Source organism: Dromiciops gliroides, chromosome 2, assembly GCF_019393635.1.
Source record: "Dromiciops gliroides isolate mDroGli1 chromosome 2, mDroGli1.pri, whole genome shotgun sequence".
NCBI classification, from domain to species: Eukaryota; Metazoa; Chordata; class Mammalia; order Microbiotheria; family Microbiotheriidae; genus Dromiciops; species Dromiciops gliroides.
In genome coordinates this window covers 425,335,000-425,406,663 of record NC_057862.1, presented here as the reverse complement: position 1 = coordinate 425,406,663, position 71,664 = coordinate 425,335,000, and the positions used below count along the sequence as shown (strand labels likewise).

The following is a 71,664-nucleotide window of genomic DNA, read 5'->3' as shown; positions in this document are numbered from 1 at the left end:
GACCAAAAGAAAAAACAAACAAAAATAAAGGAAAGCGAAAATAGTATTTTTGATCTGCACTCAGATTCCATCAGTTCTTTCTCTGAATGTGGATAGCATTTTTTCACTGTGAGTCTTTTGGCACTATCTTGGATCATTGTATTGCTAAGAAAAGCAAAGTTATTCATAGTTGATCATTGTACAATGAAAAACAGAATGCATTATCTCTCTCCTGTCTCTTGACCCTCCCTTCTTCCTAACTTCTCTATTACCATTGAGGGCATCACTATCTTCTCAGTTATCCAGGCTCACAACTTGAGTATTATACCAGACTCCTTATTCTCATTCACATCCAATCCATTGTATAATCTTGTTTCCACCCTCGCAACATGTCTTACATTTGTCCCCTTCTCTTTACTCACACAGCACCCACTCTAGTTCAAGTCCTCATTACCTCTCACCTAGATGACTATAATAGAGTTCTTCCTGAGTCTCCCCATTCCAATTCATTCTCCACTGAATTGCCAAATCAATTTTCCTAAATCGTAGATCTAATCATGTTACCATCACCATCCTCTCTCTAACCACTCCCCACCCCTCTACTTCTTAATGAGCTCAGTGACTATTTTCACTAGAATCAAATGTAATCTCCTCTATCTGGTAATTTAAAATTCTTTTTAATCTGGCCCCTTCCTTCCATTCCAGTCTTCTTAAAACTTAAGACCCTCATTGCCCTTCACCCCCTATGATCCAACTTTATTGTTCAGCCATTTCAAACTCTTCACTACATCTTTTGGGGTTTTCTTGGCAAAGATATTGAAGTGGTTTGCCATTTCCTTCTCCAGTTCATTTTACAGATGAAGAAACTGAGGCAAACAGGGTTCAGTGACTTGCCCAGGGTCACATGGCTAGTAAGTACCTGAGGATGGATTTGAATTCATGAAGGTGAGTCTTCCTGGTTTCCAGTCCAGTTCTCTATCTACTGCACCACCTATCTGTTCCATGATCCAACTACACTGGTCTATTTGTAGTTTCTGAAACATGATACACCATCTCCTCTCTCTGTACCTTTGTACAGGCTATTCCAGATGCCTGGAATTCTCTGCCCTCTCACCTCCATCTCTTAGTTTCCCTGGCTTCCTTTAAGACACAGTGAAAATTCTACCTTCCACATGAGATCTTTTCCAATTTCCCCAACTTTCAATGCCTTCCCCTTTTTAGATTACCTTCATCTTTTCTGTACTTCTTATATGTACTATATTATCTTCCCCATTAGAATGTAAATTCCTTGATGCCTGAGACTGGTTTTTGGCTTTTCTTTGTATCCCCATAATGTAGAACAGAGCATAGTGTATAATAAGTAAGTATTAAAATTTTTTTGTTGATTGGTTAAATATGTTACTAGTCTTCTCAGAAAAGGTTCTCTGCTAGTAAAATGAACAAAAGTCTCTAATCTATTCTCATGACATCAATCATCCTTTTACCTGGGCCAGGAGGTAAATGGCTACTTACAGACTAACTTTCAAGGAAATGACCCCGAATGGGGAGACAGTTTCTGATCTCTCTCCCTCTTATGATCCACTATCTTGGGAGGTCCCTTTTGTATGACATTGTAGTTTTCTGGTACTATCTCTTCTTCAGTATAAGAGGGGAGATTGGTGCAATGGATAGAGAAAGCCTGCCTTAGAATCAAGAAGATTCTAGTTCTAGTTCAGTCATATACTACATGTGACTATGGGCAAATTGATTACTTAACCTATCAGTGCCCCTAGGCAGGTGCTGATCTACAACTTCAGGCCAGGACTTCCATACACTAATTAAATCACAAGTCTAGATCTTACCACTCTTACAAAAAAAAAAATCTAAGATCTCTTCAATATCTAAGATTTTATGTTCTAACATTCTGTGTTCTAAAGTTCCTTTCAGTTCTCACTTTGATTCTGGTTCTGAATAAAATGCCTTCAAAGGGCAATGACAGGTTTTTTTCTTCAGGCTCATCCTTGGTCTAATATTCCTGGGATTCTCTTACCTCAGCAGCATAAGAGCTATGGTATACTCAATTAAGACATCTGAGAAAACAAGAAATAGATGGAGTCGTGAAGGAGACAGACTAGGTCCCTCATAAAAGGTTTAAGATGGAGTTTATTATCTGCAATGACTATTTTAAAAGAGATCATGGGGTTTTTTTTTGTTTGTTTTTTTTTGTTTTGCAAACAAAACATGGGAAAAGCTACATTGAACTCCATATGCTCTGGAAGATAATGCCTCCCCCTTTGTTTTCCTTGACTTCCTCAAGGAATAGCTCCTATTGGACCAACAACATTGGAAGGGGGGTGGTAGTAAGTAATTTATGAGGCATGTTCATTTTCCTAACAACTCTCAACCAGCTATAAAAAAAAAGGGAGGAGAAGTCTTCACAGGGATTTTTTAAAAAATGAAAGGCTAGGGGCAGCTAGGTGGCACAGTGGATAGAGCACCGGCCCTGGAGTCAGGAGTACCTGAGTTCAAATCCGGCCTCAGACACTTAACACTTACTAGCTGTGTGACCCTGGGCAAGTCACTTAACCCCAATTGCCTCACTAAAATAAAAAAAAATTTTTTAAAATTAAAAAAAATGAAAGGCTGTTGTTGGGTTTTTTTTTTTCATACCATCTCATTGACCTCTTGAAAGAATGACCAGTGCCTGGCTGTCCTTGGACCTCCTAGAGATTTACAATATGCAGTTCTGTAATCTAAACAGTTTATAGACATTTAGAGCTAGAAGGGGAAATTAACTAGTATAACATTCCCATTTTGCAGGTAAGGAAACTGAGACCCAGAGAGGAAAAGGGATTTTTCCCAAGGTCATACATAAACTGTATGTCAGACCTAGCACTAGAACACAGGTCTCTATCAATCAATTGAGAAATCAACAAGCATTTATTAAGCACCTACTATGTCCCAGACACTGTGGATACTTGTATGTTATCACTTGAGGCAGCCTAGTCTGATGCTAGGTAGCTTTGATCCTTAGAGCCAAGAGACCATAGAGATGATCTGATAAAACCCCCTTCATTTTACAAAAGGGGAAACTGAGGAAGTGGGAGTGATTTGCCCTAAAGTTACACAGGTAGTAGACAGCAAAGCAATCTCTGCTTCTCTGATTACAAACATTATCATCATCATGATGGTTATTATTATTCTATAGATGCTTTGATCCAGCCTGCTTAATATTTTGCAGACAAGACTCCCATTTCCCATCTCCTTTATCTTTTCACTATCTGTCTCCCATGACTGGAATGCACTCTCTCCTCACTTTTAGAATCCCTTCAAGACTAAGCCTAAGGGGGCAGCTAGGTAGTGCAGTGGATAAAGCACCAGCCCTGGATTCAGGAGGACCTGAGTTCAAATCCAGGTTCAGACACTTGACACTTACTAGCTGTGTGACCCTGGGTAAGTCACTTAACCCTCATTGCCCCACAAAAGGAAAAAAGACTCAGCTTAAGCAACACATTCAGCCTTTCTCTCAAAACTTTTTTGCATTCATTTTATAAATAGTATGCATGTATTTACCTTCTCCATGGAGAAGGTAAGATCCTTGAGGGCAAGAACCATTTAGATTCTTTGTAAACTCAGCACTATTCGTTGGCATCCAGTTCAAATGCCAAATGTATGCTTACCTAAAAAAGAGTTTTACAGAGAACCCATGCAAGGAAGGTTCTCACATGGTGATCAGAAGAAGCAATACAAGGACACTCTCAAGGTCTCTCAAAAGAACTTTGGTGTTGATGATGTGACATGGGAGACACTGGCACAGGACCACCCAGCATGGAGTACCCACATCGAAGAAAGAGCTGTGCTCTATGAGCAAAGCAGAATTGCAGAAGTTCACCAGAAATATGAGATGTGCAAATTTAGAGACATCTCCACCCCAAATGTTCATCTGGAATGTTTGTGCCTGACCTGATCAGCCATAGTCAAACACACTGTAATTTGACTCTAAATCATTTGGTCCTCCTCAAGTAGAAGGACAACAACCAGTTTAGCAAAGGGTCTAGCATATAGTTAGCATTTAATAAATGCTAGTGGATTGTTAATTGATCGATAGACATAATAGACTATGATAACAATGTCTATCGTTCAAACCCACAGGTCCTTTCCATTATGGAAGTCACCTTAGAAGCCATCTGGTCACATAAAGAAGCCCAAGAGCTTTTCATGTTTTTGTAGCTTTAAGACAGAGACCTTGGTTTAACTGTGAAAACTTCAAGATAATCAGGAAAATAGTACAGAGACCTTAGCATCTCATTTATCAACTGAGATATAATAGAAATAAATCGCTCCAGACTTAGAAGATCCAAATTAAAAACCTAACTCTGGGGCTATGTGACCATAAGCAAATTATTTCCCTCCCCTCTGGGCCTCAGTTTCCTCCACTTTAAATTAAGGGTAATGGACTAGATGATCTCTAAAATCCCTTCCAGCTCTAAAGCCTATGATTCTAGGTCATCAGAGGCACCAACAAGGCATGAGATGAGGTCCTGGCAGATTCCCAAGGCTAACGAGCAGGAGGGTTTTTCACCTGGCACACTGTGTCCTGCACCCATCTGGCAGAGCAGAAGGGCAACTTGTTCCCAGTTTGGAAGAATCTTCAAAGAGAAACACGGGGGCTGCCTCCTGCGTCATGGGTCTCCCATGGTGGAGTTGGATCCTTGCCACCTCCAGCCAAGCTACTCTGAAAAGCATAATTATCTAAATGACTCTACTCAGAATTGCACCCTGCATTTCAAAACAGGAGTGGGTGGGGTTGGGTTGGGTGGGGGGGTGGGGGGGAAGGAAGAAAGTTTTCTTGAACCCAACTGACCAAAGTGAGACTACACCCCTGGCAAAGTCTCATGGCCTTAAATATGGTTGTGTTAGTCCTAATTTCTGGTGGGGGATGGGGAGAGAAAGGAAGTAAAAATTAATTGCCTAAGATAGAAAAACCACTCTCTTCTGAGTCCAATTTGAAAGGCTCCATCTTAGAGGATCAGAGCCATGATATCACGCCATTCCCTAGGTTATGAAACTTGGTGTGAACTTAAGGTCCAGCCCCATAGCCCCCAATAACTTGCTAATAAAAATGACTTTCTGATCACCTAATTTTCATTTCAATCTAAAATAATAGACTCATAAAATTTCGGAGCTGGAAGAGACCTTAGAACATATTAGAGCCAGTAGGGACTGACATTTTTATAGCACCTTACAGTTTGCAAAGTGTGTGTGTGTGTGTGTGTGTGCACATACATATGTGTTACGTGTATATATGTATCTATTTACATATACACACACACATATACATATATTATATAATCTCATCTGAGTCTTTACAATCTTGTTAAGTAGGTCCTACAGGTATTATTATTCCCATTTTACAGATATGGAAACTTAGGCTCAGAGAGATTAACTGACCAAACCATACTTACATAACTGGTAAGAGTCAGGTATGAGATGAAAACCCAGGTTTTTCTGAGGCCAAATCCAAAGTTATCCATCATACTATGGTGACTCCCTCCTATAGTGAGAGGGGGAGGGAATAAAAGAAAGAGAGGGGTTTTATGTCCATAAAGCTGTATTCACCCCAAAATAGCAATAGCTGGGTTTTTCCCTCTGTGTTTTTGTCTTATAACTCTCCTCATCTTTCCTTTGTTCCTCAGTTTCTCTCTTTTGATACTGAAAACTGTGACAGTACTTGTATGGGCAAAAAAGGGCATTATCAAGATCAGTCATGACCCCCCCCACCTTGTTACAGAGAAAAGTACACTTGGAGGTGGGAGGATGGCAAGAGAGAGGTGAGGCTGGAGGGAGTAGGGTTCTGCTAGAATATCTACTCTTAGTTTGGCAGACAAAGGTGATCAGATTGACTGATTAATCCTGCAATTCCCTCCAATGTTTGGTTGACTATATGTAGAAAAGCAAAACAGTATCATGAAATGAGTGTTGGACTTGGAATCAGAAAATCTAGGTTCTAGGGTTTCAGCATGCTGCCTTCCTGGCCTTGTGACTTTAGACAAGTCCCTACACTTTTGGGCATCAGTGTCTTCCTGGCAACATAATAAATACTTGCAGCACCTACCTCATCAAATTGTTGTCAGAAAAGTTTGAATGTGCTATATAAATATGAGCTATTGTGGTCTACTCTAGGGATTCTTGTCTTTAGCAATTCACTCTTATGAGCATCACTGATAAATGGCTTGTCTCAGGTTTACTCGAATAGACTTCCAGAGACTTTTTTCCCCCTCAGGGCAGTGCTCAGATAAACCAAACCTAACCTAAAAAGCTCCTGGGCTTCAACTGACTTGAAATTAACTGTATGTGTGGCTTTTTCTCACAGGGGAAATTATTTAATTAAGACAAACCTCCCTCCCCACTTTAATCTGTCTGGTTAAAGTAATCCTCTTCCTCTCATCTCAGATACTTCCATTTGTCTTTGTCTCTGGCTCCCTTACTTCCAAAGTCTGTCTGTCTGTCCATCTGTCTGTCTCTATCTTTCAGGGAGGTCTCCCTTTATCTCTGTCCTCTGGTCTCTCTCTATATTTTAGGGGAAAATAAAATATGATTTTTCTCTTAATCAAGAGTCAGAAGGTCTAGATTCTAGTCTTCATTCTATTTACAGGCACCTTTGTGACCTTGGCCAAGTCATTTTTGCCTCTCTGAACCTATTTCTTCCTCTATGAAATGAGTTGGTTGGACTAGACATGCACTTAGCTTTAACACTTTCTGTTCTGACATTCTATATTCCATAGTCCTGTGTTCTAAGGTCCTTTCCCCTTTTCCCTCCTCTTTTCCTCCTCAATCTTCTTTCTTTCCCCTATCTTTCCACTTCCCATTGCTTTTTCCTCCCTCTGCCCCGCCCTTCTCTTCCCTCTCTCTCCCTCTTCCCTTCCTCTCTTTCCCCCACCCCCATTTCTCACTTTTTCATCTTCATGTGATGACAACTCTTGAGTCACACTCTCCAGCTTTGCCTCCCACTGCCCGAGGAAGTCGGCAGCGTGCTTCACACCTGTGGCACTCTCCCCTTCCCAGCAAGCCAAGCTGTATTATTTTTAAATCTTGGAACAGCCTGCAATTTCCTCCTTCTTCTGTCCCCTTTGCTTCCTTCACATCCCCCCACTCTGCTTAGAAGACGAGAGAGCCAGCGGGTCGTGTAGGGCAGTGTTGCTGTCTCCTGCCTGCAGGACCCTGGCGGATGAGGTTATATTTAATGAGCGTGTCTTCAGTGACAGATTCATTATTCCTGTTCCGTCGCTTCAAGTCAAAACTGATTAGTTACACTTACTGCAGCATAGATGTAATGATTTTATTGTTTATCTTCAATTTATTTTGATTAACATCTCCGTTCTTTTCATTGCAAGTGCAATTAGGTGCAATATAACAGAGACTACTTTAATTTTGTTGAAATTAAGATGAATAAGTGACGGATTATAGTGCTTTGTTTAACAAATAAATCATAGTTAAGAGGGTTGTATTAGTAATAAATGAAAAAAGGCAGTCTAATTAAAATGCATGAAGTCAATGTCTTGATGTGTATCCAAAATCCAAATCATAATTCCAAAATCAACCAGATTTGATCTATAAATAACAACAAGTAACATCTCAATAGTACTTTACATTCATTATCTTATTTGATCTCTGCTATGGGCAGGGGCAAGTTGGGTGTTAAGAGACCGGAGCCAGGAAGGAATCAGCTCACACTGAATTCCACCCAGGATTTTCTTCATCTTCTATCTTATTCTCCACCGCAACTGGCCAACCCTCTTTCCCCTCCTAAAGCCTTTGGGAAGAGAGTGGCCCTTTCTGTTTGTCTTTATAGCTGCCACCAGCCCTTCTTTAGCCTGGTCTGAGTGTTCCCTTCTTTCACTTTAGCTCATTTGCAGACAGAAGTTGGCATTTTCAAGAGGGCATTAGTCTAATTTAAGGGAAAGACACTCATAACAACTTACATTTATAGAACACTCTATCAGTTGTTCCTCACTACAACCCTGTGAGGCAGCCAGTGCACTGTTATGATCCTCATTTTACAAATTAAAACAGACTTGAACTGAGAGTCCAGGAACCTGGGTTCTAATCCCTGTTCTGTGTTATCTGGAACTGTGTAATTTCAAGATACATGACCCATAGCAAGTTATTTCATTGTTGTGTGACTCAGTTTTCCCATCTGTTAAATGAGGTGATTGGACTTGATAATAATAGCTTACCTTCTCTAGCTTAACAACATACAAAGAAACAAACCTCTCATCCCTAGGAGGTAGGTAGTACAGGTATTATTATCCCCGTTTTTGCAAATGATCAAACAGGCTCTAAGGTAAAGAGACTTGTATACATCTGACCAGCTGTAAGGTAAGTGACAAACATAATTTATACACACACACAAACATTTCTCAGAAGAGGAAACTGAAGCTTTGAGAGGTAAAAATTGACTTGCCCACTGTCATATGACTGGGGCAAGACAGAGTCATTGCTTAAGACCAATTCTCCTAGCTCTCAGAGCTGAGCACTTTGCACCCCACCAGAGCTGTGTCATCTAAAAAAGCAAGGTAAATTCTTGTAAAGGGGCATGAGGGGAGATTTTTAAAAACAAAGCTTGATCTGCCCTTATTTCATGCTGTCTGAGCAAAGAAGAATAAAAAGCATGGTATTAATGTGCGTGTTATAACCTTTAGGAATTAGTATTTTCTTGTCAGTAAATGTTACAGGTAGAAAACAAGCAGATTAAGAGGTCAGATGAAATGATGCCTTATTAATTCAGTTCTCCTGCTTCCCAACACTGGAAACACAAAAGTGAGTAGATGCTCTGTCTCCCAAGTCCACACCCACAATTTTTCTTAAATTTTCCTAAGGTAAAACTATCCAATAACAGGAACGAAGAGTTCCTAGAATTATAAAATGCTAGAGATAGAATATACTTTAAAGCATAAAATGTCAGAACTTAGAACATAGAATTTTAAAACTTGAAGGAATCTTAGAAAATAGAATGTTAGGGCTGAAAGGGACCCAAGAACATAAAATGTTAGAACCTAATATTGGAGTTAAAAGAGACCATAGAAAATTGACTACCAGAACTTTGAGGTCCCTTAGAATATGGAATATTAGAGCTGGAAGGGAATTTACAAGTCATCAGGTATAATCCCTTCATTTTAAAGATAAAGGCTATGAGGCTCAGAAGTGACTTGCCCAAGGGCAAATTGTAAGTGACAGAACAAGAACAAGAACCTAGATCTCCTATCTTCTTTGCCTCTGGTCATTTTACTACCCTGGAGAAAGCAGCTTAACTGACCCCTTACCAGTCCACTACTGGAGAAGGCTGAACTCCAGAAGCCTAGAACACCTTGTGGGCAGTACGCCAGACTCCCAAACCCTGGGGCCAACAAAAAGATGGGTTGCTGGAACTTTTTTTTTTTTAACTCTGGGGTTAGAGGGACTTCCCCATCTCTTGATTTAAAAACAAAGTTGAAACACACACACACACACACACACACACACACACACACACACACACACACACCAGACTCTGAAACTTTCCCTTGTGATGTTTAAAAGACTCCTAGCTTGACAGGATAGCTTTGAAGATAATCACCATGCAAAGCTACAGGTTAGTCAGAGACCCACATCCTTGCCTTAGATCTGCTTTGCTGGGCTCTGAAGAGTTTAAAAAGGATTGTTTTAAAGTTGAATAATTACTTTTAAAGCTCTTTATTTTGCTATCTTTTCCATCCTCCTCTCTTTTTATGCTTGGTAGTCTTCATTCTGCGCATGTTCTTCCCTCTTTTCTTCTCTTTTTCTTCCTTACTCTTTCCCTCCTTCTTCCGCCCCTCACCTTTCCCCACCTCCAGGTTTGCACTCACTGGATACTTTTCAGCTCTCCCTTCATCATTCTGTCCTTGCTACGGTACTGTTGGGAAGCGCCCTGGTTAGTCTGGGCGGGCCAATATACAGAGGATACCAATAGGGGGCTTTTAAAGGCTTTCTTCCTCAAGTGCTCTTAAAAGAAAAATTCAGGACCACATGGCTCAGGATTAAAAGCAGAACAGAAGTGGGTGGGATTTCTCCTCCCTGGTCCAATGTGCCAGAAGCCAGAGACAGTTCTGCTTGGTTTCAGAAGGGGATTGTGTTTGAAGATTGATGGGAGAAATGGGAGGCCCTTGTTATACTTGAAAAGGGTGAAAAGGAAGAGAGTTAGTGAGTAGCCCCAAAGGACCCATGTATTAGGAGAGCCCAGGTAGACGTGTTATTCAAATTTATTTCACATTGTGGTCCAGCAACAGCCCAGAGAACAGTGCCTTAATATAATAGGCACCTATTAAATAATCTGAATTCTTAGACAAATGTCTTTGAAACAAACATTCAGTTCGCTGAATCGAACAAAACCCAGAAAATGGCCTTTGGCCAATATCAGGAGAAGAGCAGAAAATACCTGAATCCTGAACTTCTCGGTCAGACCCGTCCCATCTCAGACAACCCCAGGACACATGTTAATGCACAGACCCATGAAGTCATATGCCATTATTCTAAGTGACTAAAAGTGGTTTATTTAATCCCCATTTCTAGAGTGTTTTTTAGTTTACAAAGCCCTTTCCTCAAATAGTTCTTAGAAAAGAGTGCAAGGATTTGTGTTCCCCTCCCCGCTCCTCCTTTTGTCCTGACCAAAAGGAACTCCTGTATTCCCTTCTGCATAGGGAACTTCAACGGTGGGAATTCCCTCCACTGAAGCAGAGAAAAGCTACTTGTATATAGGTTATATCACAAAGCTTATATGTGTCAGAGAAAGAACTTGAACTCAGGTCTTTTTACCCCAACGCAGGCCCTTTCCCTTATGAATCATGCTGAATGTGGATTATTATTCTCATTGGACAGGTGAGGAAAATGAGGCTCAGCAATCCTATGAATCAGACAGTACAAATACTATTGTCCCCACTGAGGAAACTGAGACTAAGGTAGGTGAAAGAATTTGGGTCCTCCTGGCTGCTAAGTAGCTAAGTCTTCTGCTTCCAAATCCGGTGTTCTTGCTGCTTCACCAAATGTAGTTCCCAATACTTGAACCTGTGGAAACAGGTGTTTGTTTTACAGTCTGTTTTCCAACATAAGCTTCCAGTCAGGAGCTTTTTTTTCAATTTAAAGGTTTTCAGTGAGAGGCAAGAAAGGGAGAGGTGAATGAAAAAAAAGAGCAGAAGAAAATGATAACCAGAAGAATGAGGGGAAGAAAGGGGGGGGGCAAGTGTGCAGCGAATTGTAAAGATCAAGATGGAAAGAAGGGAAGTGGGGGGGTGGGCTACAGAAGAGACACATGTAGGCAGAAGGAAGGAGAGCAGAGGATGTGAATATACAAATCAAACTGTAAAAAGCAGCCTGACTCTGACTGTACTTCCAGTCATTGGCTGAGTATTATGTAGGGGATCTGGGGGAGGCTATGGTGATGTTAGTGAGTGGAGTCTGGCTGCATCATTAGCCTGAATGGGCCTTGATTGATTTGTCAGCAGAGGCCCATTTGGGGAAGAAAAAAAAATCCACTTCATCTGATAGCCACCTCTCTAATGCTCCCTCCTTTTTCCTCTGGTCCATTCTCTAGTGCTGGCATTGCTGGCCAGCTCTTGGTAAGAGGTCCAGAGAGTCCTGACCGATGGACTGGAAGTCTCTTTGGTGAATTCTGAAGGGGACACAAAAGGCCACCCACACCTTCTTCTCTCATTTCTACTGATATCTCACATTTTTGTTTTTCTGGCTCTTCCTTTGGTACCTAAACCAGGCACTGTGCAGCCTCCCTTCTCATTGCCCCTCACCATTGCTCTCACCCCAGTACCCACATTCAGGACATTCATAGCCAGTGCCTCTCATCCGCACTCATCCTGCTTCTCCTTCCAGCCCTCGCTCTCCCTCCAGCTCTAGCGACCTCTCACCTTCTCGGGTCTCCTCCTTCAGCACCTGAAAGGAGGGTTGACAACATCCTTCCTCACCATTCTCCCGACCTGCTACCCCCATACTTCATCGCTTTCCCCAGGACCCACACTCCACACTCAATGCTGACACAAACACCCAGACAGTCTCACACACATTCACACTGCTTCTCCCTCCTCCCCCACCTCCATCCCTTCTCCCTTTCCCCCCTTTTCTGTATCAGGAGTGCCGGGGTTGCTGCACAGACTAATTACAGAGAACAACTAAAGGTAAGAAGGCATCCATTATCCCAAGGTGTCGGGATGTGATTTGGAGTCAATTTGCCAATTGCTCGAGAGAGAGGGAAGATTTCCACACTCCTTCCCCACCCCTACCCCACCCCCACTCCCACCCCCTGGGCGCTTCCTTTCTGCTCGGCTGCTGGGGCTGGTACCGCTTCTCCTCTCACATATCTGCTGTCGCTTTGCCTTGATCCACACTCTCCTACAAGAACCAGCCTTTCCAACATACCCTCCCTTCTTTCATTAAGGGCATTAGGCGAGTTGGAATTTGTATGAGGAGGACCCCATGGGAATACCGTCTCGGGGGTAGGTATTTACATGACTATCTGTGTCCTAGGGTTAAAGGGGGGGGGGGCGGTTCTCTCTCTCTCTCTCTCTCTCTCTCTCTCTCTCTCTCTCTCTCTCTCTCTCTCTCTCTCTCTCTCTCTCTCTCTCCCCCCTCTCCCTCTCCCTCTCCTCTCCCTCTCCTCTCCCTCTTCTCTCCTCTCCCTCTCCTCTCCTCTCCTCTCCTCTCCTCTCCTCTCCTCTCCTCTCCTCTCCTCTCCTCTCCTCTCCTCTCCTCTCCTCTCCTCTCCTCTCCTCTCCTCTCCTCTCCTCTCCTCTCCTCTCCTCTCCTCTCCTCTCCTCTCCTCTCCTCTCCTCTCCTCTCCTCTCCTTTTCTCCTCTCTCTCTCTCTCTCTCTCTCTCTCTCTCTCTCTCTCTCTCTCTCTCTCTCTCTCTCTCTCTCTCTCTCTCTCTCCTTAATTTAGTTGGGTTGCCAAGTGGCTGCTCTCCAACTCCAGCTAATTCTAGGGCATGAGCTCTGGTGGGGGTGGGGGTCGTGGGGGAGAAGAGCAAGAAGTGCGCTCAATGAGAAAGGGTCATTACTCTATGAGGAAATCGGCCATTAAAAAACCAAAACCAACAACAACAACAAAAAATTGCATTTTCCTGAGGCCAGGTTCTCACCGAGTACCTGGCTCCAGGTTGCTGTCTGCTCGGGAAACTGTAGATTGGTAAGTGCACTTGTTCCCAGACAGGAAGGATAAAAACATATTCTACAAGGTCCCCCCCCCCCCAACAAAGAAATAGGAACTCTATAAAATGCTACCTAACAGAATCGACTTTGCAGAAGGGGGATGGCATTCAGAGGCTCCCCTCCCCCCTGAACTTTAAAATAGTTTAATGAACACGGAGGGAGAAATCATTTTTTTTTCTTGTGTGCGTTGAGCAGTCTACAAAGAGAAAGGCAAAAGGAGTGAGAGGGCTTTAACTTTGATCCCCACAATTAGTTCCCTGGGTATCCAGGGGGGAGTGGGCAGCACAGGGAGCCTTAGTGCCTCAGATACAAAAGCATTTAGATCGCTTTAGACCAGTTAATCCTGAGACTGGCTGGGGTCTCTTTTGTTTTCCAACTCCATTGTGGGTTTAGTTCAGTTTTTTCTGTCTGCATGATTGACTGGCCAATGGATGCTAATTATCCAAATGTCGCCTCTGTCCTTTGACTGACTTTCTCTGTATTATGGGCAACTGTCATGCATTCTGCCATTCTATATCATATTACATGTATTATCATATGAAAATAGCCCCCTCCCCCCTTATAAAAGAGGGGGCCTAAACTGGCAGATGCTGGAAATTTTAGAAGCCCCACTTAATTTGTGTGGAGGACATATCAGGGAAGTCCAGAAATGGGAAGTTTATCAGGTAATTAATTTTGTTGTTGTTTATGGGGTTGTTTGAGGTTTTTCCCCCCTTTCCTTTTCCCTCGCTGAGTTCACCATCCTGTGGGGAGCATCCTCCTGGTCCTAACCTGCAGGCGCTTCCCTGCTTTTGTCACAGGATCTCTTTTTCTGTCTCCCCTTACTAGAGTGTGGCAATTTAAATGGATTTAACGTATGTATGTCTATAATAACTGAATTCAGGAAGTAAGAATGAACATTTTGACTTCCTAGTAGAAAAGTCAGTCATAGAAAATATTTCATGTTGGGGTAGTGTCATTGTAGCCAGTAATAGCTATTCATATTACCACTAATATATTGGTCTTTCCCCCCATGGGAACATTAACTGTCTGGCTCTCAGAAATCCAAAATTGTGTTATGTGGATGTTAAAGGTGAGAGGCAGTAGCCTATAGTTTGGGGGGCACATGTCTCTAAGAGGCTTTTGTTTCTATATAGAACAAAACTAAATTCGAGGGCACTCCTAGACATATGTCTTTAAAAGGTCCATAGCATCTATTCAAGAGCTAGGCAGGGAAAGGGTTGGTTAGAGTTGTTCTCTCTCTCTCTCTCTCTCTCTCTCTCTCTCTCTCTCTCTCTCTCTCTCTCTCTCTCTCTCTCTCTCTCTCTCTCTCTCGTTCACTGATGGCTTCACCCAGATAAACTTAGTGTACCTCAGTGTAATGTGCATGCCATCACTTAGCAGGAATGCAGGATTTATAAGGGGAAGGCTTTTTCAAGTTTATACTCTCGGGTCCGTTGAATCCATGGGCAGACCTACCCTTTCCCCTCCTAAAATGTTAGAAAGGTGTTTTATTATTGCTATTGCTGTAAAATACTGCACAGATGTGTAAGAGTGTAGTTAATTACCTTGTTCTCCATCAAATATACGAGCAATAAATTACCATCAATGAAAGGCACTACACTATGTGTGAGTGGATGTCCACGTCCATCTAACTATCTACCCACCTATCTACACACTATGAAACAGCAAAAAAGATATTTTATCACAGACTTGATCTGCTGTACCAAGATGCTTTGAATTTTTCAGTGATCAAATATACATGATCAAGCTGTTCTTGTTAGAGTATTCGGAGCTTGAGCAATCAATGGGTATTGATCAGACTGTTAAGTATTTCTGAGCGGTTTTTTTATATATATCTATCCCAGATGATTCAAGGAAATGAACAGTTAGGAAACTGTATAAAGCTGGCATTCTACCTTGAGTGCCTATTCAGAATGACTGAATGGATGATCAGAGAACAGACCCCCCCCCCCCCCCACACACACACACCTGGGTTCTTAGGCAAATGTTTGTGAAAATGTGGAAAACAATGCCCCCTCCCCGCCCCAATCAGGGACTTGCTCTAATCAGCAAAGAATCTCCTTCCGAAATGGTATGGGCCCACCCTATACTTCTGAGTCCAGGGCTACTCCTGGTCTTCACACCCTCCTCGGTGTTTTGAGGGCATGTTCATGATCCCTGTTGGACACTCACTACAGCCGGCACTGAGAGTGATAAAGAGATGTGAGGGGATTTAAAGTCTGCCTTCGAAGGCTGTGTAAAGCTCTTAAAACCTTTCAGTTCTTATATTAAGAAACAGTGCTAGCTTGCCATATGACCTTTCCCAATTAACTAAATTTGTTATTGATCAATGGTTATATTTAGAAAGGGATGAGGGAGAAAGGGAGCTTTAGAGATGACCTGTTATTGGATTGAATGATGATACCTCCCATTTCTATGGGGTTTAAACCTTTGTAAACCTTAGTTTACAAAGTATTTTCCCCCTTTACAATCCTGTGTACAAGGATCACTGTTCCCATACACCAGGTGAGGAACCTGAGGCTCAAATAGGGGGAAATGACTTGCCCAGGGACACTCGGTCTGACTGTGTCAGGATTGGGCTCTGAACCCTGGTCTCCTGCTTTTTCCCAAACTTTAAGGATTACAAAGTGCTTTTCCCTCAAAATGCACCCTGTGAAATTAGTAGTAGTGCCATTTTTATTGTCTCCATTTTACAGACGAGGAAGCTGATGACTTGCCCACATTCACCTAGAGCAGATCCAGGACTTGATCGCATTCAAAATAGGAGGCTCTACAAATTTCAAATCTCTCAATCTCTCTCTCTCTCTCTCTCTCTCTCCCTCTCCCCCTAACTTCTTCCTCCCCCCAACTTCTCCCTTAATCTCTCTCTCTCCTTCCTTCTTTCTCTCCTTTCTCAGAATCTTCCCTGAAATTGAAAATTAACTTTATAAGCCCATGGTTTTGAGCATAGGGAGAGATGCCTGCCTGTGGACAAGGCAGTGCCATAAAGACAGCCAGGGGTGTGCTTTTCATTTAATGATTTCATCATGTTGCTTGTGAAGCTGCCTTGGAAGCCCTGGCTAGCTCTTTTGAAGAAGGGTCATGTTGAAGACCATCGGAGAGCTTTAAAGCACCTCCAGGAAACATTGTCACAAATAAGATGTGTGGTGTTTTTTATACATACACACATATACATATATATATATATAATATATAATTCCAGATGCTTTAACAAAGTCTTTTCATCTCTGATTGAAAAATGGGAAATATTTACAAATTTGCCTATTCAGCTAGACTGAACTGAAATGTATATAGTCCTCTCTCTTAAACTGATGCCCTAAATGGTCTCCATAACCATAATCATTTGTAGATTTTTTTTAACATTTCTGTTGATCAAATTGTAGGGACTAAAACTGACATCTCCCCTCCCCCTACAAGAGTTCCTTATACATAAAATTGAAGAAATGGTCCTGATTGGGTGGAACTGCCCTTTCACCTCATTGTGTCTGACCTGCCACTTAATTAATCTGTCCTACATGGAGAGCTGTTGACAATACTAAAGATAAGTAGTGTATTGAACGAGGCAGGGGATACTTTAAAAGACATACCACAGTGAGTTTTGTGGGACTAGGCATTTTTGTATGTGTTGTTTCCTTATTTTGTGTGTGTGTGTGTGTGTTTTTTTTTTAAATCACCACCACTTGGATGAGTAGTTTGCTAACAAAGTAGGAAGCCAACTAACCAGAACCAAAAACAACAATGGGGGGGGGAGTATCTCTGTGGGAGGATCTGTGCTTTGCTCCAAACTTTCTGTTTCTTGTTTGCTGCTTTTGTTGTTCTGTTTTGTTTGACTATTTCAGTACCCCTCCCCCCAAAAACTGTTTCTAGCCTCCTCTCTTTCTTTCTTCTCTGAATATCACCCAGAGATGCGAATTCCTAAGACTGTCCCGGGCTTTCGCATATTTCTGTATATTTCTGTACTTTTTTCTCTCTTGGAGATGATTTCTAGAACCAGTTCTGAGGTGATCAGAAGCAAGGATGCCCTTGACAAAATATTGACTATGCTTATGAGAAAGAACATTTGTGCCATAAACATCTTGGTGACATACAGAAAATAATTAATTAAAGGACTTGCTAATTGCATTTGGAGTTTCCTGGCAGAGGACAGGACAGATACATGTTAAAGGTGGATTTCATATACCTATAATGTTTTGCCCTCAAACATATTGAGAAACCAATGATGAAAATGTTGATGCCTTTTCTTGGGATCAGACCTATGCCATCGGCAAGTGTTCTATTGACCTTCAAGGAGTGATAATAGATAGTGGGGGTTCTTTAGCTGGGGCAGATTGAGGGCAAAGCTTTCTCCGATTTGGTGCAGGTGGTACTGTTTAATAAGCACAAGAAAGATTGAATAATGGAGTGTTTGCAAAGAGTAATAAATGCAAAATAGATAGCTATAATTATAGAAGCTCCTAGGAATGGAGAATAAATATTAGATGACCAGATATCTTGCAAATATCAAATGAATCTGATTACATAGGAATGTTTTCGCTTAGAAGAGTTTAAATGTATTGCTTTTGAAAAGTAAATCTGGATGAGGAGCATATCCCATCCAAATAAAATCCAAATTTTAGCGGTGTCTGCTGACAACTAAACCTTTCATTTTTTTTTATATATTTACTGGAGGAGATTTTTTTAAACCTGTTATTCAGATACAAATTAAGTGGGAAGTCTGGTTATAAATACAATTCTTCATGTAGGGAATCAGCAGAATGCTATTACAATTAGTTCCTGTGTTTTATTGCAAAGTGTCAGGAGCTTGGTGTTGTTGTTGTTGTTGTTTTTAACCCATCCATGTTATTTATGCCTGAGGAAATTAGCCTATAGGAAATTAACCAAACAGTATTTCCCATATACCTGCAAGGGTCATTAATGATTTTCATCCATGCAAAGATAATCGCCCCGGAACATTCCTTGTTTTAATTAGTATAATAATAAAAATGTGAGGGAGTGGAGTTCTTGGAAATCAACAAACGCGAAAACAATTAAGCCTCACCAGAGATGGCAATGACCGGCCCAAAGATCTGTACCTGAAGTCTCCTTTGATTATAAAAACAAAGCAAAAAGACAAAAAAAAAAAAAAGGTAAACAGTTCTGTTGTCCAGCATGGGTGTGCAGGTGAGGAGGGACGGTTGTGAAAGGATGAAGGATGAACAAAAGAATGTGGGTGCCTCAGGATTCCCTTCAACACTCCCCAGCTCCCAGCAGCTCAGCTGTGGACAGATTTGCTACAGATGACACCTCGACTTCCCACCCCAACCCCCTCCCTTGGCCTTTCCCCGCCTCCCCACCCCTAACCCTCTTAAACGCACCCATAAAACAGAAAATGTTCCCAATTTCTTCCAACGAAGGAAGCTTCCTTGCACGAAAGGAGCCTGATATGTGTGTTAGGAATTTGACGCGCTGTAAATCCAATGCAGTTGGCTGAGAAGCCAAAACAGATATTGTTTTGGCCGTATCTTGTACAGGGTCCGGCTCTCTCTTACACACAGCCACGCACGCACTTCTAGTATTTGTTGTAGTTAGATGTGGGGGTTAACACCACTATCCCTCTCCCTCTCGTTAGTGACCCTCCTCCCCTCCCAGGCCCCCAGCAAGGAGGACTGAGCCACATTCTTCCCGAAGACTGTGAATCAGAAAGAGGTACTGGCCGCCGCGTCTTTCTGCCACAAACCCTTCTTTTTATGTAGAAATGTTTACCAAACCCACACTATATCCAATCAGGGCGGCCCTAGACGCCGCTCGGATTGGTGGATCTGGAACTCGTAAAAGGTTTATGGGGGAAGGTTTGCCTGGAAATGGAGTTTGGGGTACCCTGCTGTCAGAAGGATGGCTGATACTGTGGCGGGTGTAGGAAGAGCCTGGGGGGTGGGATGCGGGGATCGGGGAACTTTCCAGCGTAAAATCATCCTCTGCGTATTTAGACATAATAGTTTTCCGTGAGTCAAAATAGCTTGGCTGTTTTTTTTTTTTTTTAAATCTTTCTGTTTCCCCCCAAGCAAGAGGTGTTTCCCTGTGAAGAAATTTATTGTAGTTACTTGAGCTTGGACTATAAAGTCTCCTATAGCAACCAGATTAGCAAAATGGTCATTAAAAGACCCGGGAGTATTCTGGACTAGATTAAAAATAAGTTAGCATAAAACGCTGGTCACAGCTCCAACCGTAGAAAAAAAGAGACATCTTGTTATAATATTCGCTTTCCTCACTTTCAGGGAAACTTATATCTTTGCAGCAAAATTACAGGAGGGGGAGCACAATTAGCTGGGGGGTCGTTTGTTAAAATTGTTCTTCTTGAAGTATTATCTGATATGACAGATGTACAATGCTGATAACATGATTCAGGGCTCAGCTAACAGCCCTGCCCCCTCCCCCCCTCTCTTCACACACATACACACACAATAATAGTAAATCCTTTAGCTGCAGTATACAACCAGTGACCTCTGAATTCATATTTCTTTTACCGATTCACTGTAATAAAAATGAGCATTTTGTCACCACTTTGGGAAACGGTGCCAAACACCTTAAAACACATGTCACATGCCAGCTTCCCTTCATTCCTCTCCTCTGGGAGTTTATACATCTGGAATCATAATCATAGATAAAAACCTTGACAAAATTGCATATGAGCACAAGCCTCTCCCCAGTCCCCACCTTTTTATACCATTGAATACAATATTAATATCTGTTACTAAAAGAAAGGGAAAAGAGGCTTCCAACCTTCTCGTCCCTGACACGCATCATGTTCAAACCTTCCTTTCACACTTCTTGTTTGATTTTAAGTTCAGTAAGCTTAACAGGGCCCTAGAGAGAGGGCCGGGCAGTGAGTTCCCCACTCTGCTCTCCTGACACCCAGAGAAGCAGTTTTAGAATTGCTCTGTTGACTGCAAGAGAAAAAGAGAGGGAGTTAGCTACCAGCAGTTTGGGTTTTTGCAAAAGATATGGCTGCACCCATTCATGTCCCAAGTCATTTGTTCATCCTCATGTCCTAAAGATGTTAGGGTTTAGTGAGATAGCAAAATAATGCTGATAATTGAGAATAGCTTGGACTTACAACCTTTTCCCATTTTTATTCCTCAAAAGTCCCTTGAAGTGGACAGCACAGATAAGGAGAGGTCTCCCATCTGTAAATTGAGAGAAAACAACAATAATGACTCCAGTTTTTAGAGGGCTTTAATATTTCCAAAGTACTTTTCTCACCACTATCTGATCAGGTAGGGAGAGCCAGTATTGTTATTCTGATGTTACTGGTGAGAAGATGGAAGGTCAGAGAAGTTCTTGCTTGTAAAATGGGAAGAATATTATAACAAAGCACATTTCCAGGGCACTCTAAGGTTTCCAAGACATTTCACTTATACAATCCCTCCTGAAGGAGGTAGCTTCAAGGGTTATGCCCTTCATGTTACAGATGAGGAACTTTTCTGAGCCTCAGTTTTAATGTGACCAAAATAGATTTAATTCTATTTTCTTTCCCTACTTCAGAGCTGTTGTGAAGAAAGTGTTTTGTGAACCTTAAAGTGCTTTGGAAATGGGAACTACAATCAATTGACTTGCCCAAAACAACCGAACTTTGTGTGTTAGAGGAGGTTCTGGAGTTGGGAGATCTGGGTTCAAGCTCAAAATTCTTTGCACCACTGATCTGCCTCACAAAAGTCTCAGTGTTTTCTATCCAATGTGACTGTGTCCGTTATACTTCCTGTACACATTAGCAAAGACAATCTGCCAATTTCATAAAATACAGTCTTGAAGTCTTGTTTGGTGCCTGATAATCTCTTAAATTAGGTTTAAGATCCATCTTTGGCTAGGTGAATTTCTTGCAATGTGCAACTACCGTCTGTCTCCAGGGGAGGAAGGGAGGGAGGGAAGTAAGGTAGATAGGGAGAGTCAAAATTTGTGAGACTGAATCCTGGTGCACTCTCCTCCCCAACTCGCTAGGGTCATCGGATATAGAAGTAAATACTGGAATGGATTCCCTGAAACATTATTTTGATAAGTGCTGGCATTCCAGGCTAGCCACCAACTTGGTTTAAAAATTAGCAGCCCTAGAGAGCAGCACAGAAAACCCATTTGATTATAACTGGATTTACACGGAAGACATGCTTCCTACAGTATGTTGTGTGTCTTTGTTTCATTTTCTGCACATGATAAGCAGTCCTTTCCTATACATATTCAGTGATTAAGAGATGACAGAGAAGCCAGACAAAAGCCAACTCAGGATATGTAACAGGATATTTTTTTAAAGCTCGGAATGTCCAAAATGAGCTGCCACTTTTCCTCCCAGCAGCTTTATTGTGAGGTGAAGGAGGTTGGGGGACAGCAACAACAAATTTCCCTAGGCAAGAACTACTTGTGTGAGCTAGAAGAATAATTTGCTCAATTGTGCAGGCTGAGGATAAGGACAGAAAAATACTTTACCCAAGAAACAGACAGCCAAATTGGCCTTCATTACTGCAAACATGTCTAAGAACACATTCCTTCTTGCTTTAAGGCAGTGTGTGAGTTTCCACGTCAGTATTTACCACTGCGCCATGCCTTCCCTAAGTTATTTTCTGAGAGTTCTCTACCTTTCCCTATTCTTCTTGAGTTTAAGCTGACCCACCAAGCAGGGATCACTTGGGATGTTCAGAGTGTAAAATGATATAGGAAAGTGCAGTTGGGGGCAGAAGGAATTGGGGGGGGGGAGAGAGAAAGGGTGAGCACTTTTGTGTAATCACTTCAAGGCGATCCAGGAAGCTACCAAATGGAAATCTTTCTCCTGAGACTTGGGGAAGCTGCAGATCTGGGCTCCTCTTGCTTGTCACGAAGCAAACTGTCTCACATTCGAGCAGAGCAACATCATTGCCTATAAAAATGAAGGAGCGACCAAATAAATAAAACCAGTTAATGTTGTAGTTAACTTGCAAATCAAGTAAATCTGTTGGTACAGTATTTTAGAAATAAACGATAACAGCATCACACCAAACACACATTCTTGAAACGGCTTCATTTGGATTTAATGGTATATCAGCGTCAACTATTGCTTCCTTTGCTGGTACACACTTCCTGATGCCTACTGAGCAGGGTGCCCATATTTACAACCGAGTAAGATGATTAATTGCACCTTGTCAATCACCGTGCATGAAGACGTAACACCATAGCAGACAATGAAGACGCCTGAAGCTACAATTACGATTTAATTCATAGTTTATGCTATGTCCCATATACTGCAGCCTAATAATGGAAAGAAACATAGAAAACATCAGTTATCAATCATTTCCCCCCCCCCTCCCTCTGTAGCCTACTCCCCCCACCATGACCTTGCTCTCCTGGGCAGCTTCATTCCCCCATCTTTTTAATTAGCTTAACTAGATATTTGCTTCTCAAACTCTTCTTCTTTATCTGTCTTTTTCCTTCCTTGTTCTCAGGCCCATTTTACCTTTCTCTACCCAGCTAGGAAGTCCGGGTGGAAGTTGGCAGCTCACTTGAAATCTGGAACCGACAACCTGAAACCCAGCAATTAGCAGAGACAGCTTAGACTTGTGTCCCTTTGTTGAAGGAGGCGTTGAGTTCTTTTGTTCTGGTTTAGTCACGGTAGCTGGGTAGAAGCTGGTACCTCATTATGTGGTTGGTCTGTTTGTCTGGTAGGTAGCAGATGGTAGTGAAGATGACGCTACCTCGGCGAGCCAGAGTAGAGAAACTCCAGACCTGCTATTAGTTCACCTGTCACCTACTACAAAATACAGGTTAAGGAGATTTTATTCTAGTCAACCAACTGCAATTGGAAAAAAAGAAAGAGAATTTTAGTGACCCTTTTGGGATGGTGAATAATTTTCCGTTTCAGGACTCCCGATTTCATGTGGCAATATCATTTGCATTTTCATGGAGGGGGAAAGTCCTCCCACACCCCACTTCTTGCTGTTCATTATACAACAATGCCCAGCTTCTTATTCTGAACAATGTTTAATGCCATTCATGTGTCAGGATGTATACCACCGGCTCTATGTTTACAGTCTATTACTCTTTTTGCTTTGTCTCAGTGGACAGGACTGGATGTCTTCTCATGTTTTTACATCATTTAGGAAGATTATCAAAGTTGTTGGCCTGTGAACTGGAAGGCAATAACATACCTTCTTAATGGATTCTAATAGAAGCAGTTTGGATGGAGACCGCAATCTCGTTCCATAGCTATATTCAAAAATAAGAATCAAACTTGAAGAGATCATTAGCCAAGGTACACAGAAGTAATGAGAACTGGTAGCATTGAATTCCCTGGGCTGTAACTCAACTTCAGTTTGCTCTCTTGGAAAGAGAAAAAGGTAAATAAAAATAAGGATGCATTCAGGTTATGTAACAAGTTATTATTGTTCTCTTAGCCCCAGATGTCCATTTACTAGGTTAGGACACCACAGAATCACTCGATTACACTCAGGTTTAATTATTCTACCTCAACCCTCCTCCCTCTTGGAAATCACAACTTTTAGACTTTAAAAATGTAAAATGAATGGCTGGTCTTCATAATAATTAGCATTTCTATAGTTCTTTCCCTGTTTCCAAAGTGCTTTCCTCACAACAAAGGAGGGGGTTGGGGTGGGAAGTCGAGGTGCCATTCCCATGTAATAGTGTTAGAAAACTGAGTATCAGGTGAAGCAACTTGCCTGTGGTCTCATGGTTGAGAGGTGACAGAGTTGGGACTTGAACTCAGATCTCTTGAGGGCAAGGTCTGTGTTCATGCCACTGTAGCATGTTTCCTAAATCCATAGAACTAAAAACAGGGTAGTTTGATCTAGAAAATATATTCGATAAAAGAGAATAAAATCTGCTTTTCAAATTCTAGAACCTGTTTTGGACTTTTTTGTGACTGCTCCACCCCACCTGACCCAGCCCGCAGACAGTGAGAGACTACTGTCTTTTAATAGAATAGTACTAAATATGTCCATAAACATTTACTCACATGTGTTTCTGCACATGTGTACATTCACTCATGCATTCGTTGCACAAGCAACAATTAGATTGTAAACTCCTTGAAGGCATTGACTATCTTTTGCCTCTTCTTCTTTGTAGTTCCATTGCTTAGCACAGTGCCTACCACATAGTAAGTTTTCAGTCAATGTTTATTTAGTGATTAATTGATTGCCTACTATGTACAGAGCCCTGTGTTAGGCAATGGAAGCATGCAGAGTTAAAATTGGTCACATTATATGTTCATGAGTATGAAGAATCACTCCAACAGCAACTAGGTGTTTTTCTTTCTGATGTGCTGGAAATCTAGCTCAGATAATCATACACTTCATGGTAGAGAATAAGACTACGGAATCTAGATTTGGAATATGCTTTAAACATCATCGAATCTAGCCTCCTTTTCTAGATAAGAAAAGTGAGAGTCAGAAAGATTAAGCAACTTAATTAAGGCAATAGGTTGCATAAAGCAGAGACTAAGTTGTTCGATTCTAAATCCAGTTAGTTCTCTTTTCATTATGCCTTATACTTATCTGGTTGCTACTGGTCACATTAATGAGTTGTAAGGAAAACATAATTTTAAGTGAAACATTCTACTAACACAATGTCATAAACACAAAGACAGGATTCTTTTCAGTAAGGTGTGTGTGTGTGATTATAATGTACATAATGATGCTACCAATTGGGTTAGCTACCCTGATTTTACTTTTATTTCAACTAAACGACGAATTCACATTTATTTGTAATTCCATACACCCCTAATGGACACAATTCATACTTGGGGACCCCTAGAAATGGTTCCTTGAATCTCAAAGTTAGTGGTGGGTGGAGACTTTTCAAGGGTCCAGAGGAGGGGTGAAAGAGGAAGTATGTAAATCTAGCAGACCTGGGAAGAGCACCTCTGTTGAGGAAGAGAATAATATTTACATCTATATTGCATGTTTAAATCAACAAACATTTATTAATCACCTGTTGTACACATTCATACAATAAGTGTTAAATGCCTACTGAGTGCATATCATTGTATAAAACATTGGGAGAAATTAAAATTTCAGATAAGACAAAATCTGTCCTTGCTGATTATAGTCTAGAAGAGAATACATATATAAATAACCATAAAATAGAATAAAAGGTGAGTAGAGCATCAGAGAGGCACAAAACAAAGTATTATGTAAAGTTTAGGGAGAGGAGATGCTAAGGTCCACAGAGCATTTTTAAATCCATTATTTCACTTGATTTGGGTCTTCACAACAACCTTTTGAGGTTGATAAAGGATGATTAGCCCCATTCTAAAGATGTGTAAACTGGGAGATCTGAAGTGAGATTTGCCACAATCGGGTGGCTAGTAGGAGAAAGAGACAGCAGGGATTTTGGTTACAAGTCCTTGAATTTTCCTACTACACCAGATGATTTTTGGCGATCTTCAGGAAGTATCCTCAATAGTTTGTCTAGCTGCAATGGATGAGGAATAATTTACTGAGTGGAAGGTCTCTAAGAGTTTAAGGACTTTGTTCATTATGAATGGGTTTTTAAGAATGGGGTGATTTTAAATGAAAACGGGAGTGAGGAGAGAAAAGAGTTATTTCCTCTTTGATTAGAAAGATTGAAGAGTTTGGCTTCCCCCTTCCCTTCTGGCGCCTTTGCTCCTTATCCTGCTCTTCCTTTCCCTGTTCAGCTCATGTTAGAGATGAATCATGTGATGTTCCCATCAGCCAGCGGCGGGAAACTGGTGGATTTCCTACGGTGACCCAAAGTGAAATGGGTTTAAATTCAAGCTGTGTTGACTGCTAGCTTCAGGGGCTGGGCCTTCCCTTTCCTCACTCACCCCACTCCTACCCCCCCCCAACCCAGACAGTCTCCCTTGGACTGGGATAGGGCCACTCAGCAGTAGCCACAGCAGGGGTGGAGGGAGAAGATTCTTCCAACATCTTTTTTGCAGAAATATACGGGGGGTGGGGAGGAGGAGGATGGGAGAAAAGGAGAGGTGAACTGATGGGGAGAGATTTTTTCCTTCTCTCAAAGTCAAAACAGGAAGGAATCAGTAGCTTAGAATTTACCAATGCCACCTCCTCTTTCTCTCCCTCCCTCCCCGACACCAGCCAACCCCTCTCTCCACCCCCCCCCTCACTCCATCCCTTTCCAATCCATCACATCAACCCCTCCCCTGTATCCCATCTTCCAGGCAGCACGCGCTGCGAGGGCCAGAGGCGGCCCTTAGCCAATGGGGCTACGGCAGGACGTGATGTCAGAGGAGGCTGTAGAAAAGGCGCGCAGGCTTGTGCTCACCCGGACTGCAGAGCTGGGGTGGCTGCTTAGCTCGCACTTTAAGGGGATTGCTCCAAGCAGGTCCAGGCAGCGGCAGAGATCCCGGCTCCTCCTCCTCTTCTTCCTCCTCCTCCTCCTCCTCCTCCTCTTCCTCCTACTTCCCTCCTCCTACCTCTCCTTTCCTCCTCCTCCCCACCTCCTCTTCTTTTCTCTTGATCCGCTTCGTCCTCCTCCTCTTCCTCCTTCTCCTCTTCCTCCTTCTCGTCCTCGTCCTCTTCCTCCTCCTCCCCTTCCTACCCCTGCTCCTCCCCAGTTACTCACGCGTCTCAGATCGCCCATCATAGAGGGCCAGCGACTTCAGATCAGCCAGACGCACAATAAGCAGAGCAGGGCGCATTTGGAGACGCGGGACACTTGGGGTGGTGGTGGTGGGAGGGAGGGAGTCGCTCTTGGAAAGGGGGTTCATCGTTACCTCCATCCCTTGACTTTCTCTCTTGCCTGCCTTTCGGTATTCCCTAGCTCCTCCCCTTCCCTCCCTTCCCCGGGAGAGGCACCGGCGGAGTTTGAGGAGGTAGAGAACCCAGCCTCGCAGACTTTGCGACCTTCTGGCTTCGCGCAGCGCCCATAGCCGAAGGCTCTAGCCCCTGACCCCGAGGCCAAGCGACCATGCCAGCCGATTGAGGGAACCCAGAGGGGGCGTTGGCCATTGCCCTCTTCCCTGGGTCCTCGGGCTCGACATCTAACCACCGCTCCCGAGACTCCCCTTTTCCCTAATCCCCGCAGCTCTGCTCCTTAGTGACCGAGACCTCTAGCTATGTAGGTGCCCAGGCCTGGGGCACGTCCGGGAGGGGTCTCGGGCAGACCATGCGCAAGGAACCGTTCCCTTCAGCCGGCTGCTCCACGCAGCGCTGACAGCCCGGGGGGCTGAGGGGAGCTGGGCTTGGGCGGGGCTGGGCTGGGGCGAAGGAGAGCCCAGCCCGGGAGGCGGTGGGAGGAGGGATGCGCCTGGCCCGCTAACATTCCCGAGCGCAGGGCGAACCGACGACCCCCGGAGGAATTCGGGTCCAGGGTGAGCCCCCAGCACTCGTGGGCCAGCCAGCCGCCTCCCACCTTCCCTCCACCCCCAGCCTCCCGCGGCGCCTCCAGCTCCCTCTCCAGCGTCTCAGCCACAACCTCCTCCTCGTTTTCCTCCTCGCTCCGGCCCGGGGGCCCGGCCCCGCCGAGATGCTCTTCCACAGCTTGTCGGGCCCCGAAGTGCACGGGGTCATCGACGAAATGGACCGCAGGGCCAAGAGCGAAGCGCCAGCCATCAGCTCAGCCATAGACCGGGGCGAGACGGAGACGGTAGGCGCACGGGCTGGGGAGGAGGGAAAGGGGTGTATGCGGAGGGCAACGAGGGCAGGACAAGACAGGGAGAGGGGAGGCTGTGGGGCATAGGAGAGAGATGATATCACCCAAAAATTCTGATTCTAGTTCTTCTGCCCCCCCACACACACACACACTTGCCGCGGACTGCCAACAGAAGAAGGCAGATCAACCACCTCATACCCGTGTTTGCTTTGAGGAATCCGGGAGGAAAGGGCTTGGGGGGATGGCGCAGAAGAGAGCAGGCTTTGACTGGGAGTTACGATTTCGGGGTTGGGGTGAGTGTACGGAGACACACCGAACTGGCGATTCCCACCCCTCCTCCTCCGGGTGCTCTTCGAAGTTTTGGGTAAAGTGAGCTGTGTACTTTCTGGAGCGCCCTTCGCTGGGCCCGGGGTTCAGAAGCCCTGGCTGGGGGGGGGGGGGCAAGAAGCCGAGCCCGCAGCAATACTCCCTCACCCCAGGACTGAGGGTTTTCTGTTGGGCTACGGCTCCCGCCTAGGAAGGAGATCGAAAACAAGAAAGAAGGAGAAGAGAGAGAAACGCCTCGCATTTCTCCCGATGTGGGAGAGCCAGGGGCCCAATCGGGCCCAGGACAGGGACTACCTGCCTCCTTTGGGTGGCATGGGATGAAAGGGCGAGGAACACCCTCCCTCTCCCCCACTTTGGCATCCCCCGAGTTTGGTTTGTGCCCGGCGCTCAGCCCTCCTTTAGTTCTCGTCCTGGGGCAGCCCGAGGGGCCTTGGTCCTTGTGGCAGCCAGGACCCGGGTTTTGGAGGAAAGAAATAGCCGGCACAATCCGCCGTCAGCTTGTGTCCTCTGCTCGGCTCCAGGCTCCGGGCTCAGGGCTCCGGGCTCCGGGCTCCGGACTCCGGGCTGTAGGAGCTTCCCTGGCTCCTTGCCTTTTTTTTTCCCCAGCCCCGCTCCCTTTAGCCTCCAGCCACTGCGTGGAATCGGAGGGGACAAACCTGGCTTACTATTCCCGCAGAGGATTGATTACTTCGGGCGCGAGGGCTTCGTTGTCTGTCTTTCGGCGCCTTCTATCCCAGTCTCGGGGTCTTGGGTCTGGGAGGGTGTGTGTCTGTAAGGGGTGTGTGTGGGGGAGACAAGCGCCGGGCGGTTGCCACCCCTCTTTTTTCTCCAGCCCTGGAGGGGGGAGCCCCAAAGTTGGGCGGCAGCGTTTGTAAAGGGCACCCGCCCCTCTCCTTGGGGCCCCAGATGCGGCTTGGGGCTCTGCGCTGGCCCAGGCCGCGGGATCTCAGGGTTTCCGACAGGCCGGCAGGCCCCTTTCCAGTCCCCAGAGCAGGCCAGGCCCAGCGTCCGGCTCGGGCGTGACCTTTGGGGGAGAGAAAAATAACCTGGCCGAGCTTTTGCGATTTCTCTGCGGAGCTGTGCCTGGATCCGGGGCAAGGCGGCCTTCCTTTCCCTGTGTTCATTCTTATTAGACAAAAAAAAAATTAAAGACTCCACAGGGTAGGGCTGGAGCTGTGGGCCAAGGGAGCGGGGGCATTTTGAAGTCTGTCTATCTATTCCTCCTCGCTAGAACTTGGTGCCCCTGGGGACCGGAAGGCATAGAGGGGTCTTGTATCGGGCAGAGAGGGCTCTGGGGAAGGAGTTGTGAGTGGTGCACTGTCTGTTTGTCACGAAGCCGCTGTCGTTGGGGTTACAGACCCCTTGGCCGGCTTCCTGTGAAAACTGGACCTTTCTGTGGTGGAAAAAGGTCTGGTCTGGTAATGTGTGTGTAGGGATGGGTGCGTGGAGAGGGGGCCTAGGGGTTTGTGGTTCGGGCCCAGTAGGAGAAAGGGGGCCAGGCTGTATTTCTCCAGGTCCTGGTTTGAATGCAAACGCCCGGCTCAGATTGGCGATATTAGCCTCTATCTCCGGACTTTCAAAGCCGTGTGGGACTCACTGTGTTCTCTCTCTCTCTCTCTCTCTCTCTCTCTCTCTCTCTCTCTCTCTCTCTCTCTCTCTCTCTCTCTCTCTCTTTAAATTCAGAGTTGGGAAGAGGAGGAAAAAGCTCCTCCAAAAGAATCTGAGAAAATTAGTGTGGAGATCATGATGTTTCGGGGAACACAAACTCTTTAAATACCCCCTTTAAGTCACTTGTGAGACAGGGAAAGAAATTTTATGGAGGGGGGTGTGCTTCACTCCCTCCACTGGTTCTTCCCTAACCGCCCCCCCCCCATCCTCCAGTGTAGGCCGAGTTAAAGACCCCAGCCCCAAAGCCATCCAGGAGAAAGGGAGGGGGAGGGCGAGCGAGAGGGGGAGGGAGGAAAGGAGAAAGGGAGGGAGAGGGAGACTCTGAGAAAGGGGGGTGGGGGGGAGGAAGGAGAGGGCGAGAGCTAGCGAAGGCGATTGGGAGGGAGAGATCTGGAGTGAGAGGGGAGGAGAGAGACCCAGAGACTGGGACCAGGGCCGAAGAGGAGGCAGAGGTCGCGAGCAAGGCGCCGCTTTGGGGCGTCTGGTTTCACGCCGGCTACGAGGTGGGGGTTGGGGTCCTTTTCGCTAGCCCCAGGATAAAAGTTTCTCTTTCTTTAGGCCCATAGACCTTACTAAACTGTAGGGTACCTTCCCTCCTTTGGGGGAGACAGTGGGGAAGAGGGCAGCGTTTGGAGCAGGAGCGGTGGTAGGTTGTAGGGGGGAGGCGTGCTCTGGCCTGGGGAGAATGGAGTAGCAACCTTCAGGTGACAGCGACCCTGGTTTGGGCTAACCGTGCCCTCTTTTTCTCACAGACCATGCCGTCCATCAGCAGTGACCGGGCCGCGCTCTGCGCGGGTTGCGGAGGGAAAATCTCCGATCGCTACTACCTACTGGCAGTGGACAAACAGTGGCACATGCGTTGCCTGAAGTGCTGCGAGTGTAAACTCAACCTGGAGTCGGAGCTCACCTGCTTCAGCAAAGACGGCAGCATTTACTGCAAAGAAGACTATTACAGGTATAGGAGCTGGCGCCCTATCCCAAGCGCAGTGAACTCTGCCCGGCCTAAGCTGCCCTGGGGGAGCGGATGTGGAGGACGTTTCTGTCCTGGAACGAAAAGGGTTGGGGTGGACTCCTTAAGGGATGGACAAAGGCAGAGTCCCTCCCTTCCTTGCCCCCCTTGGAAGTTTAAGGCAACTAAGAGGGAAGTCTCCCTTGGTCTCCATTCGCTTCTCCTTTTAGTCTCAGGAGACTCAGAAGTAGGCATCCTCCACCCCCCTCCCCCACCATATTTGGACTTAGTGTTGGAGGCGAAGTGAGATCCTTGGGAAAAGGTTTCCAGAGATTTCTGGATCGATCAGAGTCATTGGGAACTCCCGGGTGTGAACAGGATAGAAAAAAAAATTGATGGAAAAGTCAGTCAATCTCTTTCTCTCTCTGTCTCTCTGTCTCTGTCTCTGTCTCTGTCTCTCCCCCTCCCTCCCTCACTCCCTCCTTCTCTCCCTCTCCCCTCCTCTTTCTCCTCTTCTCTCTTTCCTTCTCTCTCCTTTCACTTTCCCCTTTCATTTGCTGTTTAGGATCTTCCATTTTGTTTTTAATTTTAATAATCTTTCTCCCTTTACTTTCTCTTATATTCTCTCAATCTTTCTCCTTTCTCTGGCTCTCTCAAATTCCCTCTTGTTTCAGGGGTCTGTGTTGCTCATTGGCAGTGGCGTGGGAGGTGCTGGGGGAAGTTGGGGGAAGGGGAAGGGCAAGGGCATGTGACAAGTCCCTTGGTCCCCGGTGTTGACAACTTTGAGGAGGGCAGGAGTGGGAGCTAACTGGGGGCTCTCTTGGGTCTTGCACAAGCAGTAGGAGAAACAGGGAGCTTTCTGGTGAAGGCAAGTAAAGATGGGGGTATTAGGTGTCAGAAGGAGAGAGACTGGAGAATCCTAGGACACTTGACCCAAGGTAGAGAAAGACGCTTGGAACCCAGTACTTTGTAGACATCAAGGCCTACTTGGTCCCATTAGTCTACTGGATAAGAGTAAAGAATCTGACGTTGGGTGGAACGTGGGGGGAGGGGGGAGGGGGGGAGCACGACGGGTTTGATCAAACGGATAAGGAGTAGAGGGAGCCACCTTCCCCAAATAGCTTTCCTTCTCTCCTTACCCCAGGCGGTTCTCCGTGCAACGCTGTGCTCGTTGTCACCTGGGCATCTCAGCATCAGAGATGGTGATGCGAGCCCGGGACCTGGTTTACCATCTCAACTGCTTTACCTGCACCACGTGCAACAAGATGCTGACCACGGGCGACCACTTTGGAATGAAGGATAGCCTGGTCTACTGCCGACTGCACTTCGAGGCACTGCTGCAGGGTGACTACCAGGCCCACTTCAACCACGCCGACGTGGCGGCGGCGGCGGCGGCGGCAGCGGCAGCTGCAGCCAAGGGCTCGGGTTTGGGCGCCGGCGGGGCCAACACCTTAGGCCTCCCTTACTACAACGGCGTGGGCACAGTGCAGAAGGGGCGGCCGCGGAAACGGAAGAGCCCAGGGCCTGGGGCGGACCTGGCCGCCTACAATGCAGGTAAGAAGTGCGTTTCCCCGGCCTCCCTAGCCCCCTAGAGGTCTGACTTCCTCGGGCGAGGCGCAGCGCGGGTAGTGGAGGGCGGTCGCAACTGGGAGGGCGAGGGCTCTGTTGCTGTGTCTGCTGGTGGGTCTGTCCAGATGGTCCGCGACTGCAGTTCCATCAGCCGCTTCTGCCACCTATTTCCAACTTGTCCCGTCTTGTTCCCGTAACTACCTTAACCCTTTGGGATTAATAGGACGCCTTAATTTCCTGACCTCCTCACACTCATTGCCCTTGCGCTTCCGTCCTCTGGGATTGGGGGGGCGGGCAGCACCTCAAAGCTATGGCAGCCTATTATGAATTGGTCTTTGGAAGTTGTTTGGCTTTTGGTCTCTTCCCCCCGCCCCTCCTCACCCCCATCCCTTACCCTCCACCCCCATCATCTGGAAGGAGGGAGTTTGGAAGCGAGGTCATCTGGTTAAGGAGAAAACAGGAGGGGGGACTTTTTCATGATTAGTAGGTAGAAGGAAAGAAGGGTAGCTGGAACTGAAATCTGGAAGGCAGGCAGAACTTGTAAATTAGCACTTCCGAGGGCCGGGCTGTGAATTCCCTTTGGTAGCTCGCCTAGGAGGGGGGCACGTTAGCCCAGGCTGCAAGGGCCGGCCCTGGCGAGAGAAGCTGGATCTGGGAGCTGCAGAGGCCCAGGGAGTTCGCGGGAGCAGGTGCGGGAAGCTGGAGGGGAGGGAACAGAAAAATGTGGCTAGAACTGAAAGATGAAGGCCAGAGATGGTAAATTCTCACTTTCGAGGATCAGAAATCCTCTCTGGGGGGGATCTCGAAAGACAACGTAGTGTGCTGGCTGTCTGCGGGTGCCTGAGCCCCGGCAGGAGCAGCCGGGGCAGGGAGCTGCAGGGACCCTAAGAGCCTGGCGCCGAGCGGGGGAGCAGGTGCCCGGGCTGGAGGTTACGGGAGGGAGAAGTGTAGCTGGAGCTGAAACCTGGAAGACCGAAATGTGAGGCTCGATTTTCCGAGGGCCAAGAACTGGTTTTGGTTGTTCGCCTTTGGGGGTGGGGTTGGGAAAGGGAACGGTAGATCGGCCGAGTCCCGAGCCAAGCTCGGGGAGTGCGACTTGGGAGCTGCAGGAGCCAGTGGCAAGCTGAGCGCTGAGTCCGGGAGCAGGTGCCCGGGGCGAAGCGGGGAGGGGGAAGAGGCTCAGGCTGGGGACTCAGACCTGGAGCCAGGCGGACCTCGAAGCAAGGCCCGGTTAGTGTAAGGCCCGGCCAGGACATGGCCGTGCCTGGGCTGAGAGAAGCTGAGCGGACTTGCAGAGGCTATTGCAGTGTGACGCTAGGGAAGGCGACAGGAGACAGTGAGGACTAGAGGACCTCAGGCTGGCAACTGGGGGGGGGGGGATGTCGTATTGACATGTAAGAAATTCGACCTTCCCGCTGACCTGCTGTTGGTGAAGGTGGAAGGGATCACTTTGCAGGATTTGGGGAATATGGGGGGAGTAGAAAGCGCCAAGTCAGTGATGTGGAGAAGGAACCATCCTCTCTCCCATTCTTGATCTCGGCTGGTTTTTACCAGGTGCCCTTCCGCACCCTTACCCCTAGCCCATTTCCCTTTCCCTGAGAGCAGCCCTCGCCGTCCTCGCTCGCCCTCTTCGGTACCTGAAGAAAGCGATGTACTAGGAGTACTGAACACTTTTATCCGAGAACTGCGGAGCTATTGCCCGGTACTAAGTGAGATCATATTCCCCGAAATGTGGGACCAAGGAAGCAGTAGGACTGGACTGATTCTGTACGGTTGGCTCCGAGAACGAACTGCGGGGGTGTTGGAGATGGGGAGAGATGGGAAGGGTGGATCCTCAACAGTTTAAATAACTACAACAACAATAACAGCAACATCTCCCATTTCTCTAACCCTTTAAGGCTTTTAAAACACTGGGAAACGCCACGTTGAGATAGGAAATGGAAGGTCTTATTATCCCCATTTTTGCTCATCGGAAAACGGGCCTAGGGAATGGAAGTGACTTGTCCAAGGTCACTCAGTTAACAAAAACTGTGACTCTAACCCAGGTTTTCGGGGTGCGCCATTCTTTCCAGTCTTTACGCTTCTCCCCAGCTGAGAGTCTCAGAGGTCTCAGTTTAGTCTTCCTGCTTTCAGAAGGTACCTCCTTCTCCTCTCTTCCCTGATTTTTGCAGGGCTCGGCCTTTCATTCTTCTCCCCCACCCCCACCCCCCACCTCCGCCTGCTACCTTCCTTTAGAAGGCAGATGTTGAGGTTCTGAGAACTAGTAAATTAAACCGTCGACATCTGCCTGAGGTATGGACAGCTCCGGAAAGCTTTACGATCCCCCTGGCTTCCTAAATAGATAGAGTTTATTTGCAATTATTTTTTATTTCGTTTTCGAGATAACTGGTTCCGGGAGATTTTTGTCCGAGAGGACTCAGTCTAATGTACAACTGCAAACAAAACTATCTTTTCAGCTTTTTTTGAGGGAGGGAAGGGGGGGGGCGGGGAAGCGGTGTTAAGGCGGATTTACTTCGATTAAAATGTGATGGAGCACATCTGTATAGATGATCTATGTTCAGTGGCGATTTTGAAGCTTCATCACACTATAGAAGGAATAGGATGGAGGGAAATGGGCTGGAGAGTTGGTGGGTTGTGTTTGTTTGCTTGTTTTTTTAAGAGGGGGGAGGAGGATTAATTTTCGTGTGCCTCTGTTTGAAATATTAAACCCAGAATCGGAATCCGTGAATCTTGAATGCAAAGGACGTGGGTTTGGAAAATTGAAAGGGGCAGGGGTTGCTTTTTTTCGTTTGAGTGTTATAGTTTTGACTTGGCTTCTTTCTCCCACTGAGCCTAGTGTTTTTCCCTTCTCGGTGAGGATGAAACTGAAGCTGCGTTCCGACTCTCAGATAAAAGTGAAATCTGTATATATTTATAAACAGTTCTAAGTGTGGACAGGTTGAGGTGGAAGTTAGGACCAGTTCCTGAGATTTCTATTCCCTAGAGGTAGCGGGTGTGTGTGTGGTGGTGGGATTTTTTTTCCCCTTAAGGTAGGTGGGGGGAGGAGCAATTGGAACCGCATTGAGAATTAAATTGTAGAGTAAATGGGAGAGATTTTTCGCTTCTTCCTCCCCCACCCCCACCGGGCTGGTATCTCTGTGAGGTAGAAGACTGGCTGGCGGGTTTGAGATGTGGATGAAGGCTGACAAGTGGAGAATAGCTTAGAAGGAAGCCAAGACTTCAAAAAGATCCATTCTCCCCCCCCTTCTCCCTCCTCCCCCCCCCTTCTCCCTCCTTCCCTCCTCCCCCCTCCCTTCTTTCTCGTCTCCTTTTTTCCCCCTTAAAGAGTTTGCTGCCCCTGTTGTCGTTCATCCTCCTTCACTTGTTGAAAAGAAGTGAGATGCTGAAGGATAGTTTTGAAATTTTGTTTTGTTATCTGGGAGGGGGCTGGGAGAGGTAGAAGAGGGACTGCTGAATTGATGTCTGAACACGGGGCCACTTTTCAGTGTTTCCCAGGAAAGTAGCATCTCTGCAGGTCGGCCTTAGTCTCCCTCGATTCAGAAGATTTTTCTTTTTTCGTTTCAGTTTCTGTCCCTTTTGAGAGGCCGCATGGTGTAGTGGAAATACTGCAGAGCTTAGAGTCAGGAGTTTGGGGTTGGAATTGGGGCCCTGACATTTCCTTTCTGTGTGACCTTGGACAAGAAAACCTCAGTTTTCTTATCTACGCAAAACGGGATACTACTTCCTTGCCTCACGGGAATGTTCTGAGGAAAGTACTTTGAACCTTACAATGTGATAGAAATGTGAGATGAGTGTTAGGATTATGTTCATTCCTATTCATATAAAAGAAGCTAAAAGGTACCCAGAAAAGGAGTGGGGAAGAGTTGTGACCATCAGATTAGCAAGGACCTGAGTAGTCAACGTCTCTCTTCACTCTTAGCCTCAGCCAAAAAGCTCATTTGTGTAGTGAAGGGACTTTAGAAAGGCAAGTGATGCTGGGAGTCTAGTTTGGAGCAAGGGGCCCTAGCCAGGGAAGGAATGCAGTTGGAGAAGCCCAAATACATGGGTTTGCTTGGATGATGACACAAGGTCACTCAACCCAGCAGGGGATTCATAGTGTAGTAGAAAGGGCTGAATTTAGAAAATTGGGACAAGTTAAAACCCCAAAGTTAACACTTACCGGATGTATGCTTTATGGGCTAGTCACTTCTCTCTGGGCCTCAGTTTTCTCATTTGTGAAATTGGAAGGTAGGCTCTATCTATTCCTAGGACCATTCATTTCAGGGGAAGTGTTTTGTGAACTTTATAGAAACGGGAGTCCATCATCCCTACAGGAGAAATTTAGGCTGAAATGGAGGGTCTGCCTGAAGCTATAGAGATAAATGTATATGTATGTATATTATATATGAGGAGGTCTTTGGCCTGTGGTCTATTTAGTGTTTGAGGGGATGGGGGGGGGCAGGGAAGGTCTCTAGCTGTCTGAAGCTATCCTAGGAAAATCAGGGTGAATGATTCAAATCAAGTCTGATGACCTAACTTTGAGTCTGCTCTCTGCTACTTACTACCAGTGAAATCTTGAGCAAGTCACTTCCCTTCTTCGGGCTTCCGTCTCCCCCTCTGTAAAATGGGGTTGGACTAGATGATCCTTAAAGTTCCTTGTCAGCTTGACATTTTATGATCCGACAAGACCCAGCAAGAGCAGGGCCAGGTTTGTCAAGGGCACAGGAGTCCCACTTATCCCTCCCAGTTTGCAGAGATTCACCAGAATCTCTTTTATCTCCCCTCACTGTTCTGATAGTCTGGGTAAGGCACGAAAAAGGGCCGGACCCTTGTGCCCCAGCTCCTTGGAAATCTCTCCAGCTCTCCCCCCTCCCTTTTTCTGGGCCTCAGCACGGGGGCAGGGGGAAGGGGGCCTGCCCTCACTCTGGGAGGTGTGTGGTGGTGTGGTGGGGGAAATTGAAGGGAGGGTTATGGGCTGGGCGCTTTTGGCCAGACCCTGGGGGAGGCCAGGAAGAAGAGAGGGAAGGCTGGGGGGTGGGGTTGGTGCTGCTGGTAACCAGAAGGAGAGCCACGCCCGGTCCCTTGGGGAGCTCTGAGCCCAGCGCAGCATGGGGTTGGCCTGGCCGTGCCGGGCGCTCCAAGGCAGCTCGGGAGCAGCTTGGCGGGCAGACTTTGGGGCTGGGCAAACAGCTCTGGCCGGAAGGCGGTGACTTATTCCTTCCATCACCCCCCCCCCCTTTTTTTTTTGCCTGGCGGCGTAATTACTGATTTGATTCCAATCCATTATTTAGACAATTGAACCTACAATCTCGTCTTTAGTAAAATGAGGCGAAGTCAGATTTGATTACAGGTTCAGTCCCTGCGACAAGAGCTGGAAACCCGATGGGTTAATAACAGATCACGAGTAAATTATTCATGATTTTACGAGCTCTTTAGCTCTATTGAATTGGCCTAATTGAGAGGGAAAAAGAAAGCCAAAGCCCTCCCCACCCCATCTCCCCCTTCCCCGACCTCCCTCCCGGCCCAATCTCCCCTTTCCTGAACTAATCCCTCAAGTCCCCCTTCCCCTCCTCATTTCAACCCTTCCCCCATGTCCCAGCTTCCCTCCCTGCCCCATTCTCTCTTTACCCTGACCTCTCAGTCTACTTCCCCTTAACCCCCTCTCTCCCTCATGCGCTCCTTCCTGGGACTTCGGTCCCATCTTCCAACTTCAACCTCTATCTGCTCTCACGTTTTTTTCCCCACCTCGCGGCTTCTTCTCACTCTCTTGGTCGCTGACCCATCCCTTCTTAACTACAACCTCGCTTATATCACCATTTTCCTACCTCCCCTCATTCCCTCCTGTTCTGTTTCCTTCTGGCTTCTTAGCCATCATAGGCCAGGCCTCGGCCAGGCTATCCAGAGCAGCTTCTCTAGTGCCCAATAAGCCAGCATTTCTGTTCCACTTTAAAGGTTAGGTAGGTAGTGTTCAGAGTGTTATGCCCATTTTGCAAGTAAGAAAGCTAAGTCTCAAAGTGGTTAAATAATTGTCCAAAGGTCACATATCAGAGTCTTCTGTTAACCTGCACTGGCTCCTTCCTCTTTTCTGGTCTTCCTGAATGTGCAAGCAAAAGACCGTTTATCCCTTGTTCATCTTCTTATCCCTCCTTAGTATGTTGCCCCTCTTCCCATTTCTTTCTGTTCTGTCCATTCTCCCAGTTCCAGTCCTTGAGGGGGCCTTGCTCTTCAGGCCCCGCCTACCTCCTTCCTATTCCACTCTGCCCTGCCCTTCCCCCTTGCCTTCCTCAAAGGAGTTTCTTTCCCTTTGGACTACCCACCCCCCACCCCACCCCCTCCCCATCACAGGCCTATCTCAGGAAGGATACCCAAGGGCACACTGGGCCAGCAAAGGCCCCCAGCAGAGCTCATTAACAGAAGTCCGGGAGGGAGGGAAGGAGAGAAGGAGGGAAGGAGGGGGCACTGTCCTGGGAAGGACTGAGAGAAACCCCTTGAGAGCATGCCTGAGGGAGCAGCTGTGGATGGTTCAGTGTTTTCCCTCCTCCCCATTCCCTCCCTTCAAACCAACCTGGGACTAAGGATAGGCAAAGAGACACATTGAGAGACTCTTTAAATATGACTTTTCAAAATGTGTGTCCTTTTTATGCCAGAAAATCCTGCCCTAGAAGGCCCCTGCATACTTAATTTGGTGACAAATAAAATTGCATATGCTATGAGAGAGAGCATATTGGGAAGCACACCACTGTACTTTGGACCTGGGTTCTAATCCTATCTCTTGTTTTGTGACCTAAGGTGATTTATTTCAGATCTCTGAGCTTCAGTTTCTTCATCTATAGAATGGGACTATCAGGTGGATTGGATGATTTCTTAGGTTCCTTTGAGCTCAAGATCAATGACCATAAAATATCCAAGGGAATGAGACCTAGCCTAGAGTATCATGTGTGATACATCCTAGTCGTGTGGCCATGAACAAGACCCTTCAGCTCCCTGAACTTCAAATTCCTCATTTATAAAATAAGGATAACAAAGTTGGTACTACCCCCCATCATACAGGCCAGGGAGAGAGGCTAACTAGAGTGCTGGATTTGGAGTCAAAAAGATTCTCGTTCAAATCTCTCCCCTGACACTCCCTAATAGCAGGACCTTAGGCACTTCTCTTAACCTCTCTGAACCTCAGGCCAATGCTCTAAAGTTCTAAATCGTAGAGTGGTCGGCTTCTGAGTTGATAGAGGAAACTCCCACACCAACAAAATCCAGAGTCCCTTGTTGATCGATCTAGCCTATCTTCCTGCCTCAGAGGAGAGGAGCATTTTGTAAACCTTGGAATGCTGTAGAAATGGGAATGATTGTAGAGATGCCTCCTGGTTAGGAGCACATGGGAGCACAATTTTTGTCTGAGGTCCCAGTTCTCATTCCAAGAGACAGACTTCACCTCTGCCCCCAGCCCACCCTTCTCTGAGGAGACTTGTTCACTTGTGAGGAAGACTTCAACTAAACTCCAAAAACACATTTCCTGGCAATATCATTCTGGACCAGTTATTTAACATCCTTGAGCTTCAATGTCATCATCTGTAAAAACTGGTGTACCTCACAGGGCTGTTCTGAGGATCAAATGAGATAATGTATATGAAAGCCAAAAATACAAACCATGATTCTTACCATTATGAGCTGCTTCCCTTTCTTCCCCTATCCCCCTCACCTGGGACAGACACTGAGGTCAGTGAGAATAAATGGAATTCTATGTCCCTGAGCTCACGCCTTTTCTCAGGTACCTTGGAGGTAACTGGCAGTTTGGGGGTTGAATTTAGGGTTAGGAGAGCTGGGCCAGAGTCCCATGTCTGACACTTACTAGCTAAGCAATTCACTTTCTGTTCTGAGCTTCAGTTTCCTCATCAGTAAAGTGGGAATAATAATGCTTGTACTCCCTACCTCATAAGACCATTGTGAAGAAAGGGCTCTAGCTTTGTAAGCCTTAAAACACTATAGGAATGGGAGCTATTATTTCTCTGAAACCACATTTAAGGACAATCCTTTGACTCCTTGTTAAATGGCAGGAACTTGTTTTAAAGGACTAAGCTCCTCCTCTTCTTCCATCCCCCAAACTGCACCCCTGTGTTCTCCCCCCTTCTTTGGCTCTAGTCCCAGGCCTGATCCTAAGGGGTTCTCCCAGGTGGTCTATGCCCTGAGGAATCTTGGAAGAGGGAGACCCTGCTCAGTGGGTTTTTGAAATGGGCGGGGGAGAGCCTGTTCTGTGGGCTTTGGGGGTTGGGGGAGGGACCTTCTCTGAGGACTATTGGAGAAGGGAAGGACTCTGTTCTGTGGGTCCTTGGGGCAGGGAGTGCAGAGGACATCTTGCTTTGTGGGCCTATAGTGGGTAGAAGCTGTGACCTGAGCCCCCTGCCAAGCTGTGACCTGGCCTCTTGTGGAAGGAACTTCTCATTGACTGTGAAAGGATTACTCCCTACCCTATTTGGGGTAATAGCTAAGCTTTGTGGAAACCACTGGATTCAATCCCTAGCTGGAAAGTGTCTAGGGAATAGGGCACTTCACTGCTCCTGATTGAAGAGTGACTGTGAGCCCAGGTCAGTGTCTGGACAGAAAGGAGAAAGTGAAGGAGATGAGGTCTATTTGCTATAGAGAAGTTGGTTCACCTGAGGCTAGGGAAATTTTTCCTTTCCCATGGTGGCTGGTTCCTTTGAAAGGGCCTGAGGTCAGCTCATGATAGAGATTCAATAATAGTTTGATGTGGAAAATGTTCTGTATCTGGAGACAGAAGAGTGGGGTTCAAATCTTGACTTTGACAAGTTCTCATTGCATGACCTTGAGCTAATAATTTCTTCCCATGGGGCCTCAGTTTCTTAATTTATAAAATGAGAATATTGAATTAGATGATTGACAAAGTTCCTTCCAGTTCTAAATTCTAAAAAGGAGGAGTGCTTCGGGCAGTTCTGCCTAGGCCCCACCCAGCAGATGGAAGGAAACTTTATCATGTACACATTTTAAAAATAAATTAACATATTTATATATAAAATTTATTCTGAACTTAATAATAAAGTAAATGAAACAAAATAAAATTAGTATAAGACCATAAACTCCAAATTGTTTATAATTTGTTTTTTAAAATGTATATTAAGCTTGACAAAATAATTTAAATACCTTGTTTGCTTCCATACCCCTTTCCTGATCCCTTTTTATTCTGTGTATTTTTGTTACCACTGTTGTTATTATTTTATGAATTGTTTTATATATATACATTTCAGATTCTCCATTCTTTACTATGATGCATGTACTTTGAATGCTAGAAGAATTCAATCTCTGACTCACAAGGATTTATCTTTATGATTAGTCAGGTGTCCTTTATTATCCCAAAGCTTCAGATAGACCACAAACTTAGAAACACAACTTTGAAACTCTACCTGAAATTCACAAATGCTGATACAATGGCAAGGGAATATAATTTAGAATCCAAGGGCCTGTGTTCAAATCCCTGCTCTGCTGCTTTCTAGCTGTGTGATTTAGGGCAAGTTACCTCTCCTCCCTGGACCTGTTTTCTCATCTATAAAAGGAAGGGGTTGTACTCTATGCCTTTTGAATCAATTCTAAATCCTTTGATCCTAGGAACTATGTGTCAGTGAGACCTAGAGAGGCTACTATAGTTTTCCCATGCATTTGTTTAAGGACTGTAAGGAGCAGAGTCAGACTAAAGCTGACTGACAATAGCCTAACAGTTCAGGACCTGGGTTCTACTCATTTGGATAGGGAAAGGGGAGCCTAGTAGATGTTGGTCTTGTGATTGGGCAGAGACTGTTGCAAACTGAACCTGGGTAGCCTCTTGGAGGAACTGTTTGGCTCACTGACCCCCTGGCTTTCTCTAGGGAAATATCCACTACCCTAATCTTAGGGCAGGAGAAGACTTCTCACTCCACCCTTCACCTCTGAACCTTTCTCCCACTCTAGCACTGAGCTGCAATGAAAATGACGGGGACCATCTGGACAGGGACCAGCAGTACCCCAGCAGCCAGAAGACTAAGCGAATGCGGACCTCCTTCAAACATCACCAGCTGAGGACGATGAAGTCCTATTTTGCTATTAACCATAACCCTGACGCCAAGGACTTGAAACAGCTCGCACAGAAAACGGGTCTCACCAAGAGAGTCCTCCAGGTAAGTAAGGGGTGGGGGCAGTAATGGGAAGCAGGATAGTGGCTACCTCAGATTATACAGTTACACAAAATATTACACAAAACACAACCCACAGTAAATAGTGCCAGGGATGTCACACCCAACACATAGCAGTGCACACAGCATATAACACACAATACACCCACACTGCACACTCACACACCCAAACTCGTGGGCCTCTGGAGTTTTCCCTGAGACCTTCGAGAGGGGAACTTTCTCTGATATTAAAGACCCTATGGGAGCCCAGGAAGAAATCTATTCCCGATAGTTGAAAAATCAGATAAACACAAAAGAAAAGGAAACTGAGAAATCCTGGTCCTTTTCCCTTTGCATCACTTTCTCTAGGATCTCATCCTTCCCTTCCCTTCCCTTCCCTTCCCTTCCCTTCCCTTCCCTTCCCTTCCCTTCCCTTCCCTTCCCTTCCCTTCCCTTCCCTTCCCTTCCCTTCCCTTCCCTTCCCTTCCCTTCCCTTCCCTTCCCTTCCCTTCCCTTCCCTTCCCTTCCCTTCTCCTCCCTCCCTCTTTTTCTTTCTTTCTTTCTTTCTTTCTTTCTTTCTTTCTTTCTTTCTTTCTTTCTTTCTTTCTTTCTTTCTTTCTTTCTTTCTTTCTTTCTTTCTTTCTTTCTTTCTTTCTTTCTTTCTTTCTTTCTTTCTTTCTTTCTTTCTTTCTTTCTTTCTTGCCTCTTCCTCCTCTCTGCTTTTCTCTGTCTCTAAGTTTCTCTTTTGCCTTGATCTCTCTTCCATTGGGATAATTTTGTCCCTTTATCTATCCCCCCTCCTCAGGAATATAAGATTATAGAATTGGAAGGATCCTTAAAGACCATTCAGTCTAATTCTGGAATTTTATAGATGGGAGAAATGAGGCGCAGAGAATAATTCTTCCTGTTTTTCTTCCCTTCTGCTATACTCTGCTGTTAGCAATCTCTTCTCCACCCGTTCCCTCTGTCTTTCTGTCTGGATTTCGAGATCCCTCTCCACTCTGAGGAATAAAAGATTCCTCCCTCCTCTTTATTTCTCACTTTAATTCAGTCCAAAAAGCATTTTATGTGCCTACTACGTGCAAGAAACTCACACCATCTGCCTGTATTTGCCCTCCTCCTCCCTACCGATTATCGGCGCCCCCCCCCCCCGCCCGGGTTTTATCTCTTCCGTCCCCTTCTGTTCTTGCCAGTCTCCGATCCCCTCCTCCCACTCTCCATCCCCACTCGTCTCTACACTCCGGCCTTTTCTCTGTCTCTACTCCTCCCTTTCTTTCTGCTTCTGTATGTCGATATCTTTATCTCTGCGTCTTGTGTCTTGGGGTCTCTTTCTGTTTCTCAGTATCTCTCTTTTATCCGTGTAACTCTCAGGGCTGAGTTTCCTCTAAGGTTGATGACTGTAATTATTCACTTAATTTTGCCTTTCCCCCACCCCCCTCCCCTTCCAGTCCCCCACCCTACCTTGGTGATGGGTACTAGAGAAAGGCAAACATGAGTTGAATTGAGCGGACTGATTCCCTTGCTGAGTTAAGATACTGAGGACATTCAGAGACTTCTCTGAATGTTTACCCGAAAAAAACAAAACAAAACAAAACAAAACAAAAAAAACCCCAAAATTAAAACGAAATAGAAACTTTCATTTGTTTTGTCAATCAGGGGCAGACAGAACATATTTGCCTCCGTGGTGGAAATGAATAATAAATGACTGTTTCAAAGATTAAAGTGCATTAATTTCTAATGCGCAGCTTTGTCATTTCCGACTGAGGGCGAGGAGCGATCGCTGGGATACGTTCTTGGGGAGCCGGTTGGCTTTGGGTGCTGCTAAAACAGCCCCCTGCGCAAAGGCTTCCCTTCAGCCAACACAGAGAGACCCGGGCTCTTGGTTCAGTGCTAGACTTGTCTGCAGTTCCATGGGGAGCTTCGGTACCCGGAGCGGGAGAGAGGGGTTGTTGAAAGAGGCGGAAGCTCAGAGGTTTCAGAGCCTGGGAGAGGGGAGTTTGGGGCCACTAGAGTCTGGAGTTGGGATAATGGGGGGGGTGCCCCGGAAAGTTTTCCAATTAATCTTTCACACGATGCCGTAGTGAAAAAGAGTATTGGATCTGAAATCTGAAGTTCTAAATCCGACTCTGCTCCTTAAAGAGCTGGGCGAACTTGGACAATCCAACCAACATTTATTAAATACCTGCTAAGTATAAGGTACTTCCCTTCTCTGGGCCCCATTTTCCTCATTTGCAAAACGGGGGATTGGAATAGGTGGTTTTGCTTCTCTGAGTGTTGAAGTGTGGGGGAGATGGAGGCTGGTGATTGAAAGAACGGAATCACACCAAAAAGTTTTTTCAATTATTACATGATCAAAGAACTATTTTAAGGGAAGAAGAGAGAAATCACCCTTCTTTCCTCCGGCTTTCCAGAGATGACTTTGTGACGTCAGCTGAGTAAACTCCGCAAAGCCAATCCCGTGCTGATGCGCCACCTTGCCCCTACAAAGACCTGTTTCTTTCTGTCTTCCTTTTCTGCTTTTGTCTGGTTTCGAGACCACTTGCCGGCGACCCATTTTTGAAAATCAACTTTCTGGCTGCGCCCTTACCTCACCTCTTCCTCCGTTCCCCTATGCCCTCCGAGAAGTAAGGCTGTTTCATAGAAAGAGAAGGAGGAGAGAAGGGCAAGCGGGAGAAAGGAAAAAAAAACAACAACACAGGGATATGAGCTCGCAGGAGTTGCCCAGGAGACCCGAACAACCGAGTTCAGCTCGGGACAGGATTGTTTAGGATTTTATTCAAGTTTTCTTCTAGTTCTTTTATTACCCAAGCTTAGAAAATGCGGCCCTTGTATCCGATTTCCTTGTCCCTGCCCCTAATTTTCAGGAGGGGGAAGGGAATTTGGGAGAGGTACGGAGGATTTGCTTCACTGACGGTCCACCCTGGAACAGCCCATGGGACGCTCCCATGTCTCTCAAGGAAGTGCAAAAGATCGATGAAGGAATGCTAGAGTTTTCAGAATCACTGGGCATCTGCCACTTCCCATGAAGCCTGGGCTTTAAACTGAGAATCAAAAAAGGAGGTCGTGTCATAACTCTGCCCCTTATGTTCTTGGACAAGTCACTTGTCTCTGAAATTTGGTTTCCTCATTTGTAAAATGAAGGGAGATAGATCAGATGATATCTAAGGTTTCTTTCAGCTCGGACAGTCTTCATTTTGTGCTCTAGCATTCTAAATTGTAGACCGAATCTAAACAGGTCCTTTCCAGGTCTAACATTCTATGTTCCCACTTTTCCTCCAGCTTTAACACCCTGCATTCTAAATTCAAATCTTCCTTCATCTAAAGTCCCTTCCTTTTACCTCTAACCATCTATGAACTATGATCCTTCTGTCATTCAGAGCCTGACCAACGAGCTGGTATACCCAGTAGGTTCAAAATCTATATGTGGGGTTGATCTAATGATGAGTTGGTGTCTCCCACTTTGGAGTATTAAAAGAAATATCAAGAAAGTTGGGGTCTGATCATCTCTTTTCCCTCCTCACCTAATCCTGAGGACCAGAATGGGAATTTGTCATGTTGCCTACTGGAAAATGGGATGAACTTACAGTATTTGATGCCAGTGGGCAAAAGTAGGACTAATGGATGCAAGTCTCAGGGAAGTGGATTTCAACCCAATACAAGGAAGAACTTCTGAAAGTTAAATCTGGCTACCTCATGAAACAGTGGGTTTTCTGTCAGGTGTTCAAACAGATGTTAGATAACCACCTGTCAAGAGATGTTGTACAGGAGACTCATGCTTTAGTTAAGGGTCCCCTTCTGGCTCTAGATTTTGTGATTCTGTGAGCTGTTACTCAGGGCTCAGCTGAACAGTTACCTTCAAGGGTATGAAGAAGTAAAATCAATGAAATCCCAAGATGTCCAAGCTCTCTTTTGATTCAGCCTCCTTCCTTAGCCAGCCTCCCTCAGGTGGGAGAAAAGTACAGATTTGAGCTCTTTTTCTCTGACCCTTCTTGACCAATGATGGAAGTAACATTGAGCAGGGAGGCAAAGGAAGACATCCTAGAGCATCTGGCAATTAGAATCCAGTTGCTCCATTCAACTCTGAGTTATTAGAGAAGATAGTGGCAGAGGGTGGTGAAATCCCCAAAGCTGAGCAAATATATCACCAGAATTTTCAGGTGCTATTCTCTCTCCCTAACAAAGGGCAAACAGGACAAGCTCCTTCTTCATAGACTCCACTTCTCTCTGTAGCACTCTATCCAAATTCATTATGCCAATAACCCTGCTTGCCCCTCCTCATGGAATTCAAGGACTATGGAAATCATTGAGGATTCTGCTTTAGAATCCTAGAATATAAAAAAAGAAAAGAAAAGAAAAGAAAAAGAATCCTGGAATATTCGAACAAAAAGGGCCTTAGATTTTAGGACATAGATTGTTAAGAGCTTGTGGCAATATTACCTTAGGAAGGGACCTTGGAACGTGGAATACCTCAGAGATTAATATAGACTGTTAGAACACTGACATAGAACATAGAATGTTAGGGCTACAAGGTACCTAAGGAGGTTATTTGATTCAGCTTGCTCATTTTACAGTTAAAGACACTGAAGCCAGGGATGAAGAGGTGACTTACTTGCTCAAGGTAAACCACAAATTAATGACAGAACCAGGCCTTCATAGAATTTATGCCTCCTGACTGTGCACTCCAGTGTTCTTTCCATTATGACGTTCCCTCTCCCTTCTTGGACATATTGGGGCTGCACATCCACCAGCTCCATACAAAGTCTTGGGCATCTCTTTCAGGGTTGTGTGTTTCTCCTGCAAAAGGGATCTTTTGTTGTTGTTCAGTTGTTTTTGTCATGTCCGACTCTTCATGACCACATTTTGGAATTTTCTTGGCAAAGATACTGGAACAGTTTGCCTTTTCCTTATTTAGCTCGTTTTACAGATGAGGAGACTGAGGCAAGCAGTGTTAAGTGACTTGCTCAGGGTCGCACAGTTAGTAAACATCTGAGGCCAGATTTGAACTCAGGAAAATGAGTCTTCCTGGCTTCAGGTCTGGTACTTTAGCCACTTTGACATCTAGCTGCCCCAAAGAGATCTTTACTTCTACTTTTTTAACCCTTCACAAGGCAGAAAAGAGATTCTAGAGAGTAGAGGGCAATGTTGATGTGGAGGTAGATAGATGGGTGAATGCACACTAGTTCATGGATAGAAACTCAGGTTTGAGGATCACACTTGTTTGTTCCAGAGGCAGCATGGCATAGTGGGAAGAGAACTGATCCCAGAGTCAGAAAGACCTTGGACACGTACTTAGTTGTGTGACCTTAGGCAAGTCACTTGATCCCTTAGCATTGTAGGCAACTCTTCAAGACTGTAATAGGCAGAAAAGGTGCCAACCTATATTAGTATAGGGCCTCTTCTAGGAGTTTCCCATACTAGTGAAACCATAGGTCTTGTTCCTATCCTTTGTTATTTGCTTATTATTGTTTCTAGGTGGTTATATAGTAGCACCCTTCGTTTGATCAGCTGAAATGTTGGAGACATGGGATTTAGGTTCTTAGGTCATGATCTAGTTGCAGAAAGCATTATTCTAGAGTGGCATCTAACTATGTCTAAAAGGCTCTTGGGAAAGAAGGAATCTCCAGAAATTTTGAATAATAACAGCAAGAATAATGGTAATAATATTACTGGTTCATAATTCTATGGCACTCTACAGAATACATATTACTTTCCTCATAATCTCAAGAGGGAAATAGTCTAAGGATTATTATCCCCATTTTATAGATGAGGAAACTGAGGTTCTGTGAGGGGAAATAAATTGGGTGTGCTTAAAGAACTAATAAGGGGCATAAGGAGAGACCATTTCCCAATCCATAGGCGCATTTTATAAGCCTACCTTCCTCCCCTTTCAGGACAGTTCCGAAGAAGCCATCATGCTCTCTGCTAGCCATAACTACCTCAATCCCTGGGAGAGTTTTCATTTGCTGCACTCCATCAGTGAGTCCCTCTGATTATGGTTTATTTCTTAGCCTGGGTTAATCAGCATCCATAGTGGCAGATTCTTTTTATTATTATTATTTTCTGATTATTATAATTATTCTGATTATTATTATTTATAAAATGGCATTTTATCATTTCTTTCAAAAGAAGTATAGTTCATTTCCCATTTCAGATCAGGCCAGGTAGTCCCAGCAGTGTTAAGTAGATGAATAGCTGATGCCCAGTTGTGGGTTCTAGGGGCTTAAACTTTGCCTCTGTCCTTCTGTGACTTGGGGACGGTTGATTTAACTCTCAGAGCCTTTATCTCCTCGGCTGCAAAATGGGAGAATTTAACCATGTATCCATCTCATGCAGGTAGTCAATAATAACCCTGCTGTGATGGAAAGAATACCAGACTGGGAGTCTGGAGGCCCAAACAGGGTTTATCCCTGTTCAGCTACTTAACTATGAGCAGGTGTTTTCTCTGCTTTGGATTTTAGTTTCCTCACCTCATTTTGGAGGCTGTATTAGACCATCTCAAAGATTAAATAATCTACAGAGCATTGGATCCATGCCAGAGAGGAATATGACAGGAAGAAAAGATCGTCACCCTAATGATCAGCTTGTATCCCAGAATCCTACTTAGACTGGTTTAACTTGAAAATCTTGATTGTAGCTGCTAAGACAGAATGCTAATAATAATTGTATTGGAATCTGAATCCCAAATTGGTCCAAATATAGGCTGTACTTTTCTCCCCTTCCAAATACAGCTCATTTGAAGCTAGAGTGTGGTCAATGATTAAGGCATTTCATTTATTTTTTCTTTCAAGAAAATCTTATTGTGGGGGTTATGGCCTATATTTGCAGAAGGCCTATGTTTGAGCTGCTACAATATTTGGGGAGAGGGTTGTGAAGAGACAGTTCAGAAGTATGTGACGTGAAGGGCAGCTAGGTGGCGCAGTGAAAAGAGCACTGCACCTGGATTCAGGAAGACCTAAATTCAAATCACATCTCAGACTAGCTGAGTAACCTCGGGCAAGTCACTTAATCCTAATTGCCTCCTCCCTCATCCCCTGCCCAAATTGTATGAAGCTAATGGAAAAAAAATGGTGGCAATGGTTAGAAAACCTGGAGTTCAAAGCCAAAGGACCTTAGGAAAAAGAATTTTAGAACATATAGTGTTAACACTGTAAGAGATTTTGAACATAGAATATTAAAGATGGAGGGGACCTTGGAGATCATCTACACTAACTTTTTACAGATGGGGCAACTGAGTCCAGAGAGGCAAAATTCTTGCCCCAAGTAACTCAGTAATTTAATGGTAGACTGGAGCTAGAAGCCACGTATCCTTACTTTTCATGTAGTATTTTCTTTTTCAGCACTCATTCTGATCCAAATCCATTGATTTCATGATTTCTTCATGACAGTGTTGTGAAAAATGTTCAATTCACTGATATGCTCACTCCTCCAAGGTCCAAGGTGGCACTTCTGGGGCAGGCAGGATAATGTTTGTATAGTTTTATTTTCAGGGCCCTTGAATATACGAGGAACATCAGCTTGGAAGGAAGTTTCCTTGTTTATTTCTGTAGGGAAACAACCTGTGAGGAAGGCAGGGGTGGAGGTCCACCCAGGATGAACCATGGGGATGTAAGAAGCCACAAGCAGTGCTGGGGCATGGGACCATCATTAAATTAAAAGCAGAGGGAATCTTTAAGTGGAACTGAAGCTCAGCTGGGAGTGCTGGCTCCTTTCAGATATAACTTCAGAGTCAAAAGACTTGAGCTCCAATCCTGTCTTCCATTCTTAGTAACTAACATGACCCTAGGCAAGTCACTTAACTTCTCTGTTCTTCAGTTTCTTCATCTGTAAAATGGGAATAGTCATTCTTTCCCTTCTTACCTCACAAGAGGGCTGTAAGAAGAATGCTTTGTAAATCTTAAAATGCTCTAGAAATGTGAATTGTCTTCATTGTTGCTATGAAACCATCAGTTGCAGCACCACCATCAGATCATCACACCACCAACACCACCCATCATCATCATCATTAATACCTTGGTTCAGCCCTTGATCATATATATATGTGGGAAGGTGGAAAGAAGGAATGAGGGCTTTGTTAAGAGAATCCCTCAAGTTCCCCGTTTTACTGTCCAAAGACAGATATGAAAGAAAGATAGATAGATATGATCAGATAGGATTTTTTTAAATGGAATCAAATTTAAGGCACAATTGAATATCACCTACCTACTAAATGGCTTCTTTTGGAAAGGCAACCTTGATATTGAGGGCTTGGGAAGCAATAGGGGTCCTAAGAACAAAGATTCACAGTGGGTTAGAAAGGAGAGACAAGGAGAAACATTCAGTTTTTCTCAATGTCCTCTTCATGGAGGTAAAAATAGTTGCCAGAATGGATGGAAACAGGAAAACAAACACTGACATTCTTTCTGAAAGTCCTTGCTTTTTCTCCTGGGTGGGGGGGGGGGTGGCAGAGGGGAAGTGGTCCAGTAGTAATGGTAGAAGCACCCCAAGATCATTAGAAACTTTTTTTTTTTTTTTTTTGCGGAGCAATGGGGGTTAAGTGACTTGCCCAGGGTCACACAGCTAGTAAGTGTCAAGTGTCTGAGACTGGATTTGAACTCAGGTACTCCTGAATCCAGTGCTGGTGCTGTATCCACTGTGCCACCTAGCCGCCCCCGATCATTAGAAACTTTAAAAAGACCCATGTAGACCAGTGATCCTGACCTTTCTGGAGTTTTAACATCTCAACATCATTTATTTTCACTAGTTTTCTCCAAAGTAGTATATGTGTGTGCATATAAGTATTTGTTAGTATATGTATGTGGCTATGTGTAATGTTTATTTTTGTCTTTAAGCATCTGTATGTGTAGATGTGCACACACACATGTATATGTGTGCATATTCTGTGTGCATATGCATGTATATGTACAGATACAGTGGATTATCTACATATGTGCATACAATTGTACAATAAACACATATCCTCATACAATGTATATACAATCTGCATGCATGCATATGCACTACATATATACACATATATATGCATTGTATATGTGTAGAGATACCCACGGGTTTGTGAGTATATGTTTGTACACAAATACATAGCTATATATGCATATACACATATACACATACACATGTCTTAGACATGTACAGGTAGATAGATATGAATGTGTATGTATATATATAGGTATCCATGCAAAAATATATGTTATGTATCTCACAATGTGTTTGTATCTGTATTTATGTGCATACGCATATAAAATGTAAATTAAAGCAATTTTTTTCAGAGTATTTTGAATATGATGTACCCTTACCCAGAGATAACTGGAGAGACATGGTGGGGACATCTCAGATCCAGGGCCCTTGTTTTGCTGAATTCTGTGCAGACACATATTCTGTTTTATTCAGTTCCTCATGATACTGTTTCTCCAATTGCAAGATTTCTTGGGCCTGAATTAGCCAGATAATTGCTTCAACTCACCCCTTCCCTTGGATATTTGGGCCGAATCTACACAGGTGGGCCTGAAGAGCAGCCCTGGGCCAAAATCAGCTGGACAGAATTGGGTACAAGCCAGAAAGTTGCTCTTATTCAATGCAGCTGACAGAGGCTTTTAAAAAATGATCCCATGGGAAGCTGGTCGATTTGGTTTCTTTTTTCCTCCCTTTCTCTTCTCCTTTCATTGCTCTTTCTCTTTTCTCTATCTTTCCCTTTTTCTCATCTCTTTTATGCTCCTTCACTTTTCTGTCTTTCCTTCCTTCCTTCCTTCCTCTCCCCCTCCCTCCCTTCTTTCTTTTTTCTTTCTTTATTTCTCTCTCTCTTCCTTCCTTTCTCTCTTTTTCTTTTTCTCTCGCCCTTCCTTCCTTCCCTCCTTCCCTCCTTCCCTCCCTCCCTCCTTCCTTCCTTCCTTCCTTCCTTCCTTCCTTCCTTCCTTCCTTCCTTCCTTCCTTCCTTCCTTCCTTCCTTCCTTCCTTCCTCCCTCCCTCCCTCCCTCCCTCCCTCCCTCCCTCCCTTCTTTCTTTCTTTCTTTCTTTCTTTCTTTCTTTCTTTCTTTCTTTCTTTCTTTCTTTCTTTCTTTCTTTCTTTCTTTCTTTCTTTCTTTCTTTCTTTCTTTCTTTCTTTCTTTCTTTCTTTCTTTCTTTCTTTCTTTCATTGCAGGCTTGTAAACACTGGCTGTTCTGTCTAATTGTTTCAGGTCTGGTTTCAGAATGCCAGAGCTAAATTCAGGCGGAACCTTCTACGCCAGGAGAACACAGGGGTGGACAAGACCTCAGACTCCACACTACAGACGGGGACCCCATCGGGCCCAGCCTCAGAGATTTCCAACGCATCCATGAGCCCCTCCAGCACCCCCACCACCCTCACGGACTTGACTAATCCCACAATGCCAACTGTGACGTCTGTCTTAACTTCCGTGCCTGGGAGCCTGGAGGGCCATGAATCCAGGAGTCCCACACAGACAACTCTTACAAACCTTTTCTGATGACGCTTTCCCAATAATTTCTTTAAAAAAGAAATTATCCTTTAGTTGAATTCCAAGTGTATTTTAAATAGAGGCTTTGAGCAACTAACTAACCACATTTTAGGATCTCGCCTGGAAACAGAGGGGGAAAAATGAGTGTTCTGGTAACTACAGAGTGTGGACTGAAAATTAACTTGGAAGATCTATCCGCAACACAACATTTGTGTAACTGTACAGTTTTGTGGACTGACTGAGCAAGGAAAACAAGAATTAATTTAAGTTGGCTAGAGCTTCTTGTATTTCAAAGACTGCCACGTGCCTTATATACTGTTTTATCTACATACTGGATTTCCCATGTCCATTTTCTCTCTTGCCTCCTTTTCTCTCTGTATATTTATGACCAGAGCAAAAATGTTTAAAAAAAAGTTTGTTACTTTGAATAGTTCTACAAACAAGCAGACAAAAAAACACAGACACTCACAGAGACACACAGACACAGACACACACACACACAAAAACACCCCTTCATTGGTTCTGTTGTTGTTTTAGAATTTTAAGGTGGACGTCTGTTCGAATATCAGAATTTGTAAAATCTAACCAGTAATAAAACCACTTATCGAAACTACTGGGTAACTGGCTGCAGTTCAGTCTAGCAAAGATTTCTTGGGACTAATACCTCCAGCTAAACTGGAAAGTCAGACAGATGGCCTGCAGCCATTCCCTCCAGGGGCTCTGGGGGTAGTATTTCCCAATCTTCCCTCCCTGCTCCTAGGATGCCTGGGATACACATAGAGATAGAAAGATTCTGTCTGCTAGAAAGCCTATTTGAAAGGAGACAAGGTATTTTCAGTGCCCCAGAATGAAAACATCCAGAAAGGAAATATGAAGTGGAAAGAGGAATGAGACACGAGTTAGGAAACTTGAATTTGAACTCCTCTGCTACTAATGGGCACTGGGACCTTTGGAGAGGTACTTCCATTCTCTGTAAAATAAAGGGGTTGAACAAATGATTTCCAAGGTCCTTTACAACTTTCATTTCAGTGTTTTAACCTTCTGTGTCCTCAGGTCTCTTTGCTAGTTCTGACATTCTGTTGTAAAGTCCCTCTCAGTTCTGACAGTCTGTTTCTAATGTTCTTGTGTTCTTAGGATCATTTCAGCCCTAACATCTTCTATTCTGACATTCTACATTCCAAGGTCCCTTCCAGTTGTAACAACATTCTATGACTCCTTTAAAGTGTTTTAGGTTCAAAAATTTACAAGGAGATGCCTGCTAAACATTCAACAGAAGGGGGAAAATGTAGTCATTGGGAGCTCCAGGTAATTTTAGTTTGGGGCGGGGGGCAGTTGTGGTAGGAGAAAAAAGACCAAAAACATGCAGTCCTGTAGGAAATAACACAACCCAGTCACTCGCTTGAAAAATGAGAAGCAGATAGGAGACCAGCTTGGCAGGGAGAAGTAAGAGATGGGCAGAGCCAAATTTAGTAGGGTGGAAAATATCACACAGAATGAGATTACAGTAATAATAATTCATATTTCTATAGCACTACCATGAGGCAGTTTTGCCTAGTGGCTAAGCAGCTAGCCATGAAGCCAGGAAGACCTGGGTCGCAGTCTCACCTCTGACCCATACCCCATGTGTGTGTGATTCTGGGCAGGTTACTTAACCTCTTGGTGCTCTAGGTAACTGTCTAAGACTAAATGACATAGAAGGTGCCAGCCTTCATGGATAGAGGGAGTTTTCTCACTGAGGATTTCCCTGTGATGGTTAAATCACAGGGTTAGTCCCTACCCTTACAATGCTTTATGGTGTGCAGAGCACTTTGCTCACAATCCTGTAAGGTTGGTAGTGCATATTATCCTCAGTTTACAGATGAGGAAATTGAGATTCAGAGAATAACACCGACAATGGTCAGGGTCACACAACTACTGAGTGCCAAGGTCAGGATTCAAATTCCTAGCTTTCTTAACTTCAGGTCCTGGTCTTTTTTCCATGTGAGGCATCAGTCAGCTGCTCTTGCTGCTATGAATTACAATATAGCCCTGGGGATTCAACAAACATTTATTATTAAGCACTTGCTATGCATAATAGGGCACTCCAATATATCAAGCACCTGTGATTTCAGTCTTATGGGAATCACTCCTTCCATATCCCTCCAGGCAGGTGGAAACCCTTTCTCCAAGTTAGAGTCCTAAGAGAAATGCCTGAGGCTCAGAGAGTTTCAATGACTTACCCATGGTCATATAGGTAATCGATGTCAGAGGCTGGATTTGAACCCCAGACTTCTTTGAATCCAACACTCTTAATTCAATGCACCCTACTACCCTCTGGGTGCTTAATAAGTGTGATAGATTGTGTATTCCTTTGGCTTTACTCTTTAGGTCAAGGGAGATAAATGTATGTGGAAGCACTTAGGTACTATATAAATGTGTTATTGATATTGTTAGACAATTTGTTTTCTTTTTTCCTTCACGAATTTGTCGTATTTTTAAAAATATGTAGAACATTTGAATCAGAGCTCTGCTACTTGTCACCTGTGTGACCTTGGAAACGTGCTTAGCTTTTTTGGGAGCTTCAATTTCCTCATGTGTAAAATGAAAGGATTGCACTAAATGATTTCTAAAGTCCCTCCCATCTAAAACTTGTGGGTAAAATTACGACTGGAGCGAGTTCTGTCCTTTAAAAACAAAAAAGTAGTCGAAATTTGTTTATCTGGTTAAAGGGATCCCAGCTGTGCAGGCAGGTGTAACTCTCAGAAAGAATTCCTAGCACCTGCCCAGGTGGACATCATTGATCCTCTCCTCCCCTCTACCTCCTCAACTGCCTACCAAAGAGGAGAAAGAGAAAAGGCTTTCAGCCTATGGCATTGTGAATTCGATGGCGCAGACATTCGGAAGATTGGGGAAAATGACTGTGATGGGAGGGCTAGTCTTCTCTGTGCCATATGTATTCAGAGAGGAAACAGCTGGAAGGGAGTCTGACTGCCTTTCTACCCCTTTAACCCCCCACCTTCCTTCATTCTGGAGCTGGCCGGCTAACCCAACGCAGGAAGAACGAATGAGTCTGCGGAAACGTCTTGCCTAACAGCTGCAGACTCTGGACACGGTAACCTATTGCAGGGATTTGTCAGTCAGCCTCCCTGCTCAATGAGCTACTCCTCTTGTTCTACTTGTCCCTTGGGGTAAGGGTTTGAGACAGCTTGGAACTCTTGGGGAAAGGAGAGAGGAGAGTCAACTCAACCCAGCCTCCTCAGGTCTCGTTACTCCCAAGAGGGCTGTAATAACGTCAACTCCCGTTTCTAGAGTATTTTCATGGGCAAAAGTTATTAGTTCCATATTACAAGTGAAGAAACTGAGGCTCAAATGTCTCTAATAATGACACCTTTTTATGACGCTCTATGTTTTGTGTAGCATTTCCTCGCTACGACCTTGTGTAATAGTGTAGTTATGATTATTTCCGTTTTACAGATGGGGAAACTGAAGCTTATTTAAAAATAATACTGTCGGGCGGCTAGGCGGCGCAGTGGATAAAGCACCGGCCCTGGATTCAGGAGTACCTGAGTTCAAATCCGGCCTCAGACACTTGACACTTACTAGCTGTGTGACCCTGGGCAAGTCACTTAACCCCCATTGCCCCGCAAAAAAAAAATAATAAAATAATACTGTCCATTTTATTGAAGACTCACTTTCCTACAGCGTTTTTATGGTTTGCCTCACAACCAGCCTACGGAGGAGGTAGTGCAAAATATTTCTTTTTATTTTACAGATGAGGAAACTGAGGTCCAGGGATAGGGAGTGGTTTGCCTAAAGTCAAACAAAAGTTATATGGTAGAGTCAGAAGTCGAACCCAGGTCTTTGGGCTACAAATTTAGAGTGCCTTGCATTACACCAAAGTGTCAATTTATACTAGTGTTTCTCCCCTCTCCTAACCCCCGCCCAAGCCTAGAGAATGGGGGCACCGCCCCCTCCTCTTTGTGTACTTCAAGTATCCCTAATTTCTTTGGGGAGAGAACTACTCCCAACTCCTCCGCTCCTAAATGTCTGAATAAACTGCACTGGTCAAATACTCCCCTTCCTGGCCGGCGACCTGTTGGGACCAGCATACCAATCGACACTGTCCGGCCCTCCCGCGGCAGTCACACCGCTCATCTGCATTTCTGCTTTTCCGTCTTGGTCGTCTCAGTCGGGGCATGTTCTCCAAAGGTATTTCTAGGAGAGCACAGGGGGGTCACGGTCACTCCAATAGGAGGCCCCTCAAGAAGACTTCGGTCCCGGCAAATTCTTCTTCTTGAATAAACGGTTCTTGAGATAGACGTCCAATTGAATTTGGAAGAAGTTCAGTTTATGTAAATGCACACCCAGAGCTGGGGGCCTGGGGGCTGTTAGCGGAGTGGGGGGAGGGAAGAGAGAGGGTGTTTCCCCTTAGGGAACCAATGAGGAGCGAAGCAGAGGCCTACAATTAAGTAATCTTTTTCCTCCTTAGTAAAGCAAGCGGCCCCAGTAGCACCAGAAGGCCTGTTGTTTTCTTTTTTCTTTCTTTCTTCTTTCTCCGGAATCTCTCGCTCTTTCCGTTCCACCATAGTCCTTTGTAATTATAGAAGCAAGCCTTGGGCTGCGGACGAGGGGTATAAGGGTGAAGGGATGGAAAGCAGAGGTCATAGAATGCTAGGAATTAGAAGGATTTTGAACTAGAACAGGCTTTAGAGATCACTTAGTCTAAGTTCCCTCTTTTAAATATATGTATATATGTGCTTGTATGCACACACTCACTCAGAGAGAGAGAGAGAGAGAGTGGGAGAGAGATTGGAAACCGAGGCTTTCTTTCTCGAAAAAGATGAGTGATTAGCCCAAGGACACAGGTTGTACATATCAGAAAAGGGAGTCGAGTCTAGGGTCAAATTTACCTACCTTCCACTACAACCTACAGCCAGGCAAAGTGTAAGCATAGGTGTGGAAAGTCTCGATCTCAACTCGCTGGGAGAATCCTTTCACTCTCCCTGCTTGGCTTCCAGGCAATCGCAAAAATCCAAAGCACCGGAGTGGGGCTAGATTGGAGATTAGAGATCTCCCCTCCCTCAACTACCCACCTCCTTCCCTGTAGCTCATCTGGCCAGCCCGGGATGAATCAGGGCTCGGCCCCAGGTCTGATCGTTCCAACTCCAGCGTTCCTTCTAATGCTCTATGTAGCCTCGAATATGAATATTCTCAGATCCCCGCTGTGCCCCACAAAGAGGACATATTCCTCTTGCTGCGTGCCCAGTGCTGTTCCAGATGTTCCAAAGGCAGCCTGGTTGGTATAGTGAGAAGGAAGCTGGCATAGTGGAAAGAGCCGTGGACTTCGAGTGAGAGGACTTGGCTGTTTCTGAAGGCTCTCTCCTTCCTTCTGAACCTGCGCCATTTTTCTGTCCCCACTCTGCTCCTCCATTCCTCAGCCTCCTCCAAACCTTCTTTGGTAAATCTCAGCTTTTCTCCTCCCTTCATCGCCACAACGTCTTCCATTCACCATCCTCCCCCACTCCCACCCCCAACTCTCCCTTTCTACTTTCCCTCTGGTCCCTCTTTCAGTCTCAGGACACTTTTCAAGTCTCCCATTCCTGGTGGTTGTCCTGGGAATGTTCTGTTGGGGAGTGGAGTAGCAGGGTGTTACAGGGCTTCCTATCTGGTGGGGACTCCAAAGACATTTTGACTCCCCTTCCTGGGTGGCTCAGAGAGCAGGGTGTGAGAGAAAGGGGTGGGGCAAGTGGCTTCCTTGGTCCATAAATTGACTTTTACTTTCTCTATGGGCATTTAGAAGTTTGCAAAGGCGAGATTTCGGATCTTGTGGGAGGAGCTTTGGGATTGGAAGACCCTCATTTTGTGAGCAATACCTATGTATTAGAAAGATTATTTGGAAACCCCATGAAGAGAAGAGATTAGAGGAAGAGAGACTGCGTCTTACATTCCACTTCTGAACTCTGAAACTTAATCCATCTGTGACCACAGGCAATTATTTAAACTTCTTGAGCCTCAGTTTCCTCATCTCTAAAGTGGGAATAATAATACTCATAACTAGTTACCTCACCAGGTTGTGAGGAAAGTATTTTGCAATAACCCTATTAAATCAAGGAAGGTTCTCTTTTATAAAGAAGGAAACTAAAATTTAGAGAAAGGAAGAGACTTGCCCAAAGTCATTTAGCTAATAAGTATCAGACTTGGGATTTGAATCCAAGTCTTATGTTTCTGGATCAGTGCTTTCCCCCTTATAATAGTGCATGTGGGAAGTTTAGGGTAGGGGGAGTGGAGGTAGAGAATGCTCAGTGGGAGACATTTTGGGGGCAGAAAACAGATAAGGATAAGTAAACATAAAACCAGACACAAAAGCAGGGACACACACACAAGTATCCTACTGTCATTTACTTCCCTCCATGTTAATCATTTGGCCCTTTCACACAGCTACAAAAACTATACTTCTCAGAGTCCTAGTCCCATGTCATTTCCCCTGGACACATCATTATCAGCACCTACTAAGGTCTTGGGTTTGAGCACAAAGTGAGACTGCAATTAGCATTTGTTGAATGAATACTGTTAAATGAATAAACACACATGCATCTACACTCAGACACATACATACATAGGCACATAAATTATTCCTATGTATATAGGACCAATATGCACATACAGACATAGACACCTAGAGAAATAAATATACAGACATGGGCATGCATAGACACTCAGAGACATCATCTTCATTTCTTAATTTCTCTCTCCTCTTCCCTCACCTAGAGAGCCATCCCTTAAAATAAGGAATAAAAAAGAAAGAGGTGAGGGAAAGCAGTTCAGATAAACTAAACAACATATGAAATTAAGTCCAACATTCTATGCTATATTTCACATCCAGAATCCTTTGCAAAGAAGGAGAGGAGGTACATTCCCATATCTTCTTTGGGGACAAGCATACCATCATAATAACACAACATTCAATTTTGATTAGTTGTTATCATACCAAATGAGTTAGGTAGGGCATATGTTGTCATCTAAGTTAAGGAAATGTGTTTGAAAAAATGACTTTACCAGCATCATAAAACCAATCAGTAGAACAAAAAAAAAATTTTTTTTGATTTGTTGTTTTTTATTCAGTTTACTTTGTCATAAATCATTGTTCAAATTGTTTTTTTCTGGTTCTGCTTACTTCACTTTGTATCAGTGCATATAAGTTTTCTCTTGTTTTTCTGGATTCTTTAAATTCATAATTTCTTGTGAAGTTAAATATTCCATTCCATTCCTCACCACAATGTATTTTATTTTCAGTTCCAAATTGTGTTCCATCCTCAATTCCTTTCTCCACCCACTGAGAAGGGGAAAAGCTATAGTACCCATTATACATACAAAAATCATGCAAAACATATTTCCAAATTAACCAAGTTCTGGGGAGAAAAGAAGCTAGAAAAATAAAGGTAAAATATGCTTCAATCTGCATGCTCCCACAATTTGTTTAGGCATTTCCCAGTTTATGGGCATCCAATTTATTTCCAGCTCCTTGATACTATGGAAAATGTTACTACAGATTTTTTGGTATATATACAATGTCTCCAATGTTGACTGTTCCCATATTTTGTCATCTTTGGTACGGATATTGTTATTCCTATTTTTCAAACGAAGAATCTGAGACTACTTGCTTTGGAGTCATTCCAGAATCAATTGTTTATGTGAAGTTAGACCATTGACCAGTTAGGGCAAAAGTCAAACTTTTATTTTTTTTGGCAAAAGTCAAACTTTGCACCAAATTAGAAGAAAGGATGAAGAGGAGAAAGCACACTTCATGCAAATCAGTTTAACTGAGCTACTGACTTTGAAAAATATGAAGTAGACAAAAGTAAAGATGTTGACTGTGCTTATGATTTATGATAGAAATTTGATGGATGCAAAGTCGTCATCATACTGAGGAGAACAGAAGAGTTTTCAAATGATCTAACCCAGCAAATGCTTGACATCTTTACCGAGAGAATAAACCTGGCAGCTAGGGGGAATCTCCAATTAGAGTTCAAGACCACTTATATGACTTTACAGAAGATGATAGCAATATATTGTGAACAATATCACTTCACAAAACATTGAAAACTATTCAAGAAGAAAAATAACCTGCAGAAAGCTTAATGTGATATTCAGTTAGGTCAGGTCATCTTAAGAGCATTTATAGGGCAGCTAAGTGGTGAATTGGATCAAATACCAACCCTGGATTCAGGAGGACCTGAGTCTCAAACACTTGACACTTATTAGCTGTGTGACCCTAAGCAAATCACTAAACCCTCATTGCCCTGCCCCCCAAAACATTTATAAAATAAACTGGAAGGAAGACAACAAATAGATGTAAAATGGTACAGATTTGTCGGTGTTTCTCTAGTGATGTGTGTTCATGGCCAGTGATAGAAGAACCACTACATTTGTACTCTAATCAATTCAACAAATATTTTTATACAAGGCATTATGTTAGGAATACAAAGATAAAAACACCAGAGAGTTCTTGCCCTCAGGTAGCTTTTATTCTAGTGGAGCTTACAACATATAAACAGAGAAGTAAATATAAGATAATTTGAGCAGGGAGATAGCATTAACACCTAGCAAAATCAGGAAAGGTTTCATATAGGAGGTAGCAACTGAGATGAGCCTAGGAGGATGCAAGATTCTAAGATGCACAGGTAAAGAGGAAGTGACCCACAATACTATTTGTGCTACATATGGAGATGGAAAGAGCATTCTAAAAGATGAAGTTGGTAGAAGTGGCTGGACTTTTCCAAAATTACTCAGAAGAAATCCAAGCCAGAGGTGATAACGCTGTGGGGGAAAAAAGTACACCGGCTCTGGAGCCAGAGAACCCAGACTCAAATATCACTTTTGATATTCGCTACCTTTGTGACAATGGCAAGTTACTTGACTTCTATGGATTTCATTTTCCTCATGTGTAAAGTGAAGTTTTGGGACTAGATGGTCTCTGACCTTCTTTCCTGCTCTTAATTTTTAACAAGGTGTTCAATAATTGATTTTCAAATGTATGACATAGATACCAAAAGAATAGAAAAAATCATGGATGTTAATATTACTCCCCACAGGTGACAAGACATCAATAGCTACCATCTTGAGTGCCTACTTTCTCTTATCTACAATATCCTTATGAGAATAGCATCTGCTCATAGGGAGAATATTTTTATTGAATATATGAGAAGACAGGCAGGCTTTGGCAGATTATTTTGTCACACCACATCACAGCCTTGAAGTTACACAATTCGTGTTAAGCCAACAAACATTGATTAAGTACCTTCTACATACCAGGTACTGAACTAAATGCTGGGTATACAAAGAAAGGCAAAAGACAGTCCCTGCTCCCAAGCAGCTCATAAGCTAACGGAGAGCCAATATGCAAACAACTGTGTAAAAACAAACTAAATTGGAGATAATCTCAGAGGGAAGGCACTAAGCCAGGAACCAGAGATGAGGAGGGAGAGAGCTTCGGGCATGGGGGACATCTGGGGAAAGTTCATGGAGTTTGGAGATGGAGCGTTATGTTCAAGGAATGGCAAGGAAGTCAGTGTTGCTGCATGTAGAGGGGATTAAAAAGTATAGCTAATACAAGATCCTACTGTTTATTGTTTGTTGATTTTTTAAAAATTGCCTTTGCAGAGCAAAATGTAGCCTTAAAGGCCTCTTCAAACATGGCTTCTCCCACGCATGTGGTGAAATCATACAAGATTCCTTGATAGATGTAACCACAGAGATAACTTTGTTCAACCATTCTCTGATTATTAATACCAAACAAGACATATGCTTGCCAAAGGCATTTGCCAGTGTCGTAGAGGATGGCTTTCTCAGAGTCCAAATGGAAGAATCATTCCCTGATAAGGTCCTGCAGATGCTCCTATTTTCAGATGGTCTCTTCAATAAGATCCCCAGTTGTAGCCACCTCAAAGAGTGATAGAAAGACAGATGGCAGGTATAAGGAGGCAGCTATATATTACCAATGATGACCTGCCCACAAAAACTAGAAATAATGCCATCAAGAAAAATGTTGTTCTACAAAAGAAGGTGAGACAGTCATGTATCGAGAGCAAGGGATGGATAGCTTGAGTGATGCCCCGGCAACTTCCATCATATTGGATGGACCCTACATAGAACATTTAGGGGAGACCGTGGACAAAGCTCATGCTGCAGTGGTGCTTTTCACTGCTGGAGAAAGAATCATCATCAGTAAGACCATTAACTCTCATGGTATGACACGGACGTGGAGACATGGACACCTGCATTGACATAAACACGTACATACACAGAAGTATTCATATGGGCATAGATATAGACACAGATGCACAGAGACAGCCGAGTTATGCCCCTTTCTCAGGCCTGGACAGAGCCCGATCTCTCTCTATGTCTGTCAGCACTGCCACGTAAGATGACTCTGGTTCTTGGAACACAGCCTGGGGGTGCCCCCTCCCCTTCCCTATACTTCCAACAAGAAACATGGCTGGAAGTTTGTAATAAAAGTGTGCTAGAGATGGGGGGAGGGGATAAAGATGGAAAGAGTTTTCCTTCCAGAGTTGTGGGGGGGGGGGAGGGAGAGAGAGGAAGATCGGAACGTTACAATGTAAAGGATAAAGTATAGTACTTGCAAAGAAAAATAGCTCATAGAATATTAAGTAGAATCTAGAATTTTAGAACTGTAAGAGACTTTAGAACAAAATCAAATGTTAGAATAAGAAGAGACATTAAAAACTATCTAATCCCCAAACCCTGCCTGAAACATAAAGGTTCCCTACAGAATCTCTGACAAATGATCATTTATTCTCTGCTTGAATATTGCTTACTGGTGAACTCAATACAAATCTTACCTCTTCCTGTTCCAAGATGGGCAATCCTCTCCCCTGTGGTCCTTATCTGTTTACCTAGCCCTCTATTTCCCCGAGGGCCTGGCCAGGGAAGAGAAAGTAAAGTGAGGTGATGCAGGGCAAGGTGGTATCTCTGCTTGGGCAGGAAGTGGTCCTGGAGGATCATACAGGAAACCAAGGAAGGGAAGGGGCACAGAGAAGTAATCTTGTACTTCTATCTTTGCCACCTTGTGAGAGTGGTCTGTTACCAGATTGCAGGGGTCACTTCCCACCAGAAAATAATAGGGTCTCTCACCCCCAACAACCCTCTAGCAATTGGGCTAATGGGCATAGACACCTTGAGAAGTATTAATAGTGTTGTGTCATGAGCACTGGGAGTTATAAACCCTAGATTCTAACACCATGGCTCTACTACTAATATCTCACATGGCCTTGATCAAGTCACTTCCCCACTCTGGCCCTTAGTTTTCTCATTGTAAAACTTAGGAGATTCAAGTATCTGTAGGAGAGTCTAAGTATCCAGCTCCAATAGTCTGTGTTTTTTATGAGTGAGTGTGTTAAGGAAGAGCCAGCTATACAGAAAGAACATTGTTTTTGGATCAGGACTCCTGGGTATAAGAATGAAGGAGCTGGATGAAACAGTCTCTAAGATTCTTTCCAGCTCTAAATCCTACATCCTATATTCTCTCTCTCCCTTTTTTTTTTTTGGTGAGGCAATTGGGGTTAAGTGACTTGCCTAGGGTCACACAGCTAGTAAGTGTTAAGTGTCTGATTCGGATTTGAACTCACGTCCTCCTGACTCCAGGGCCAGAGTGGGGAAGTATTCTGCTAACATTTATTAAATACTGACTGTATACAGAGAACAATATGTTGGGGACTCAGAAAGAGGCGGTTTTGATAAAGCACAAGTCCCTGATCTCATGAAATTTTCAGGCTAGTACAGGATACATAATGATATACTCAAAATTACAATAATAAGTGCATGAGAGAGTTTTATAAAAGATGCTACATGGTGGGAGTTTATCAACAAGGGGGCTCAGGAAAATACTTATGGAAGTCTTTCTATGGCATTTGAGCTGATTGGATGGTAGGCTCAACAGGCAAAGATGGTAAGGAATAAGGAAGGGCATGTGTAAAGGTATGAAAGGGGCAGTGCATGCCATCGTCTGATTAGAGGGGTGATATCAGACTAGTATGGCTGGAACATAAGATGCATGAAGGGAAATAATATTAAATAAAAATAGTAAGGTACTCTGGTACCAGTCTGTGGAGAGCATTCTATCTCAGCCTAAGGAATCTGAACTTTACTCCATGGGCAACAGGGACAACACAGGAATGATATGAACAGAACTATGTATGAGAAAAATTATTCTAGGAGAGGTGTGAAGGATGAATTGGAAGGGGAAAGAGGGTGAAGTTATTATGTAGGTATAAGTGTAGTTAGCTTTCTACTTCTGTGGGAGTAGGTGGTGAGAGAAAGAGTAGAAAACAGAAAAGGACTTAGACTCACTAGAGGGAAGGAAATTGTAAAGGTGATTTTCAGGGCTTTAGATTTGTGAAGAAGACCAGAGATTGAATTTGGGGAAAATAAATTAGGAACAAATCGAGGAAAATTCGAAGAAGCGATATCTCCAGCTTCAGATTTTTTTTTTGAGACTTGGTCTCCCTCTCTCCTATTCTGGAAAGAAATGTGGCCTCATGAACCTAATCCAGAAAGGACTAATAGAGTCACAGAAACTATCAGGTGAGAAATTATCTAGTAAGAATCAGAAGAGTAGTGGTGGTTTGTGATTCCTTAAGGGATAACTAAGCAGTTATCTGTCAACCTGCTAAGAACAATAGAGGTCTATTGTCTTCCTAGGGCATATATCCAAGACATAGCAGAGACCTCCCAAGACTTGTTGAAACAGATGACTACCCACTTCTGGTGATTCATGTGGGCACAAATGATATTCAAAAATATTGCCAAAGATTATGAAGTCTTAGGCAAGAAACTGTAGACCACTGGGACACAGGTTTTATTCTGTTCAGTGCTATTCATTGATAACAAGGGATACAGAAGGAAAACAATTGATTTAGGAAGTAAATAGCTGACTAAGAAGGTGGTGTTTGAAAATTGGATTAGGATTTCTGGACTTTAATTTAAAATATAGGGATGACAAACTCTTGGCCAGGGATGAAGTACACTTTACAAAGTCTGATATGGATGTATTTACTTGATTTCTTGCAAATCTAATCAAAAGAGAATTTAAAAATAATTTTAAAAAGAAAGGATACTGGTGAAGGAGAAAAATCACTTATATATATCCACCAAGCTAGATGATATAATGAGTAGCTACAGTTAGGGAAGAATAACTGCAGAGATTTTCACAAATATATAGGAGACCATAATAAAACCCATGGCTTCAAATATCTACACTGTAGTGGCCACAGCTTAAGCAATAAGCAAGAGTGACTAGTCTTCCTAATGTAAGGAAGCAAATTTGATCTCACTGGTGTCACTGAGACTTGGCAGGAGGGGATCCATGACTGGAATTGCATTCTTGATGATTATATGGTATATTCTATTCAGAAGAAATAGGATAAGTGAGAAAAGGATTAACATTATACTCCCACATATTCACACATATATTATATATGTATGTGTATATACATATATATTTAAGTATGTTCATGTAAGAAAATTCAGAAATAGCATAGTAGAGAGCATTTGGATGAAATTAATAGATGGGGAAATAGAAGTCTTCAGGTTATAGTGAAGCTCACCTGAATAGAAAGAAGAATGAGTTGAGGACTTTGGAAACATAACATTCTAGGCACAAAGGCATGATATAGTAGCAAAGGGACACTTTAGTTATCCAGACAGCTGCTGGAATACTTCTCTTGGCAAAAAGCAGAGCAACTAACAACTTACTGACTTGTCTTAACATTTCATTCCGCAAAAGGTGAAAGAAACTAATAAAAGGAAATTTTGTTCTGGGTTTGATTTCTGGTTATTGGGGTGGAAATGATGGGAACCTTGGGGAGAAATTCCCTCCTAGAATTTATGATAGAGAAGAAAGCTGTATATAGTCTGATAGGCACCTTAGATTTTTTTTTGGGGGGGGGAAGGAAACAAGTCTCAAAGTGGGGAAAGAATAGGTAGGCTTCCGTGTACTAAAAATCTTCAAGGGAAGTTATTCCAGGAAGGATGATGGGAAACTTAAGAATGAAATTCTGAAGACACAAAGAAAAACAGTTCCAAGGAGAAGGTAAAACAGGAGTTGAAAAACTTATGTGCATGTACCAGGACTCACCATTTTAGATTTTTAAAGGTTACAGGATGAATATGAGATCAAGGCACATTCTGCTAAAAATAATAAATCCCAGAATGAGTTAATGTTGAAGAATTAAAATGCTAGAACAAAACAAAACAAAAAACATCAAAGATGCTAAGATGCTAAAAACAAGAAAAAGGTTTTATTTTCCTTAGGTTATATTGCGGAAACAAGGATCAAAGAAGAGTTAGGACTAAGAGTTAGGGTCAATGGGATAGTGATAATTGACCACAGCAAGTAGGCCAAGCTACTCATTTTAAAATTTTGCTGCTGTCCTAATTAAAAAAAACAAAACAAAACAAGGAGAGAATAATCTGCAAGGCATGGGCCAGTGAGTTTGACTTTGATTTCTGGGAAAATTCTAAAATGGATAATTTTTTAAAAATGGTTAGTCAACCTCAAGATTTGGAAACTATGATTATGAAGAGCCTATATGGCTTCAGTGAGAACCACTTATGTCAGATTAACCTTATTTTCTTTTCCTGACAGGTGTCCTAAACTATAAATCAGAGGAATGTTACAGGCCCAGTCCCCTTAGATACAAGTGTTATTGAAGTATTTGATTATGTATCTCATACTGTTTTTATGGAAAAAATGGAGAGGCATAGGTTAGATAATAATATGATTCAGTCTACAGTGGTGTGTGCAACAGGTACATAAATAAAAACAGTGTAAAGAAAATGAAGAAGGGAGATGATTAGGGTGGGTGGGAGAAAAATTTGGAACTAAAAATCCTGTGAAAACAAATGTTGAAAACTATCCTTATATGTAACTGGAAAAATAATAAATACTAAAAAATAAAATAAAATAAATTTTTTAAAAGAAGGAAGATGACTTCACAGATGAGAAGACCTGAACTGATTCTTAAAGGAGGGTAAGGATTCCAATATATAAAGGGAATATGTTTCAGGGCAGCTTGTTCAAGTGCAGCGATATTTATACTAGATAATAATCCAGCAGATGTAGAGTGGATATACTAGTCAATGAATTGACTGGCCCTCAGTGGATATATCATCCCCAAGAGGAATATTTCTTTGCAGTAATCCTATCAGCCCCAACATTTTAGGCACCAGCAGTGAGATCTCATTCATTTGTTTATTCAACTATTGGGGTTTTTTTTCCATTTTCTTTTGTTTTAATTTATCGATTTCATTTATATTTTGCTTAAGACAGGGTCTAGACTTGTAGAGCTTAACCATTCATTAACTAGCTGTGTGAACTTGGGTAAATCACTTCACCCTCTATAGGCTTTGTTTTCCTCACTTGTAAAATGTAATATCCAAATCTAGTGACTTTTTTTTTGTTTTCATTGTCTTTTGCCTCACACAGTTGACCACTCCCTACTAGATAGTCTCTTCTACCTTAGCTTCCAAGGCAACACACTTCTCGGTTCTCATCCTACCTCTCTAAATGTTCCTTCTTTGTCTTCTTCAATGGTTCCTTATTCCCTTCCCAACTTCATAATGTGGGTGTCACTCAAGCCTTTGGCTTTGGTCCTCTTTTATTCTTTCTCAATAATCTTTCCATGGTAATTTAATATACTTTCTGGGGCTTTAATTACTGACTCCATGCAAATGATCCCCAAATCTATAGTTCTAGTTTTGATTATATCTCCAACTGCTTATAGGATATGTTTACCTGGGCACCCCCTCAGCATTTCAAACTCAACATGTCTAAAACTAAGCATTATCTTTCTCCCTATCCATGCTCACTGATAAGACTTCATCATTTCAAATGATGATTCTGGCATTCATTCAGCTCATATGACTTCATGACTTCAGCCTTGAATCATCCCTCTCCTCTATTTTTTTTTTTTTTGCAGGGCAATGAGTGTTAAATGACTTTCCCTGGGTCACACAGCTAGTAAATGTCAAGCATATGAGGCTGGATTTGAACTAGGGTCCTCCTGAATCCAGGGCTGGTGCTTTATCCAACTGTGCGACCTTCCTCTACTTTTTATATCCAAATCAGTTATCAAATTCTGCTGTAATTAGGCATTTGACTATTCAGTCTGTGTGTGCTTGGGGGCAAAGGGGAGTCCTTAAATCAAGTGTGGAGATTCTCTGCTTGTTATCAGTCCTTAGAACACATGCTGTCTGCTTCCAATCCAACTATAATTTTAAGGCTGGTGAGCTTCTTCTAGCCATGAGTGACTGAGGGGCTGGTATTCCATGGTGACAAATAATCTTCTGGTTGGCTGAGGAGCCACAAAAACTGATGAGTCATGAGTTGCTGAGCTGGAACTGAGTGCGCACACAGAAAGGAGCAATCTATTCCTTCTTTGGCGCTTTTCCTTCCTGCCATTAATTGTTGTGAGCTGCAATCCTCCACCTAGCCACCATGTGTCCATGGTGTCTTTTGTTTCTTTTGGTTTTGTCTTTACTTTATCTTAGGTAACTAAGTATCCAGAGATAGAATGGACCAGGTTACAGTCTTGTGAACTTTGAAATTTTTGAAGAAGCATTGGAGAGCCCACTGGCCACCAGAGTTAGTAGTAGCATTCATTGGAGGTAGTAGCAGTGGTTGGTGACAGAAGAAAAGCCTGAACCCAACAATGTCTTCAGCATCTGGGAAGGTGATCCTTGAAGAAAGAAGCCATGGGCTTCTGGAAAGGAACTGATTCTGAAAGACCAGCAGAGATTACTCCTGAGGGGAATTTCACGGGGATGGCATGAAGGAAGAAAAAGACTCCAAGGGCTAGGAAATGAGGGGCTCCTTGGCCCCATGTGTTATTTATTTATTTATGTACCTGACTACGTTTGTACTTTTGTACTAAGTTTGACCTCACTCTCCTCAGACTTGTGGGTACAAGAGGAGATTGTACCCTAGTATACAAGTGGAGGTTATTGTAACTACTGTCCTTACAATGCCTTCTCAATAAATTCCTTTTCAAAAAGCTAATAGATTTTCATTCCATTGATGATACTAAGCACACTGATGAGGGGGACCCAGGAGCTTCAGTGTTAGAAGCCACAACTGCTCAGAGTCATCCCTAAATCCCAGATGGTAATAGTCAGCTGAATTCTGGGCTCACTTCCCCAATTTGTATATTCAAGTGTGAGTTGTGGAATCAAGCCCAGAGGGGATGCTACAGTAGAAAAAAAAAGGTAGAAAGTGGAAAGGAAAAAAAGAGAGTGAAGAATGGGGGATCGGGAGGAGAAATAAGGAGGATGAAGGAATCTGTACCCTTCTTGTGAGAGTGATATCCTCTAGAGAATCCAGCTGTATCTTGGCTGCTGAGCAGATCTCAATACCTACCTCTTCCCTGGCACTAAAGTCCCCCTTGTGCCAGGCCAGCCTGGAAGCCGGGGCAGGGGTGAGGCAAAGCACTGGAAGAAAGGAATTTGGAGGGGGAAGGTTAGTTGGGACTTGGCTGGTAAGCAGGATTTCATTCAGAGCTCTAGAGGAGCCTGTGGGCAGGTCCCAGCTGAGTCCAGGGCCCAAGGGACAACAGAGGTGGTGATAGATTCTGCTCAGCTGGGGGAATCAGAGCTCAGGAAGCCAGAGGGTGGTGGTAATTGGAGGCAGATTCCGGATCAGAGAGGTGGGAGGCTGCTTTGGACAGACTATCATGAGGAGTGAGGAAGAAAGGAAAAATAGGAACAAGGTTGGGGGTGGTCTGGGGGAGTTTGTGAACCTAAAAAACAAGAACTCGGGGGTCTTAGATACTGAGCAAAGGCCTGCCTGGTCCTGGACACTATGGGGCTAGGTGGAGGGGGAAGATGACATACCTTAAATTCTTCCCACTTTGGGGAGGGGAGGGGTTATGTAGTCCACAGCCACACTAGTCACTTTGTTTTTTGTTTTTTGTTGTTTTTTTTTTAAATCACTTTGAAAACAACATAGCCAGAAGTGGGAAACTCATTGTAAAAGGGGGGAGGAAGAGGGTTGGACTAAACAGCTTTCCAATGGACTATCAGTCTGTTTGTTCTGTCCTAACTTCCATGTTCTCTGTCCCCATATGCTCTTCTATGTCCTAATATTTTGTGTTCTAAGATCCCTTCCAACGCTGAAAGAGCCTAAGGGTGCCTTGTCAATCGATTTCCCTCCCCAGTTGGGGGGCATTTCCACGCCCCCTCAGACCCTGATGCCTCTGTAGCACGTCTTGGGTCGGGTGCCTGGCTTGATCTCTCACTCCCTGGTAATCAGAGGACAGGGGTGAGTCTGCCCGGACTATGCGATCTGGAAGAAAGGCACAGGGATCAGTCCGCTCTCCCACACCTCAGGTCAAAGAGGGAGGAAACGTCACGGCCAAGGGAATTGGGGCCCCGCTGGGGACCGCTCCCTGTTTCCAGAGGGCGTGAAGGGAGAGGCTGCCTTCCACCCCCGCAGCGAGAGGGAACGACCCGACCCGTCTGGGCTTCTGCTCCTACGGCTCCTCCTTTCGAAGAGGCGGGCAGGCAAGCTGGCGGGCAGGCAGGAGGGGCTGGGGGAAGGCGAGAGGCACCTGGCGTAGACTCGCCCGGAGGAGCCCCCGGCTGTAGACAGACCCCCCAGACAGCAGACAGCCCCCCCACGGAGCTCTCCCACCCCCAAAGCCACCTTTCTTCCTCGCAGTAGACCCTGGCCCCCCTCGACCAGTCTGATTAGGCAACAGCTTCGAGCCAAGGTGGGAAATGGAAGAAACGCTGACGG

At 44.3% G+C, this 71,664-nt stretch overlaps 1 protein-coding gene across 6 annotated transcripts; it reads left to right on the top strand.

Moving 5' to 3' along the window:
* The first annotated feature begins 12,037 nt into the window (after nucleotides 1–12,037).
* Nucleotides 12,038–56,331, top strand: LHX2 (LIM homeobox 2). 6 transcript variants are annotated; one of them, XM_043980125.1, is made up of 5 exons: nucleotides 12,038–12,158; nucleotides 30,528–30,730; nucleotides 31,869–32,278; nucleotides 42,227–42,432; nucleotides 52,599–56,331. In XM_043980125.1, exons 2-5 carry the CDS (start codon nucleotides 30,531–30,533, stop codon nucleotides 52,884–52,886), a joined length of 1,104 nt encoding a protein of 367 aa, XP_043836060.1. In that variant the 5' UTR covers nucleotides 12,038–12,158; nucleotides 30,528–30,530; the 3' UTR covers nucleotides 52,887–56,331. The 6 variants fall into 6 exon arrangements, with proteins under 6 accessions (XP_043836060.1, XP_043836057.1, XP_043836056.1 ...); XM_043980122.1 differs by lacking the exon at nucleotides 12,038–12,158 and adding an exon at nucleotides 12,318–12,476; XM_043980121.1 differs by lacking the exon at nucleotides 12,038–12,158 and adding an exon at nucleotides 26,457–27,774.
* The last annotated feature ends 15,333 nt before the right edge of the window (nucleotides 56,332–71,664 follow it).

Coding starts and splice junctions, on each gene's coding strand:
- LHX2 (XM_043980121.1), top strand. CDS start 27,655: ATGCTCTTCCACAGCTTGTCGGGCCCCGAAGTGCACGGGGTCATCGAC. Junction 27,775..30,527: donor ACCGGGGCGAGACGGAGACG/GTAGGCGCACGG, acceptor TTTTTCTCACAG/ACCATGCCGTCCATCAGCAG. Junction 32,279..42,226: donor CCTGGCCGCCTACAATGCAG/GTAAGAAGTGCG, acceptor CTCCCACTCTAG/CACTGAGCTGCAATGAAAAT.